This window comes from Loxodonta africana, chromosome 3 (assembly GCF_030014295.1).
Source record: "Loxodonta africana isolate mLoxAfr1 chromosome 3, mLoxAfr1.hap2, whole genome shotgun sequence".
NCBI lineage: Eukaryota > Metazoa > Chordata > Mammalia > Proboscidea > Elephantidae > Loxodonta > Loxodonta africana.
The window spans coordinates 51507743-51579271 of record NC_087344.1 but is presented as its reverse complement, the minus strand read 5'-3'; the positions used below and the strand labels follow the sequence as shown (position 1 = coordinate 51579271).

General features: G+C 48.8%; 1 protein-coding gene across 2 annotated transcripts; it reads left to right on the top strand.

Moving 5' to 3' along the window:
• Nucleotides 1–12768: 12768 nt before the first annotated feature.
• Nucleotides 12769–60954, top strand: PADI2 (peptidyl arginine deiminase 2). 2 transcript variants are annotated; one of them, XM_064281362.1, is made up of 17 exons: nt 12769–12936; nt 25090–25273; nt 27622–27694; nt 34265–34326; nt 36985–37102; nt 37564–37689; nt 42618–42683; nt 43942–44120; nt 46630–46733; nt 47693–47804; nt 48854–48961; nt 51606–51757; nt 52386–52530; nt 53704–53797; nt 56019–56104; nt 58046–58171; nt 59519–60954. In XM_064281362.1, the coding sequence occupies exons 1-17, from the start codon at nt 12845–12847 to the stop codon at nt 59750–59752; spliced, it is 2061 nt and encodes a 686-aa protein (XP_064137432.1). In that variant the 5' UTR covers nt 12769–12844; the 3' UTR covers nt 59753–60954. The 2 variants fall into 2 exon arrangements, with proteins under 2 accessions (XP_064137432.1, XP_064137433.1); XM_064281363.1 differs by lacking the exon at nt 42618–42683 and having other exon boundaries at nt 12771–12936.
• The last annotated feature ends 10575 nt before the right edge of the window (nt 60955–71529 follow it).

The window sequence follows — 71529 nt, the reverse complement described above, 5'->3', positions numbered from 1 at the left end:
GACATGGGAAGCACTTAAAGCAGTGCCTGGCACAAAGTGGGTCTTATTGCTGTGTGGGGGATAAAGGTCTCTTTATCTTTCATTAAACGTTTATTGAGCACTTGCCAAGCCCTTGCCTGCACTGGAGACAGAGATGAATTAGAGGCTCCTGCATGCAGGGAGCACACTGAGGGGTATGAGCGTGTGGCAGCCTTCCCAGACCCCCCAACCCTTTGCTGGCATTCAGGGTGCAGCGTCCCTCTAGAGGTCCAGGAGGAAGGGGCACAAAGATTGTCAGGGCGGCTTCTTGGCAGTTGATATTTAAACTGAGGCTTAAAGAATGGGGCAGGATATGCTTGTGTGTTGCAAACAGCTGCTAAGCAAAAGGCTGGAGGTTCTAGTCCACCCAGAGGCACCTTGGAAGAAAGGCTTAGCAACCTATTTCCAAAAAATCAGCCATTTCAAAAACCCTGTGAAGCACAGTTCTACTTTAACAACTTGAGGTTGTCATAAGGCTTCTGTGCACAAAGTCCACATGGAACTTGAGGGTGTGTGTCGGTCTGTCTGTCTGTCTGGCACAAGGAGGCTTTTCAGGTTTGGGGGCTGTGGCGGGAGGGCTGGGGTGTGAGGGAGGGTGTGTCTGTACACACAGAATCTGGGTCCTCCAAGCAGAGGCTGAGGGTTTAACCCCTCACAGGGCTCCAATTTGCCCAGACCTGGCCACCATTCCTCAGCCACCAGCCAGGTGACTACTCCAAACCTGGCCAGGGCATAAGGATGGCTCCAGGAAGCCCAGCCCTTCAGGGGACCCCGGAACCCCAACTCAGAGCCCACAACTTGAGGGCAGGTGGGTGACCCTCCTGATCCAGCAGACAGTACATTCCTTAAGGCCACGTGTGGGACTCTCTTCAGCCCACAGAGGCCACACCCAGAGTGGACATGGGATGGTTACAAGTGGGACTACTTACATGCTGGCACAACCCCTCCACAGGGCTTGGGCATGCACCTGGCTTTGCTCTAGGTGGCCATCTAGTGGCCTCAGGATGGTAGAGCAGAGCACAAGGTTGGGGCTCAGAGGCACCTCAGAGGCTTCTGGGCCAGGGTACCCCACTGGTCCCAAACAATAGAAATGGCAGGAAATACTGATACCTTAAATTTCATCACGTGACACTGGAACAACCTTGCTCAGAAAATTTGTCCAGGTTGTACCTCTGTTAGATAAAACCCAGTCAGAGCCCAAGTAGCCCCAAGAAAAAACTCTGTGTTGAATTCAACTTGTGGGGCGCTCACTCTGATTTCTTAAGAAGTCACCAAGGGCAATCTTCCCCAAAAGGGGGATCCAGTCTGACCCAGAAATGCCTTTGAGTGGTGGGCACGTGCCCTCCAGAGGCAGCCAGAGCCTCAGTCACACCCCTGGGGCGGAGAACTCTTTATGGGGAGACCAAAGACTTCCTCCAAGGTAACACCGTGCCCCCACTGGTCCTTGCTCCAGCCACCGGGCCAGGCTGAACAGGTGCCTCTCTCAGCCTTGAGTTCACTCATGCATTCATTCATTCATTCATTAATAGAGCATTATTTTACCATTGGTTGGGCCCTGTAGTGGGCACCAGGAACATGGCAGTAAGCAAGACACAGACTGAATCCTCAGGGGCTTGCTTCATAGTTGGGGAAGGGTGAGGGACAAAATCACTGGCCAAATAAGTAGGATTACCAAATAAACTGCAGGTAGTCCCCAATTTACGTATTCAAGTTACGACGGACTGAACTTACAAGCATTTGGTTATTTTTTTTTGTACATCTTATCATTAGTAATACTTACTACATACACTGCTGCAGCGTGTTATTTGCTGATGTTATCGTTCTCAGATGTTCACTCACAGATAGCCAGTGTTATGATTTATAAAGATACTGATAATAAAAAGCAATAATAATGAAAACAACAAAAAAAATGAGGCATTTGACTTAGGTCCGAACCGACTTACAATGGAGTCATCAGAATGTAGCCCTGTCATAAATCAGAGACTATCTGTACAGAATGCCCACTTAAATTTGAATTTTAGATAAACAACTAAGAATTGCTTACTACAAGCATGTCCCATGCAATATTTGAAACTAAAAAAAAAAAAAAAAAATTGCTATTCAGTTAATTTCCACTCACGGCAACCCCAAATGTGTCAGAGCAGACCTCTGCTCCATAAGGTTTGCAATGGCTGATTTTTCAGAAGTAGCTCTCCAGGCCTTTTTTCTGAGTCGCCTCTGCATGGACTTGAGCCTCCAACTTCTCAGTTAGCACCCAAGTGTGTTAACCATTGGCACTACCCAGGGACTCCATATGTGGAACATGGGAAAATTATTTGCTGCTTATCTGAAATTCAAATTTAACTGGGTATCTTATATTTTTATTTGCCTATGTCTTAGTCTCTTAGTGCTCCTAGGACAGAAATACCACAAGTGGGTGGCTTTATGAAACATAAATTTATTTTCTCACAGTTTTTTGTTATTGTGTTCCATCAAGTCGATTCCTATGGGACAAAGAACTGCCCCATAGTGTTTGCTAGGCTGTAATCTTTACAAGGAGCAAATTGACAGGTCTTTTCTTCCCAGGAGGGGCTGGTGGGACTGATCTTTCATTAGCAGCTGAGCACTTAACCCTCCTGCCAGAGTGCCGGCTCTAGGGGGAAGGGTTTCTCTGTCTGCTCTGGGGAAAAATCCTTGTCTCTTTCAGCTTCTCTTCGTTGGTTCCTTGGTGATGCCCACAGGAGAAAGATGTGGCAGCCTGCTTCCGTAAAGATTACAGCCTTGGAAACCCTCTGGAGCACTTCGACTATGTCCTACAGGGGTCGCTCTGGGTCAGAATCAACTCCACAGCAGTGGGATATTTATAAATTTAAGTTATTAGACATCTAAGAGCTACTTAAGCACTTAAGAAGGTTTGTTACTAAGGCCATTGAAGTCTATAAAAAGGAAACTGAATATATTAAATTTATAAACACAGCTTAAACTGTTTAAACACATTTAATTAATCGAAATTGTAAATGGAGCCAAATATCCATCCAGGGTCCCTTAAAAATTATTAAAAGTTTCTGTATTCACAAAAGAAGACTTTTAACTTGAATTCAAAGTTGAAGAGAGGTTGTTGAATTTGTAACTAAAGTTGAAAATTAATTTTTGAAAACCAGAGAAGACTCTGAATAACCTTTTCTAAGCACAAAAGCCACCCTCAGGATAGCAAAAACTCATGTTGATGTTCATGTTACAATAAAACCAAAAAGAAAAAAAAAAAAACCCTTCTCATAGCGACCCTGTAGGACAGAGTAGAACTGCCCCATAGGGTTTCCAATGAACAGCGGGTGAATATGAAATGCCAACCTTTTGGTTAACAGGTAAATGCTTAACGACTGTACCACCTGGGCTCCCATGTAAAAATAGCTGTAGAAATTCAAATCACGTTGCCCACTCCCACTTTCCCAGTGACTTGAATTCCCTTCTAGGGTCATCACACAGTCCATATGGATCAGGCATCTTCAGACAAAGTCCTGAGTGTCTGGGCTGCTCATATCACCTTCTCCAGATAGACCAGGCTCATCTGAGTCCGCATGGGTAGTGTCTGTCTCCAGATCCTACCCACCAACAACAGTAACGACAGAAGCAGCTACCATTTTCTAAGCACCGACTATGTGCCAAGGGCTTCATGTGCTTTATCTCATTTCATTTTTATAAGAACCCTCTGAAGAGGGTATTTTTATCTCCCACATTTTACAGACGGGGAAACCAAGGCACAAAAAGGTGAAGTGGAAGAACTGGGATTCAAGCCCAGGCCAGACAGCCCTAGGGCTCTCACGGCAGTATTGCTGGTTCTCAAGTTAACCGTCTCCGCCTCTCCCGTCCAAGAATGGAATCCATCTATTAACTCACTCTGAGCAAGCCCTTTTTCCTTCTTTGAGCGCCAGGAGGTTGTGTTGGGTTCCTTGTGTCAATGGCGTCTCCTGCTGGAGGCTGGGCATATGACACAACCGAGCGAGGACACTCAGAAAGGAGCTTATCTGCGGTTTCTGCCCAGAGAAGGAAAGACATGTGAATGGGGCAGAAAGGGTTCCAAGATTTCTAGGGCCCCGAAAATTCTTTAACCTCTCCTTCTCCTCTCTTTTAGGTCAGTCCCACTGTCCCATCTGGACCCTCATCACTTGTCACCCACAGCAGTCTCCCACTTGCTCTCCCAAATCCCTCCCACCCACACATCATCACCAGCAGCCAGAGGGATTTCCCCTTCCATAGCTCCCAGCTGCCCCCAGAATCCAGCCAGGACATCCTCTGGCCTGGCAGTTGGCCTCCACGGTTTAGCCCCAGGCTGTTTTCCCAGCCTTGCCCCCCAAAACATCCCCCATCATTCCACCCCCCCGAACTTCCACACACCCCTGCCTATTGGTGCTGTGCTCCTTCCAGAAATGCCCTTCCCTCACCTCTGCTTGCCAAACTCCTAACCATCCTCCAAAGATGAGCTCAAAGGCCACCTCTTCCGTGAAGCCTTCCATTCTCTCCTCAGCTGTAATTAACCTTTCCCTCCTCTATGAGGCAGAGGCTGTGTGCACCAGCCCAGTTTCCAAGCAGCATCTGCATCTCTCTTTGAGGGCTTTCTGCACACAGCAGACCAGGAGTGCCAGGGAATGACCCCCCCAACCCCCCCACCCCCCGAGGTGAAGCCTTGAACCCTTGACTGAGGTGAGCTAGAGGATGAACAGCCCCCCTCCTCCCTCAGCTGAAATAGATCTGAGATGTGTGCCCCGCACCCTCTCCCAGACATCCCCACATGAAATTAAGCTTCATTTGCCCATAGCGGTAAATTGCTTGACATTGCACTCTTTATTGACTCCCTAACCTTTCCTGTCTTGACTCCTCACTCTCCTACTGGGGTTTCCTAGGGTGGCCTCTCAAATAAACAACTTGCACTTGAATTCCTGTCTCAGGATCTGCTTCCAGGGGAACCCACACTAGCTATTTGGGCACTGCCTTTGCTGTAGCGTTGGTCACCAAGGCCTTGGGTAATAACTGTTAAAACCACTTGCAAGATTAATCTAGCATTTTCTATGTGCAGACCCTTTTTATGTATTATTTCATGTAAACCTCAGACAACTTGGGAAGTAAGTGCCAGTATTTTGTCCCCCGTTTCACAGAGGATGACTTGTCCAGTGCCTCACAAACCAGCACGTGACGAGCTGGGGTTTAAATCCAGGTGGACTGATCCTAGAGATGGAGAGTTTAACTACCATGTGGGGTATAAACCAGCTGCCATTGGGTTGATTCTGACTCACGGCAACTCCACATGTATCAGAAACCTGTGCTTCATAGGGTTTTCAATGACTGACTTTTCAAAAGTAGATTACCAGGCATTTCTTCCAAGGCATTTCCGGGTGGACTAAAACCTCCAACATTTTAGAATACCAGTGAGTGGTCCTAGCCATAGCCCAGCCACAAGGGTGAGGAACCATTACCCCGAGGGCCATGCCAAGGTGTAGAGCACAGGGGACAGCACTGGGAGCCTCATTTTTAGGGACAGGGATAGGCTTGCCAGATAAAATACAAGATACCGATTAAATCTGAATTTCAGAACAGCAACAAATACCTTTTTAGTATAATTATATCCCAAATATTGCATGGGACATACTTATACTAAAAAAAAAATGGTTGCTTATCCAAAACTCAGAATTAACTGGTCGTCCTGTATTTGTATTTGCTAAATCTGGTAGCCCTAGATGCGGGAGCCAGGACAGTCTGTTGTTAAGAACCCAGGCTTTAAGACTGGGACAATCTGGCTCTGCCAGTCACATGCTGTGTGACTAGGATAGTTAAGGTTATGTGTCAACTTGACTAGGCTATGATTACTCAGTGGTTTGGCAGACATTGGCCTGATTGCTCTTCCATAATGTAATATAAAGTAATCACCTCCATGATGTGAGCTGATGTCATCAGCCAATCAGTGAAAGGGGAGTTTCCTTGGGGGTGTGGCCTGCCAGCAGTATAAAAATGGATGTTCCAGCAAGGCTTACGCTCTCTCTTGACCGGGCACTTTTCTCATCACCTGACTTCTGGTTCTTGGGACACAAGCCTGCAGAAGTCTTCAGCCTGCTGGCTGGACTGCAGCTCTTGGATTCGCCAACCCCCGCAAACTTGTGAGCCAGCAGAGGCCTCCAGGCTGCCACCTGACCTGTAGATTTTGGGATCATCAGTCCCTGCAACCATGTGAGCCAGCAGAAGCCTTTAGCCTGCTGCCTGACCCACAGATTTGGGACTTGCCAGCCCCGACAACTTCATAAGTCATTTCCTTGAAGTAAATCTATATGTATTTATATCTATACTTCACTGGTTTTGCTCCTCTAGAGAACCCAGGCTAAGACAGTGACCTTGCAAGACTCACTTCCCCTCTCTGAGCCTCAGTTTCCTCATCAGTAAAAATGATACTTTAGCCCCAGCCTCACAGGGCTATTAAGGACCCACCTAAATCACTTATTGCAGTGCCTGCCACAGAGGGAGCCCACAACACCATAGTCGTTGTTGTTAGGTGCCATCAAGTCGGCTTCGACTCATAGCGACCCTGTGTACCACAGAATGAAACACTGCCCAGTCCTGTGCCATCCTTACAATCATTGTTATGCTTGAGCCCATTGTTGCAGCCACTGTGTCAGTACATCTCATTGTGGGGCTTGCTCTTTTCCGCTGACCCTGTACTTTACCAAGCACGATGTCCTTCTCCAGGGACTGATCCCTCCTGACAACATGTCCAAAGTATGTAAGATGCAGTCTCGCCATCCTTACTTCTAAGGAGCGTTCTGGTTGTACTTCCTCCAAGACGGATTTGTTCGTTCTTTTGGCAGTCCATGGTATATTCGATATTCTTCGCCAACACCACAATTTGAAGGCGTCAATCCTTCTTTGGTCTTCCTTATTCATTGTCCAGCTTTCACATGCATATGATGCGATTGAAAATACCATGGCTTGGGTCAGGTGACATCTTTGTTTTTCAACACTTTAAAAAGGTCCTTTGCCGTGGATTTGCCCAGTGCAATGCATCTTGCATTTGATTTCTTGACTGCTGCTTCCATGGCTGTTGATTGTGGATCCAGGTAAAATTAATTCCTTGACAACTCCAAAATTTTCTCCCTTTATTGTGATGTTGCTTATTGGTCCAGTTGTGAGGATTTTTGTTTTCTTTATGTTGAGGTGCAATCTATACTGAAGGCTGTGGTCTTTGATCTTCATCAGTAAGTGCTTCAAGTCCTGTTTACTTTCAGCGAGCAATGTTGTGTTACCTGCATAATGCAGGTTGTTAATGAGTCTTCCTCCAGTCCTGATGCCCCATTCTTCTTCATATAGTCCAGCTTCTCGGATTATTTGCTCAGCACATAGATTGAATAGGTATGGTGAAAGGATACAACCCTGACGCATACCTTTCCTGACTTTAAACCACTCAGCATCCCCTTGTTCTGTCCAAATAATTGCCTTTTGATCTGTGTACAGGTTCCTCATGAGCACAACACCATTAACTGGTATTATTATTGGTAATAATAAGAACAGTGAAGATGACAATGCTGATCAGGACGCCCCTCTGAGGAAAGAGGGGAGATTCCCTCCGTGCCACAGAAGACAGAGGCCCCTTCAAGCTCCTGCTGGACCATGAAGGTGTGAGGGGCCCTTACCTGGCCCTCAATGTTAGCTAAGTTCCTTCTAGGAGATGGCCTTGGGGGGTTCTTCCCTTTTCCAGAGTTGGAAGATTGAGGCTCAGAAGGGCCTCACCAGCCTCTTGGCCCCAGGGACAGGCCTCTCTAGGGCAGACGGATATACTCCCTTTGGCTGGACTTGGCAGGAAGGTGGTGCAGAGGGTAAGGGTGTGAGGCTGGTGTGGCCATGGCCTTGGGCTCTGAGTCTAACAGGGAGTACAGGACCAACCAGAGCCCTCCTGCCATTTCCTCGTGACCCCGAAGATAAACACTGGCCCTAATAAGGCAGCAGAGTCTGAGCACTTCCCAACTTTGAACACTGAGAATGCATAAAATATTGACTAGGCTAGATGCCTTCTTTGACTCAGTTTCCCCATATAAAGAATGGGTAGGCAGTCCTCACCCTGTCTTTCACCAGCAAGTTGGTTCATGCTCTTCCTGGTTCAAACCTCACTCTGACTAAGTTTCCCCTACCAGGGTCCAGATTTCGGCTATGTGACTCGGGAGCCATGAGCTAGGCCCTTGAGTGGCCTGGACACTTTCAGGAACCTGGAGGTCAGCCCCCCCGGTGGTGGCAAATGGAAAAGAGTACCCCTTGGGGAGGATCCTCACTGGGGGCAACCTGCCTGGGTGAGAGAGGAGCAGGAGAAGCACTCCTGGGGTGGAAGCTGAGGGTAGGGGCAGCGATGGGGGCTGCGGGTGAAGGACCATTGCACCCCACCCCCTGGATGTCGGGGGAGGGGAGGAACTGTTCACCAGGCACTGTCCACACTTGCCTTCAGGCATTTGAGAAAGCCAGAGTGTCAGAGACCTGAGACCACTCAGTCCAACCTCTTCATCTTACAGTGGGCCCAGAGAGGAGGAGTGAGCTGGTGAAGGTCACACAGAGAAGAAAGTTAGGTCTAGACTCAGGGCTCCTGGTTCTGAAAATAATTAGATGTTGCTAATAACAGGAGCAGTGGTGTTTTTTGGTTTTTTGGTGGGGGATACAAGAGTCCTGGATGGTGCCAATAGCTAACGTGCTCAGCTGCTAGCCAAAAGGTTGGAGGTTCAAGTTCACCCAGAAGTGGCTCATAAGAAAAGCCTGGCAATCTACTTCTGAGAAATCTGCCATTGAAAACCCTATGGAGCACAGTTCTACTTTGATATACATTAGGTCACCACGAGTCAGAGTCCACTTGACAGCAATTGGTAGAAGATAACCACTGTTTATTTTGACTCGAGTCTGTACTGGACAATATGCTAACCATTTGACTGTGTATCACCTCATTTATTCCTTACAACCCTCTGAGATGGGTACCGCTATTATCTCTCTTACAGAGGAAGAAGCCGAGACCCAGAGAAGCCATCCGTTTCTCAAGGTCCCCCAGCTAGTGATGGGCAGAGCTGGACTTGACCCAAGGTCTGTCCGAGTTCAAACCCTATACTCTTCAACACCAGGCTGGGCAGTGCCTCTGTGTAAATTGGGGATAATAATAGCCCCCATCTCACTGGGTTATTGCGAGGACTAAACAAGCTAAGAGATGCAAAGACCTTAGAACAGCCCCTGGCACAGTGTATGGTTCAGGACATGTGAGCCAGGTCAGCAGCAGCAACAGCGTTATTGCCTCTGGGCAGGCCCTGCAAGATCGCACTCAAAAAAGTTAACAGTGGATGTCTGCTGTGAGCATTGTGCTCTTTTTTTAAAGAACTATGTATACGGGATCGAATCGAGAGAAGCAACCAGAAAAGTTAGACAGGAAACTTAGAGGGCAGTGAGTTTATGTTAATGGGGGAGGAACAATTAGGAAAAGGAGGTGAGAATGGTTACACGACTGGAAGAATGTCATTAAATGATACATGTAGGAATTGTTGAATGGGTGTATGTTCTGCTGTGTATATTCTCAACAATAACAAAAAAACAATTTTTTTTTAAGTTAACAGTGAATCTCCTGTGGATCCTGGAGCCATGCTGATCCTTATTACTTTAATTTTGCTTGCCTGATTTTGCTTTTCTGATTTTTCCACAATGGTCAAGTATTACTTGTATAATTTTTTTCTTACTTTTTTAACTCTTGCATGGGCTGTGCCCTCGGTGGGCTTTGAGGCAGGCTGGCCCTGTGTCTGAGTCACCTCCCAGATGCCTCTAAGGCCTGGCACAGAGAAGACCCCCAGGAATGGACAATGGCAGAAAATGGCTCAAAAGAGCCCCTCCAGGTCCAGGTGCTCCAGCCACATGCTTGGCAGGGGCAGGAAGCGGGGGGATGTGAATCGGCGCCAGGAATGGGCCCAGGCTAAGCCTGCCCTTTGCTGGCATTCCCCAAAAGGCACAATGAGATGCCTCATGGCTCTTCCGGGCCCCAGGGGAGTAGCAGGAGCAGCCGTGTTGTGTGAGACCTCCGGCCCTGAATCCATCAGCAGCTGTGACCACTTCAGCTATTTTAAACCCTTGGGCACCAGGTGGCTCCCGTCACACCAACCAGGCGCTGTGGGCCAACCTCAGGGGCTGTAAGCCAGGGGCAGGAGCCTGGAGTGTGGGTCAGCCTGGCCCAGACTGGATTTTTTAAGGGGATTAAAGAGGAGGGGGTCTCATTTCTTGAACACTGACCTTGTACCAAACACTCTGCTTGAGTTTTCCGTACATTGTCTCATTTAATATCCTTCCATCTTGCTGAGAGATGAATCATTTCAGATGAGGAAAAAGAGGCTCCAAAAGACAAGGTGGGTACATTGACCGCGGCTGCACAAAGGCCAGGCTGGGTCCAGAAGCTCGATGTCCTCATCTACGTAACAGGAGACAACATTCTCACCTGCCCTCACCCCAGATCACCCCTACCTCCCTGGGGCCACAGTGCAGGTTCCAATCCTGGCTCTGCCACCCTTATGAGCTATGCAAAAAAGGGTAACTTCTTTGACCTCTCTGCAGCTCACTTTCTTCATCTGTAAAATGGCAGGGTTACTGGAAGAGGATAATGACCTCATTCTAAGGCATGAAAAGTGCCGGCTTGGAGCAATGCCTGGCACGTGGAAAGCACGAAGTAACTGCATGCCATCATTACTTCTCTCCTGGAAATGACCCCCTTGTGCTTGATATTATCACGTACTCTGCTCCTCTGGGGCTTGTGGGGGTGCAACATCCCTCCCACACTCTGGCCCCAGTTTTCCTACAATGAAATGAAAATCCTGCTCTATGAGCCCCAGGAAGGCAGGGACCCTGGTAGATGCCTAGCATCTGCCACATACTAGGAGCCGAAACAGTAACTCGGGCGAGTGCAGCCCTGACACCCCCACCTCCGCGGCTTCCAAATTGGGCCGCAGACTTGCATGTTTTTTGCCATCTTCGGAAGGGCCCATGCACAAGCTGCCTCCTGATTGGACGATACGCCCAGCAGAGCCTCCAGGAGTGAGTCAGTAGTGATGGGCCTCACCCTGGATCTGTGTGCATTTGGGAGGCGCACCCTCCACCACCCCTCAGTCCCCTCTAGCACATTCCTACCAGATCCTCCCAAGGAGCAGCTGGACTCTTCGCTGCCTCCTAATTTGGGCTGTTCCAGGAGGCCGCTGGGTTCAGAGGGCCTAGGCACTTCTGAGCTTAATCCTTCTTGTTCAGGTGCACCCCCACACTCTCGGCTCCCCATCAGCCCGATCCCCGTCCCAAAGACCCCCCTTCTCCCCACCCCTTCCCCTTCACAGCCTCTGCCCACCCTTTAGCAGCCAGTCCATGCCCTCCTCTTTACACACACACACACACACACACACACACACCCCTGAGCTGTCTGAACAGGCCCTCAACTGGCTTTAGAGCCAGCAGGATTGGGGTTAGGTGGCCTGAACAAGTCCCCACTGATGTCACCCTGCACCACCGCCTCCACAGGACACAAACTGGCCTCTGCAGTGGTGACCCAGACCAGAATGGGGCCCTCAGTCCTGCCCCCTTGCCAAGGGCAGATCACCCAATAAGCAAGGTAAGCACAGGCTTACTTGTGCTTACTTCCTAATCTGTAGTGAACAATTTCACGTGTTTTTCACCCTGTCACCAACTTGCTCACTGAGTGATCTGTCCCTGTCAGGAACTGTACATTTGAAAAGAGGCTTTGATTCTGTAGGAAGGTCTTGTGGGGTTGGGAGAGAGACAGATGCCAGCCATACCTAAAAGCAGAATCTTTGATGTGGTGAAAAAATGGGAAATTGTTCACTACAGATCATCTGGTAAGCAAGGTAAGCACTGGGCATACCTTGCATACTGGATAATCCACCCCTGCTCCTCCTTTCCCTCTACTCTCACAGCCTGCCAGTCACCAAGCGGCCCCAATATCTCAGTCCATAAACGCAGGTCAGATCAACTCCCTCTTCTCTGTATCTCTCATGCTGCTCCCAGCTGGGGTCTTCACTGCCCCTCCTAAGCTCAGCCTCCTCACTGGATCCACCTCCATCCACTACCCATTTCACTTCCACCTCTGACCACAGCGCTTCTTGTGCGGATGCCTTCCAGAGCTCCCATCACCCACCAATCCACCCAGTACCTTTCCTTGGCAGTCTGGACCCTGTGGGCTGCTGGCTTCTCTTCTCCCACCCCTGTTCCCATTTTCCCTCTAGTGATACTCAACTGTTGGTGTCAGAGAGAAAGAAAGAGGAGGGGGGAGATCAGGCCGCCCTTTTTCCCCACTTAGTTTGGCAAACACCTCCCTTAAGACTTGGCTCCTCTTCCAGAAAGCCTCCTGGATGCCCAAGCTGAGTTAGGGCACCCCTTCTGTGCTTCCATCAACTCGGGTCCTCGCCCGCACGGCCCCTCCACGGTTTCATTGTCTGCCTCACTAGCCTGGGAGTGCTGGAGGGGAATGGGACCGTGTCCTAGCGCCCAGCAGCTGGGCGCTCACTGAAGAGTTGTTGAATGAATGAATGAACGAATGAATGAATGAGCTAGCAAACCAACACCGAATGGAGGGAACTAACTGGCAGCCGCCAACCTCATCCGGACCACGGGGGCGCCCGCCGACTTGGGGAAGGCGTGGCCACGCTTGACGGGCAGGCGGGCCGCCCCGCCCCACTGGTGGCCGGATAAGGCCGCGCGCTGGGCCGCGGCGGGCGCAGGCGGCTGGAGCGGGTGCACCCGCGACAGGTGGCACGGTGCGGACCGGGAGCGGAACGGGGCGAGGACTGGCACTGCGGGGAAGATGCTGCGCGAGCGGACAGTGCGGCTGCAGTACGGTAGCCGCGTGGAGGCGGTGTACGTGCTGGGCACCTACCTCTGGACCGATGTCTACAGGTGAGCGGGCTTCCGCGCCAGCCGGAAACACCCTGCCCCAATCCTGAGGCTCAGGCCTGAGATCTCGCCCCCAGAAGCCCTGGGAGCCCGCACATCGCACCCTGAGACCTCCCCTGACTCAGGGACATAGACAGTCTTCCTCTGCACCGAGCTGCCCTTCATCCTGAGGCCCCCGCTCCCAGAAATCCTAAGAACACCACCTAGAAACCCTGAGAGCCCCCAAACCTTGTGTCAGCCTCCCTGACATCCTGAGACCACCCACACACACGCTGACACAGCCTCCGCCCTGCTGTGTCAATACATTTCCCCAGTTCGCCTTCCCTTCAGCCCATTCTTCCCACCTCCTGACCCTCTCCCAGAGAGACTTCAGTCCCCATGGCCCCAGCTTCTCCCACCACCTTTTCACTTCCCCACTTTTCTCTCAGCACATTCCTGCTTCCCCCTTAGGGCCCTCCCTTCTCTTCAGACCCTCCTGACTCAGGACTGCCCCAGCCCAGCCTCGCCCATCCCTGTCCCACTCTCAGCCCAGCCTCCTCCTGCCCGGTTCTCCCACTCTCAGCTTTGCTGGGGTCCAGGCAGGGCCAGAGGGGATCTGCTCTTGGGCGGTATCTGGCCCCAGGTGTTGATCAGGCTCCGATTTCGCCCTGTGGGGGCCGCTGCTGGTGGCCTGTCCCCAGGCACTGGCGGTGCACTCCTTGTCCCCAGATGCCTTCCCTTGACTTCACCCTGAGCTCAGAGAGAGGCCTTATTCCATTGGGCTGAGGCCTGGGGCTCCAGATACCAAGACAAGGTCCTTGTTGGAAGAGCAAAGAGCACTCCTCATTCTGGATCCTATTCCCTCCCCTCTTGTCCCGGTCCAAGGACTTGGTGGAAGTGGGACTTACAGAATCTCTGAGAGAGCAGGACTTGGGGTGGGGAAACCGAGGTCAGGTGCCACCACTGACTCAGCCAAGTCCACTGACCCATCTCCCCTGTAGTGTGTGAGGCAGGACCTGGCGAAGGTGTGGCTGGTGTGAATGAATTGGTGGAGAGAGCCCAGGTAGGATAGTGCTGAGGTTTTACCTACAGCCCTCTATTCCAGCCCTTTGAAATATTTCCCATTGCTGAGCGGAGGGAGCATGCAGGCCTTGGACAGGTCCCCTACCTCTCTGTGCCTTGAGGTGACCTCACATGTAGGTGCCAACATGGCTTATTGCTCCCAAATCATTCTGTCAGCTGGAGGTTGCTCAGAGTGCCCTGGTTCTCCCAGGCCCCCATTGAACCCCATCCCTTTGTCTTCCCCACATGCCCTCCCGCAGCCCTGCTCCTTCTTTCACCTCCTAGGGCCCTGACAACCCTGCCCAGCCAGTCTCCTGCAACGTCCACTGCACGCACTAGCCATGTGCTGATACCATCAAGCCCCAGCCAAATACCTCTCCCACAGCCCAACCTCCTGGAAGGCAAGAGCCCAGTCACCCCACCTGCTGACCCAACCGGCCCCTGGGACCTGGGACGCTCTCCACTCATTCACCCCTGGCCCCAGCCTGAGCCGTCCCACATATAAAGCTCAGGGTGGACTGGGTGGTCTCAAGGGTGGTAACACAGCAGAGGAGTGTGGTCCAGGCCCCAGTGGCCTGAGGGAGTGCCCCTCCCTTCGCCACCCCAGCTCTGAACTGGGAACTGCTGGGGAATGGGCTGAGAGCCAGGGCACTCAGGTCTGTAAGCCTCAGCTGTCACCACCCGCCTGTTTGTTCACTGGGGCACTTTTTGTGCAGCCTGCAAGACTGGCACTGTGCTGGATCCTCAGGTCCCATACCCTGTCTCTGTCCTAGCACAGAGCGCCCAGCTGGGGGATTGGGGGAGCAGAGATTGGGGGGGAGGCGTGGGCAGGTGGCAGGGAAGTGATGGTTCCCTTTGTCCTTCCCGAAGACACCAGGCACAGCCACCACCACCCCCCACCTCCACTTAAGATTCCCCAGCAACACCAAGAGAGGCGGCGCAGTCTGGACCAGCACTGCGCAAAAGAAATCGAATGCAAGCCACAAATAGTCACATCTGTCATTCTAAATTTTCTAGTAGCCACATTTTTAAAAAAGTTAAGCAGGTGAAATTAATCATAAACTATATATACAAATAATGTGCTAAAAATAATATATTAATTTTAATAATATAAAATTTAAATTATTTTGACAATATAAAATTAATTTAATAATATAATATTATTTTAATAATATATTTGATCCAGTATATCCAAACATTATAACTTCAATGTACAATCAATATAAAAATTATCAGTGAGATTGGTTCCATTCTTGCTTTCGTTCTAAGTCTTTGAAATCCGGTGTGTGTCTCACACTCACAGCACCCAGCACATTGCAGTGGGGACTAACCACAAGTCAGGTGCTCAGTAGGCACATGTAGCTGGTGGCCACCGTACTGGACAGTGCAGGGCCACAGCTGAGTTTCTCAACCTTGGCACCATTGACATTTGGGGCAGGATTATTCTTTGTCATGGGAGCCACTCTGGGGATTGTGGGATGTTTAGCAGCATCCCTGGCCTCTATCCCCTAGATGCCAGTAGCACCCCCTTAGCTGTGACAACCAAAAATGACTCCAGACATTGCCACATGTCCCCTATGGGGATGGAGGCACAAAATCACCTCTAGTTGAGAACCACTGGTCGAGAGGAGGGAAGCCTCTTTTGGAACTAAGCTTTGACTGCTACTGTTACTCCTAATATCCGCAACAATAACAGCTACTTACTGTCAGTGTTAATGATTGCTGTTATTGTTGTTAGGACCTGTCACGTTGGTTCCGACTCATAGCAACCCTTTGTACAACAGAACAAAACACTGCCTGGTCCTACACCATCCTCACAGTCATTGCTATGCTTGAGCCCATTGTTGCAGCCACTGTGTGTCATCCATCTCATTGAGGGCCTTCTCTTTTTCACTGACCCTTTACTTTACCAAGCATGATGTCCTTCTCCAGGTGATATTAATAAACACTTAAGAACCAAAAGCATTATCACATTTCATTCTCACCACAGACCTCGGAGGTCTTGCTGGGAACATCCCCATTTTATAGATGAGGAGAGTGAGGCTCAGACAGGTGAAGCCATTTGCCTGATATCACGCAGGACTCAGATCCACCACTCTGTCCCATGCGACCCTAAAATGAGCAGGTTGAACTGGATGACCCTTTCAGCCTGTGTCCCTTCCACCCTCCACCAGGGCCACAAGCCCGGTGCCCCCAGAAACTTCCCTCCATCCCCATTCTGCCCTCAATTTCCAACCACATCCCACTGAGTTCTTCCCACCTAAACACACTCAGAACCCCAAATGATGCCCCCAGGACCTCCAAGTAGTCCCAAAGGGACAAAGCCTGGTGGGTCCTGAACCCAGTTAACTAAGGAGTGCTTCCCTGACCCCTCATTCCTTCTGGGTCCCAAAGGTTAGTGAACAGGCCTCCACCCCACACTCTCTCTTCCCAAGGGCTCTGGGCCCCTTTCCCCTCTCAGACACACTGCAGGGCCTCATCTGCCCCATCCCACAGCAGGCCTCGTGGTCCTGGCAGGAGCTGCCCCATAAGTGTTATCTCCCCTCCGTCCTTCCCTACAATTGTAAGAGGCACTCAGAGTGAAGGCTGCTCTCAGGGCTTGAGAAGCAGGTGGGTAGTAGAAAGAGGCAGGATTCAAGGTAGCCCAGACTAGGTTTCCACCTACTCTATGTGACCTTGAGCAAATCACTTGACTTTGCTGTGCCTCCACCTCCTCGTCTGGACAGTGGGGATGTATGAGGGTCAATCAGAAAATAAGAGGAAGAATCTGGTGCCTGGTAGAAACTGTGGGCATGGTTACAGTCATCCAGGCCACCATGGGAAGAGGTGTTCTGGGCCACCCACCTTTCCCAGGAAAACTGGCCCCTTTGGGGATGGATGCCCTGACCCCAGCCACATTCTGCCTGCTAGCCTCCAGCAAGCTATGAGTAGATGCACAGAAAGAAGGAAGTAGGCTTTTTTCTAGAGGTTGTACTTTGTAGTCATTATTAAAGATACTGGATTTTTTCCTTCTGGTACCCCTACATGTACTTGTCTTTGATCTGGCATGGGTGTGCCTGGTCCACACAGTCTCCCCCGGTGGTCCATTTAGCTGGCGGCCAGTTCTTCACTGAAGCTAGCCTGGGTCCCCATGTGATTCTGACTTGGAGAGAGGGTATTGAGTGAGTGCCGTCTGCAGGTTGGTTCTGCCCTCCCCACCCACCTCTTGTGAATGATCTCGTCCCTGTTCTGGAGCCCTGGTCACCACTGGAGACTGGGAGGGCATGGAGGGCGGGCAGCCTTGGAATAAAGTGGAGGGGTGGCCAAGCTCTGCAAGCTCTCCCACTGACCCACAAACTTAGCCTTGGATACAGTCTGTCCTTTCTCCACCTCGGTTTGTGTGTCTGTCCAAGGGAGTGAGAGTTCCTTGATAAGGCATGTGTCCCCTTTTTCTCCTTGCTGGAGAGAGAAGGACAGGATTTGTGTCCAGACGTTGCAGGAGCCTCAGTGAATAGGGATGATGTTAATGGTCATCTCTTGTCTCTTTGTTCTGTTTTCTTTTGACCTCACCATGAGCCATGAGGTGGGAGGTGGGGTGATCCGCCTGCCCATCTTCCCAGGGATACCACAGGGCAGGGACCAACCAGCTATTTTCCAGGCAGGTCCTTGCCCATCACTCCCTGGCAGAAGATAGGAAGAGGGTACCAGGGCGGGAGTTCTAGACATTGGCACAGTAAAATGCTGGGGAAAAAGAAACAAGTATAGATGTGTATCCTGCCTCGGAGAAGAGCCCAGAGAATTTCAGTTCTTCCTCATTTCTAACTGACTCCCAGACTTTCTCTCTTTGCCCCTTGGTTGAGGTGAGTGCTGGGGGATTTACTTGATTGTTTTTTAAAGTATCCTTAGGACAAAGTTCAGGGGGAGTCCGAGATCCAGTGTGAAGTGCTGGGAGCTCAAGGTGCCATGGTCTCCCCTTCCCATAGTGTACCAGGCCTCATCTTGCAGGCCCGGTCTCCTGCCTATTCCCCTGCATGCGATCTATTCTGCATTTGTGGATGCCATTAGCCCTTGAATGTGCCAGGCTCAGACCCACTTCAGGGCCTTTGCAGCTGCTGTTCCCCCTGTCTGGAACACTTTCCCCCTGTCTGGAACACTCTCCCCCAGACCACCACACGCCCAGCTCCTCATGAGTCAAGTCTCAGCTCAAACGTCACCTCCTCTGAGCAGCCTTCCTTGACCACCACATTTTGTAATGCCCTACCCAAAACAGTAGGCACTCTCTACCTCATTATTTTCTTTTTCTTTTCAATCTTATTTAAGTAGTATCGGTAGGTAACATTTACTGAGCACCTGCTAGCCACCAGGCAGCCTCCTTAGCCCTTTGCATGTTCATCTCCCATGTTTTGGTACCTTACATGTGTTTAAAGCTCACAACAACTTCATGAGTTAGCTAATGTTATTGCCCTCCTTTTACACTTGGGGAAGCTGAGGTCAGGAATGTTTGTCCAAGATTACACAGCTAGTAAATGGTGGGGGTGGGATTCAGACTCAAGCAGAGCCCCTCAGCTGGGCCACCTTCCTGGGACTGGTGTTTTGGGCATGTCCTCGTCCACGCCCCCTGCCCGCCTTGTTCATGGGCAAATCCAGTCCCGAGTCAACACAGTGACCTTGGTTGCGTAAATGAACGAATAGATGTGCCAAAGATGCATGGTGAATGGCCTCGCATTGGGCCGAGCTCTCCACCCTCAGCCTCAAGGGACCAGCAGGGGTAGTACAGCCTGTAGAAGGTTAAGGGCATGTGGCCGAGCTTGGCCAGAGCTACATACACTTGCTCCCGAGAGAGTGTCGGTGGGAAGGGATCCAGGGCAGGTCAGGTGGCCCCATAAATTAGGACAACGCCCAGAGCCCTCAACCCTAAAAGGGAGGCCCTGCCAGGAGCTGCTCCAGTTTTGAGCTAGTTCCCAGGTGGAGGCCTGAGGAGCACTTGGTGGCACCCCGCATGCCCAGCTCACAGCCCCCTGCACAGCTGGGGTCCCTGAGAGCCTTCCCTACTGCCCACAGGGCCCTGAGTCAGGGCTGGAGCATGGTGGCAGGGGCTCACCCCATGCCCACCCTCTAGCTGGACGCACACCTGATAAGCTTTGGGGAGGCCGTTTTTGGAGGTAGCTATCTCATGCCGGGCCTGCAAGATCCTGGACCCAGGGGCTTTGACTGGCCTGAGATCTGCTTATGTGGGTCATTCATCCAAGAGGCCAGGGGAGAAATCAGCCTTTGTTGTCCTCTCTGTGGGCCTCTGACCCACACCTACAAAATAAGCAGGGGACTCTACTCTAGAAGTCCCTATGGGCCTCTCCTTTGAGCCCTCTCCTGAATCAGCCTGCCCCTCCCCCAACTAGATGCTCCTACTTGGAGGACTTTTAGGGAGGATTCTAACCTATGAATTCTCTCCTACAGAGAGAGCACCAGGGCCAGAGCTCAGAGAGCTTGAGCTTCCCTCCCAGCTCTGCCATTACCATCCCTGAGAATTGAAACAAGTGCCCGCCCTCTGTGAGCCTTGGTGTATTCATCTGTAAAATAGGCTGACATTAGTACAGGCCTTATGGCGTTATTAAAAGAGTGGACTGAGCTCATGTGGGTCCAGGGCTGGTACAGTGCCTGGCACATAGTAAGTGCTCAGTATGTAGTTATCATGAATTACTTTGGGGTTTGTTACTATATTATTAAGACAAATAATAATGAGACATGGTCTCTGCCTTCAAAGAGTTCATAATGCAGGAGGAAAAGTTGAACATTTGTAAAGTGTTGTCTGAGGCACCAGCAAAGAAAGGGAGAGATGAGTTCTGGCTCTGAGATCAGGGAAGACTTCCTGGAGGAAGTGGCAGCCAAACTGGGTCTTAGAGGTTGGGATTCAGAGTGAGACCAAGGACATGCCACATGGATCAGCAGGAGCAAAGGCACCAAGGCACGAAAGATATAGGTCACACAGAGGTAGAAGGGTATAGTTTCAGTGGCCTGGACTATAAGTTGGTAGATCAATGAACTTGAACCAGGGGCTTTGAATGCAGGGCTCAGACGTGTTGGACTTTGTTCTTTAGTCAGCAAGGAGTCATTGAAGTTTTCTGAGGAGAGAAGTGACAGTAGATTTGATTGTTTCTTCCCTAAGGGGGGAACCCAGGGCAGTTGGAGGCACTGGTGAGAGGGGCTGCTGAGGTTACCAGGTAGAAGAAGGAGCCTGGCTGAAGACAGATGTCATCATTTTGCCTCCACCAGTGCCCTTAGGGCTCCAGCCACCACCATACTGAGCACCAGGTGTGAGGCCTGAGCTGGGATCATCCTAACCCTGGCCTTGCCTCGCTCCCTTGATCCCTCCCTTCCCCTCGAAGGTGCTCGCCATGGGGTTACACACCATGCTGGCACCAACAACTCCCTCCTCATGCTCCTCCGGAGACCTGAGGGCAGGACGTAACTGCCAGGCTGCCAGGAGCTGGGGTCACTCTAGGGATGAGCCCTGGCTGGTGTTAATGAGGCCCAGGGCAGGTAGACAAGCTGAAAGAGCCAGATACCAGCTAGGAGCAGGCATGTCATGTTTCAAGTCTAGAGCTATGAGTGAGCCATCCCAGCCCTGAAAGGCTAAGCCAGTGACCCTCCCCACTGAGTAGAGACCAGAGAGGCTGGGTGGCTTCCCAGAAGTCACACAGCATTCATGGGGCTGAGCAGATGTTAGGTCACAAAGCCCCAGAATTCCTTGGGCTGGGCTTAGTAAACACCCCTCTTCTATGTCTGTCACTCTTCTCCAGGCCTTTCTCAAAGCTCCTTTCTTTGACATTAGCCAGCAGCCATTTCTCTCCATTTCCACAGCCACCACCCTGTCCCAAGCCACCATCGTGGCTCACCTCACAGCTGCAGTTGCCTCTTCAGTGGTCCCCCCACTTCCACTATTGCTGTCCTGACATCCCTTCCCTACCCTGCACCTGGGTGATCTGTTTACAGTGCAGAAAGGATCACGTCAACCCTGCTTAGAAGCCTTCGGTGACCCCACTACTCTCAGGAGAAAGACCGAGTCCTCACTATCTCTGGCTTCTCCTCCTGCCACGCTCCTTCCCGCTTGCTCACAGACCCCAGCCACACTGCCCTCCTTCCAGTTTCTTGAACATGCTGAGCTAGCTTCCACCTTCCAAGCTTACATGGAAATGCTTGGACATCTCTGCTCCTCTTCCTCTCCTCTCTCTGTCCAGTTTAAGCAACACTCAAAGCTCAAAGTGTGGTTCCCAGACCAGCAGCGTCAGTATCAGACTAGGAGCTTGTTAGAAATGGAGATTCTTGGGCCCCACCTCAGACCTCTAAATCAGAAACTTTGGGGGTGGGCCTAGCAGTCTGTGTTTTAACAATGCTACTGACAGTTGAGAAACCAAGCCAGGTCCCGTCAAGTCGACTCTGACTCATGGCGAGCCCATGTGTGTCAGCGTAGAACTGGACTCCACAGGGTTTTCAACGGCTGATTTTTTTGGAAGTAGATCGCCTGGCCTTTCTTCTGTGGTGCCTCTGGGTAGATCGGAACCTCCAACCTTTTAGTCAGTCAGCAGTTAAAAGGATTAACCATTTGTACCACCCAGGGATTCCAAAGTTTGAGAACTGCTGGTCAAATTCATTCTTGTCCATTCTTTAGAGTCTAGAGTTCAGATCTCAGCTCAAATGCCACTTCCTCAGGGAAGCCCTCCCTTATTCCCAGACCAGGACAGGTTTCTTGACAGCCCATACTTCTCCTGTGTGGTAATTATCACAGCTGTAATCACACAATTAATTGTGCAATCTATTGAAAGTCTTTCTTTCCCATTAGAATATAAGCTCAGTGGACCCAGGGAACATATGACCTTTAAATTATTAAGATATCTAACATATTATCTTGGGGCCAATCTACCCCCAGCACTAAGAACTGTGCCTGGCACAGAGTAAGTGCTCAATAAATATGTGTTGAGTGAATGAACGACCACATAAGCAAGCCCTCCTCTTCCAGCCCTTCCTACAGCAAACATCTATAGAGTTCTTACTGTGTGCCTGTGCGAGGGCAGGTGCTGGAACAAACAAAAGAAGAAGATATGACCCCTACCTTCAAGGAGCTAACTGCCACATAGAAAAATAAACATGAGGATCAATCAATTGAGTTGGGTCTCCAAGGAGGGATGGACATTTGCCAAGCAGAGAAGTTAGTGAAAAGCATTTTAGTTAGAAGGAACAGCATATGCAAAAGAAAGAAAAAAGCATGGTAAGTGAAAGAATGGAGGGAGTTTACGGGGTCGAAGAAGTTGCAGGAAATGAGGCTGGAGGGTCATGTTGAGATGCACTGGCCAAATACCACTGATTGAACACAAGCTGAAGAGTTTGGATTTTATTGTACAGGTGGGCCACCAAGGAGCCACTGAATATTTTCAAGCAAGCAAGTGACTTGATTTCTTTAAAAAAAATAAATCACTCTGCTAACCAAGTTTGGAAAGCTAAGAGGGGTAGGTTCATTCACGCATTTATTCACAGAGTATGTATTGAGCCTGGCCATGTCCTGGGCGCTAAGACACAATGATGGGCGTAGTAGACATGGTCCAGGGACTGGCAGCCCTTCCTGTCCACATTGTCTTTAGCCTCTTTCCAATAAGCAAGGATGTCACAACCACTACCACCATTCTTCCCACACATACTCCACTTCCCTCAATACTGTCCTGGGCCCCTCCACAGCCTCCGCAGCCCCTGGCTCTCAGGTTTCTGTGGGGAATTCTGAGAGGCTCTTCTAGGGGAGGGAAGCAACCAACAGGACCCACAAGGGGACAATGGGCACCTTTGTTGCTTCTGCCAGGGCTGCTCCAAGAATAGCTGTATGCTCAGCTTGGATGGGGCTTGTTCCTGGGGGGCATGGGATGGTGTGGGGCCTTTGAGCTCCAGTGTGGGCTGGGCATGAACCCCCTGGGCCTTCAAGGTCTCCTCTAGTTTCTCATTAACCCAGAGGAATGAAGGCTGGCAGGAAGCAGCACTTACAGCAACTATTGTTAGAGTCTGGCTTTTATGAGATCATGTGAGTTGGTAAAGATTTTTTTTTTTTTTAAATAGAATTGTTTGCAGAAGACCCACTCTATAAAACCAAATGAATAACAGAGACTCTTGTTAAAGTGAGGCTGGGGGGTTGGGCAGAGAGATCCCAGATTTTCAGCTTCCCACCCCCCGCCCCCCCCACTCCTGCATCTAGGCCATGCCCTGTCTGTGCTCCCCAGACTCCAGCCACCTCTGACCTGGTCCCATCCTTTTATTTTACATTTAAAGGAACTGAGAGAGAGAAAGCACCTTGCCCGAGGCCACCAAGCAAGTTGGGCGAAGCTAGGACTTGCACTTGAGGAATGTTCCCAAACTGAGTCCACGTTTTCCCAGACTCTCACAATTTTGCCAAAACCACATTCCACCTGTAGTACAACTTACAACATTTCTTTAAACCGACACACATTTTTCTTAGCAACTTTATTTTAAACAATAAATGGAAAGCCATAAAGTCGCCATAAAGAGATAAGGCATTTAATAAACATATAAATCTTCTTTTGGAGTCCTTGGGTAACACAAACGGTTAATGCATTCAGCTGCCATTTGAAAGGTTGAAGTCCACCCAGAGGCACCTCGAAAGAAAGGCCTGGTGATCTACTTCCAAAAATCAGCCATTGATAACTCTGTGGAGCACAGTTCTACTCTGACACGCACAGGGTTGCCATGAGTCGGAATAAGTCTTTTAAAATGCTCATCCATCTGCCACCTTACGTAGCATATTACGTGCTCGGGTGGTACCCACAGCTTCCTCTGGGAAATGCTGGCTGTGTCCTCTGAAAGGCTCACCTTCTATCAGGCTCAGTTCCGCACTCTTGCTGGGGGTGTGCAATACGTTTCCTGTGCTAGACTCTGTGAAGGATGAGGGGTGGGATAAAGTAGGTCGTGCTCTCAAAGAAAACCAAAAAAACAAATCTGTTGCCGCTGAGTCCATTCCAACTCATGGCGACCCCATGTGTTACAGAGTAGAACTGCTCCATAGGGTTTTCTTGGCTATGGCCTTAATGGAAGCAGATCACCAGGCCTGTCTTCCGGGGGACTGCTGGATATGTCTGAACTGCCAAGCTTTATGTTAGCAGCCCATTGCAAACAGCTTGTGCCACCCAGGGACCTTAGGCCCTGCCCTTAGAGGGTTTATAATCCAGAGGAGGAAGGTAACAGCAACATCACCAGACAGGATATGACCCGTGCCCTGTGAAGGATAAGAAACGAGGGCTATGTGGACAGGAAGGGGCTGTGTGGACAGAAAGGCAAGTGCTCGTGCTTTGGCTTACAGGTGGGCAAATGGACACTCAGAAGTGAGAAGAGACTCATCAAGACCCCTCCATCAAGTCAGTGGCAAAATTGGGCTTGACCCCAAGTCTTCTGCACATGTATCCCTAATCCAGGGTTTTTGCCCAGACTCTGTACCCCTCCTCATGATGGGTGTGGACAGAAGGCAGCAGGCCCCAGCCAACAAGCCTCAGATCAGCTCATGTCCGGTAGGGGAATGAGTGTGGAGAGGTGGTCCATCTTTCACCATCTTTCCTGGGACCCAGCATCCCCACGACAGGGTGAGAAGGATGGCAGATGGCAGAGAGACAAGAAACGGAGTGGCCCTGGGGCTTCTTTTTTGAGCTCCTTTCCCAGCACTGGGCATGAGCTGCCTGGATCCCTGCCCACTCTCTCCTGCCAGTCCCTGCGACCAGTGGTCTTTGCCAGGACTCCCTGCAGCCTGTGGCCTGGGCCAGAGAGTCCTGCCTGGTGGCCTCTACAGATTCACACTCATGGCTTAGGCCACCACAGGGCTCTAACCACGATACTACACCGCTAAATGTCTAGACCGGTGATTCTCAAAGTGTGGCCCCCGTAGCTGCGCATCAACAGTGCCTACGAACATGTTGGAAATGTAAATTCTTGTCCCACCAGGTGATGACAATGCAGCTGCTTTCTTTAGGGTTCCCCAGATCAGATGAGCTGGGAGGGCCCTTGTAGCATCGCCCCCCCAGGAGCCTCTCCCTACACCCCTTTGTCCTACCTACCCCAGGGCTCCCTATGACCCTCTCTCCTATGTCCCTACAGCGCCGCCCCAGCCGAGGCCCAAACCTTCAGCCTGAAGCACTCGGAGCGCGTGCGGGTGGAGGTGGTACGTGATGGACAAGCCGAGGAGGTGGCCACCAATGGCAAACAGCGCTGGCTTCTCTCACCCACCACTACGCTGCGGCTCACCATGAATCAGGCGAGCATTGAGGCCAGCAGCGACAAGGTACCAGGCTAGGGAGGCCCACTCTCCGTGGGCTGCAGGGGACCAGTGGCCATGTTGAAATCGAGGCAGGCTACACCAGCGCTGACCAACAGAAAGAGTGGAAGCCACATACGTCACTTTCCATTGTCTAGTGAGATTATTTTCAATAATCTATTTTACTTAACTTTGTGTATCAAAATATTATTATTTCAACATGCCATCAATATGAAAAATAATAACAAGATAGTTTACATTACTCAGACTGAGTCTTTAAAATCCGGTGTGTATTTTATACTTACAGCACATTTCAGTTCAGATTTGTACATTTTAAGTGCTCAACAGCCACACGAGGCTAGTAGCTACTGTATTGGACAGTGCAGTGTTAGCCCCTGGGACAATGGCTTCATGTTCTTAGGTGCTGTTGAGTCGGTGCTGGCTCATAGCGACCCTGTGTACAACAGAACAAAACACTGCCCAGTCCTACACCATCCTCACAATCGTTGCTATGCTTGAGCCCATTGTTGCAGCCACTGTGTCAATCCATCTCATTAAGGGTCTTCCTCTTTTTCACTGACCCTCTATGTTACCAAGCTTGATGTCTTTCTCCAGGGACTAGTCCCTCCTGATAGCATGTCCAAACTACATGAGACGGAGTCTCATCATCCTTGCTTCTAGGGTACATTCTGAGTATACTTCTTCCAAGACAGATTTGTTCATTCTTCTGGCAGTCCATTGTATATTCAATATTCTTCGCCAACACCACAATTCAAACACATCAATTCTTCTTTAGCCTTCCGTATTCATTGCCCAGCCTTTACATGCATATGAGGTAGTTGAAAACACTATGGCATAGGTCAGGTGCACCTTAGTCCTCAAGGTGACATCTTTGCTTTTTAACGCTTTAAAGAGGTCTTTTGCAGCACATTTGCCCAATGCAATGCATCTTTTGATTTCTTGACTGCTGCTTCCTTGTGGATTGTGGATTCAAGTAAAATGAAATCCTTGACAACTTCAATATTTTCTCCATTTATCATGATGTTGCTTATTGGTCCAGTTGTGGGATTTTTGTTTTCTTTACGTTGAGGTGCAATACATACTGAAGGCTGTAGTCTTTGGTCTTCATCAGTGTTTCAAGTCATCTTCACTTTCAGCAAGCAAGGTTGTGTCATCTGTATATCGAAGGTTGTTAATTAGTCTTTCTTCAGTCCTGATGCTGCATTCTTCATATAGTCCAGCTTCTCGGATTATTTGCCCAGCATACAGATTGAATAAGCATGGTGAAAGGATACAACCCTGACACACACCTTTCCTGATTTTAAACCATGCAGTATCCCCTTGTTCTGTCTGAATGACTGCCTTTGGTCTACGTGCAGGTTCCTCATGAGCACAATTAAGTGTTCTGGAATTCCCAGTGACTTCATAGAGGGTTATAATTGTGGACCATTGAATGCTAAAAAGTTTAGAAGCTCAAAACCATAGAATATTAGAATCCTTGGAAGTTACAACCATGAGGTCCTTGGTTGCATTGTCTGTAAAATAGGTTGCTAAGGACCCACAGGGAGACAGCAGTGGTTTAGTGCTAGAATTCATGCCTTCCATGTGGGGAGAGTGAGTTTAATTCCTGGCCAATGTACCTCATGCTCCGCCACCATCTGTCTGTCAGTGGAGGCTTGCCTGTTGTTATGATGCTGAGCAGGTTTCAGTAGAGCTTCCAGACTAAGATAGACTAGGAAGAAAGGCCTGGTGATCTACATCTGAAAGTCAGTCAGTATGACTTTATAGATCCCAGTCATTCCTTCTGCAACCAGTCGTGGGGGCAGTGCAGGACTGGGCAGTGTTTCGTTCCATCGGGTATCAGGTCACCACGAGTTGGAGACTGACTCAATGGCCACAAGTAACAACAAGGATCCATGGGGTGAAACGATTTGCCCAAGGCCACATAGTGATTTAGTGGTGAAGCTGGGACCCAAACTGTCTCCTTACTGGGTTCTCTAATTATGCACAATCCCTTTGCCACGTGCCCCATCACAGTGACGGCAGTGGGCATTGTACAAGGAAAAGGTTAGCCCCACTCCCTGGGAGCCTAGCAGGAGCTAGACATATAACATGGCAGGTGTGGGGCCCCACAGTGAGCACAGGTAGGCACATGGCACCTGGATGCTGTCTGTGAGGAGGAGAGTCCACCATCTAGTTTAGTGATCTGGGAGCAGCTGCTCACCAACCCAGGAGAGCTTCCTGGAGGAAATGGTTGGGACATCCAAAGATGGCTGGTTTGACAGGCTGTGAGGTATGAGCTGGGAAGTTGTTCCTGTTTGTGATCTGTGATCTCTGCTCTTCTCTCCCTCCCAATGTGCCCCCTTCCCACCAAGGTCACCGTCAACTACTATGAGCAGGAGGGGAACACTCCCATCGACCAAGCTGGGCTCTTCCTCACGGCCATTGGTGAGTTAGCATGGCTTGGTCTGGGTGCCTTCATCCCCCAGGGCCTAGCATTACCACCTTCTCAGTGACACTTAGGCCAGGCAAGTGTTCAGCACTGCAGACCTAACATTAGTGGCTCCTTCTGAATAATGCAGGCCCGTGGAGAGATACCATCGGGGCCCTGGCATCTCTGTACTAGGGGTAGAGGAATTCCTGCAGGAGGAGGCGTGCCCTGGTCTGCCAGAGACTCACCCCCATGTCAGAGTCACCATCAGTTCTGTGGGCCAAGGAGGAGAAAGAGGGAACTCCATCCCTATCTCACCCCCTCCCCAGCCTGGAGAAAACATGGTGAGGGCAATGGCCACAGTCTACAAAGCCTGCTGTTGACCTTGATAATCCCAGATGCCCTCTTGCCCTCCTGAGACACCCAGCCCTGGGTGCACAGAGATGCAGCCCTGGGTCACTAACTCACCTAGTGCAAGCTCCTCATTTGACCCACAAGCACAGTGAGGCCCAGAGAGGTTAGGGGACTCATTCAAAGTCACACAGCCACTCAGTGGTAGGTTGGGTCCAGAGCTCAGGATTATTCTCCTCTCAGGTTCTTTCCATTGCACCGTACTGCCCTGCCCTGGGGCCAGGCCTGCTTGGGGAGGGGAAGGGGTGTTGAAGCCCAGCCTAGGGTAGCAGGGTCCAGGGATATGGTCCTCTGAACCCTCAGTCACTGGACTCTTCTGCAGTTGTGGTGATACTTTCATAATTAAAAAAAAAAAAAAATTAAATCATAGTATGTTTAATTATGCCGGAAGGAAATTCCAGAGGGTCATTTTAGCTATCCAGCCTTTGTTTAGTATTGACACGGCTACCACATGGCAAGGGGAGGGAACTCCCCATTGTTGCGGACCTACTATGTGCCAAATGCTTTAAAAATAATGATATCTCCAATTTATTGAACACCTACTGTGTGTCCAGGACCACGCAGGGTGCTTTGAGGATGACAACAACGACGACGATAAGGATGATAAACACCTAACTTTTATTGAGCACCGACAGTGTGCCAGGCTCCAATACTAGACGTGTTTACTGACATGATCTCCATGTATTTTTATCACTATTCCCAGGATTAAAAAAGCCAAACTAATTGCCATCAAGTTGATTACAGCTCATGGCTACCCTATAGGACAGAGTAGAACTGCCCATAGGGTTTCCAAGGAGTGGCTGGTGGATTCAAACTGCCAACCTTTTGTTTAGCAGCTGAACTCTTAACCAGTGCACAACCAGGGTTCCCTATTATTATCCCCATTTTACAGATGAGAAAACGGAGGCTCAGAAAAAAAAGCAAAACAAACAAGAGCTTGCCTGAGGCCACATAGCTGGGAGGCGATTGTTTGGACCCCAAGTCGGTTCAGTTATCTCACATTCCTTGGGGAGTCTTGGAACTCCCCCTCAACAAGGGCACTAGCTCCCACGCCAGCCTCTCCTGCTCCAGCCCTGCACTCTTTGCTGCTGAAATAGGATCAACAATAGCTCTTCCATTCCTCAGCGAATTTCTAGACAGGCTTGGTTGCTGGTCACCCTATCCCACTGTCTGCATGGAGGGGGTGCCCAGTCTTCGCCTCTGTCCTAAAAGAGCCCTGGCTTTAGAGGAGACAGAAATTAATCCACATTCTGGTGCTGCTCCTTCCTGCCACGTTGTGACCATGGGCAAGTCACATCACCCCCCTGAGCCGCAGTTTCCTCATCTGCAAAATGGGGTTCACAGTGCACCCTTGCCTGGCGATGATGAGAATTCAGCAGTGCGTGCAAAGGGCCTGGCACAGAGTAGGTGCTCAGTCCATGCTCTCCTTTCTCACTTCCTCTTGGGATAGCCATACTTCCTGTCTGAAGCTGAAGAGCCTGACTAACCCTCGGTTTTCCCCCTGGGGATTTGGGAGTGAACCTGTGGTGCCCTTGGTCAAACCAGGCCCTGAATCTTCCTTCCAGTCTTGCTACAGACTTGCTATGTGACTTTTGACAAGTAACCCACCCCCTTTAGACCTCATTTTTCCCACCTATAAAGCAAGAGTGTTGAGCTAATTGGTCCCTGAGGACTTTGCAGACTGCAAGACCTGATTAGGTCTGACGACAAAGACTTCGCTATTAAAAGGAGTCCCTGGGTGGTGTAAACAGGTTAACATGCTTGGCTGCTAACTGAAAGGTTGGAGTTTGAGTCCGCCCAGAGGCACCTCAGAAGAAAGGCCTGGCAATCTACTTCCAAAAGATTTCAGTCACGAAAACCCAGTGGAGCACAGTTCTATCTGGGGTTGCCATGAGTCGGAACTGACTCATTGGCAACTGGTTTGGTTTTTCCCTGTTAAAGGGGAAAGTAGAAAAGGAAGAGGAATGGGGAAGTAGGAGTGGTCCCACCCTCTTTGCTGTGGTCCTGGCCATGTACATATGCACAAGCCTCAGGAATTTTTAGCATCAACCTAAGGAGCTCATTCTTTCTGCTCTCTCCCCAGAGCCTAGGGTAATTGCCCCATTTGGCTATGGCGGTGGGGGATGCCCGTCCTCTTCACCACACCTCAAGCTGCTAGGCAAGACAAAAAAGCTGGCCATCCCGCCACTGTCTGTGGGGGCCAGCAGCCTGCCAGAATTCCTAGGCCACAGCTAAGGCCCCAGTGTCTTGATTCTCCGGGCAGACTGCCTTGAACCCAATCCTGATGACATTTCCCATTAATCTGCCCCATAACCTAGGCGCCACCTGACACCCTGGAGCTATTCTGGGGAGCTGAGGTAGGATCCAGAGCCTCTGAGAAATGTCATCTGGAGCCCAGATGCCCTCCCCTTCCTCTCCCTGGGCAACGCAGAGCTGTCCCAAAAGGCAGGTCACTCCAATCTCATTCTCTCTCACTGCACGGATCACCCTATTGGAATCTAGCCAAATAGGACATTGGGGCACCCTTGAAGGGGAGCAAAAGTCCTACAGGGATGGCTTGTAGCTTGAAGGAGTGTAGGGGGGCAGAGGCCATTCCGGTTGGCTACGAGGACGGGACACGGGCTACTGGGTCATCAGAGAGAAATTGTTAATGATGAAGGACAATGATGAAACCGTGAAACATCTCACAACATGGATGAATCTGGATAGCATTATGCTGAGTAAAATAAGTCAATCACAGAAGGATAGATATTGTATGAGACCACTATGATAAAAACTCAAGAAAAGATTTTACACACAGAAAAAAACATTCTTTGATGGTTACGAGGGGAGGGGTAAGGAGGGGAAATCATTACCTAGATAGTAGACAAGTGTCATCTTTGGTGAAGGGAAAGACAACACACAATACAGGGGAAGTCAGTACAACCTGTCCAAGGCAAAGTCATAGGAGCTTCCTAAAAAACAAACAAGTGCAGCAGAATATATTAAAGGTCTCTTTGCATACATAAAAAAAAAAAAAAGAAATTGTGAAGCCATGTGGGAGGTTGGGAGGAAGGTGATAATGATAATGGACACAAATTGTGAAATACTCGAACTTTGTAACAGGAAGTCAGTTAAAACATCTCAAATTAATATATCAAGAAATAGCAACGAGCATATTCCTTAGAGTTAGGGAGGTTGCCTCAGGTGAGGAGATGGGCTGGAAAAGGAACTGCCGTTTTTCTTTAGAAGCCTTCTGGTACTATTTGATTTTTTATACTGTGTGCAAATAGTACATGAAAAGTTTAAGAGTTTAAGAAATTCGTAATGACATAAAGCACTGTAACCAAAACCGAAAATCAAACCCACTGCCGTCGAGTCAATTCCGACTCCTAGCGACCCTATAGGACAGAGTAGAACTTTCCCATAGGGTTTCCAAGGCTGTAAATCTTTACAGGAATAGACCGCCACATCTTTCTCCCACAGAGCAGCTGGGGGGTTTGAACCACTGACCCTCTGGTTGGCAGTCAAGCACTTTAACCACTGCTCCACCAGGGCTCCTAAGTATCATAAAGCACCTCATAATTTCTCTCTTACAATCCACTGCTTTAGTGGACACTCCACAAGGAGCCTTGATGCCCCTTCACAGGGGTCACCTTGCAGGCTGGAGATAAAGGCCACAGGGGCTGCCAAGGTGGGGACATGGCCAGGCTCCTCTGGGAATGGCCTTCAGGGAACAAATCTTGGGTCTCTGAAGGCAGATGTGACATTTGGAAACAGAGCCCAGGCCAGAGGTCAGCCTAGGCCAGCTGGAAGTCAGCCTGGGTCAGCTGGAGGTCAGCCTAGGTCAGCTGAGGTCAGCCTGAGTCACCCAGAGGTCAGCCTGGATCAGTGGAGAGAACAGCAAAGGAAAGGGTCTGGATCCCAGACTGGGGTGGGATATTTGCTCTGCACGCTCTGGGGACTTTGTGGTCTTGGCTGCTGGGAGCCTCGGTTTCCTCATCTGTGGAGTTGGGGATGTGTGATAATGCCTACCCCATTCCTGCAGTGGATGAGAGGAGAATTCCAGGTGATCACATGATGGAACGCACGCTGTAGCTGGCAGAGTGAACTGTCCCCACGAGAGAGATTTTACCTTGAAAAGCAAAGAGAGGGACTACCAACATGGCTGGGTCTGCAGCTAGTTCCCAGAGCAGAGCTTAGGGAAGCTGACCTCCCTGAAAGGCAGCATTCACTGGGGTGTGTCCACCTGGAAAGTTCGTAAATGTCTTGGGAGCCAAAACCAATATTGTTCCCGGATCTGAGCCTTCAGTCTCTTTAATAGCAGACAGTGGTACCACCTTCCCTTCTTTCACTGTAGAATCCTTATCCTGTGCCAGCCTCCCAGATTATCAGCCCAAATTGCCAACACAGGACTTCTCTGATCCTGGGCTTGCTTACCTGTAAAATGGGAACAATATTTATCTCCTAGGACTGTAGACTCCTGGAGAGGAGACACTGTGCCTCAATTGCCCAGCATTAGATCCCCGGTGCCCAGTACAGTGCCTGGAACATAGTAAATGCTCAACAATTATTTGTTGAGTAAGGGATAAGTGATTGGGACCAGTGGGAGGATTTTATGAAATTGTGCCCTACAGCTTCTAACTCATTGTAGGGCTGCAGAGGTTGGGACATTGGAGTACTGCCTCTCCCAAAGGCCAGGCACCCTTAAAGCCTCCACCCTCCTGCCTCCTAGACCCAGAGAAGCCACCTTCATGGTTGGGAAGGCTGTAGGCAAAGGGAGGACCTGAATGTGATCCCTGGACTCAGTCAGGCTGAGCCACCCAGGCAAGGATAACATCAGTGCCTTTCCTGTGCCAGAACCTTCCTCCCCACCCATCAGGGTGAGGATGCACCTGCCAAGGGGACTGACCAGGGCACTCATTCCCACCCAACTCCCACTGCGATCCAAGTCACGCTCAGCAGGAGGGCAACCCCACTTGGGCAGCTCTTAGAGCCTGGAACCAGATCGTCTCATTTGGTGTGACCCTCCCAACACCTTCCCAACAACGCCCCTGCCCTGCCCCATTAGTCTCTAAGTCAGGGGGCACTTTTGCCTCCCAAAGGACATTTGGCAATGTCTGGAGACATTTTTGGTTGTCACAAATGGGGGGTGCTACTGGCGTCTAGCAGGTAGAGACCAGGGATGCTGCTGAACATCCCACAATGCACAGGACAGCCCCCACAACAGAGAAGTATCCAGTCCCAAATGTCAGTAGTGCCTCCACTTGCAGTTAGTGCAACTGCCGTAACCAGAAAGGGCCCCATTTTACAGGTGAGGAATCGGGCTGAGAGAAGCTGTCTAACCTCCCCAAAGTCACACAGCTGGTAAGCAGAGAGCCAGAGTCTGAACTATGATGAAACTTGGAATCTTTCCACTGTTCCCCACATGAAGCTTGTCCCATGACAGGCCTAGGGATACCGAAGGTCCCTTCCCCAAGAGAAAGGAGAAGCAGGGGCCCTGCCCTGGGTCCTCTATCTGGAGGTCGGGCCTCATGGGCACCCTCAGGTTGAAAGCACGTGGAGCTGCAGTTTCCCACCCAAGTAAAACCTTCAGTCCTTAGAGGTGGGATCTAGACCACTGGAAGTTCTGGGGGAGAGAGAGACATGCACACACACAAAGGCACATGTGTGCACACACAAACACGCATGTGCACACACACAGACTCACATGTGCACGGATGCATACATGCCCGGGCGGATTGAGAGAGGCAGCTATGGAACCCTATGCCTAAACGTTTTCAAATATAGGCTTCGAGTCAGGCCATCTGCGGTGCACCTCAGTTCTGCCAATGCCACCTGTGTGACCTTGGCATGCAATTTCACCTCTCTGGACGGGGCCTCCAAGCTCTGTGCAAGGAGGACCATCCCGCCCACCGCGCAGACCTGACTGACTGAGGAAAGAACAGAAGGTGGGAGACCCCTCGCCTGCCCCTGACGATGCTTTGTAAGCTGTGACATCCTGCACAGGGTCTGCCCTGGGAAGGAGGGGGTCTTGAGGCAGGGATAGGAGAAGATGACCTCAACAAGCTCCCCCCTTCCCAGTGGCCAAGCAAATGGGTGAGCTGTCCCCTAATGCCATGTGTCTTCCTCTTGTCCCTGCCCTATTCTATCTGGCAGGCTTCATTCAACAACTTACCCACGTGTCTTTTCCCCAGAGATCTCCCTGGATGTGGACGCTGACCGGGATGGTGTGGTGGAAAAGAATAACCCAAGGAAGGTACCTAGTTCTCCGGGCAGACATGGGCCTGAACTGGGGGCAGGGAGGGATTCCCAAGGACAGAGCCCCAGACTGGATCCTGCAAGAGGCATGGTCCTCTCACCAAGCACAGAGAACCCCCATTTCACAGATGAGGAAACTGAGGCCCAAGACAAGCTACCAGACACACAGCAAATCAATAGCCACTGAGCAGGTCCTGGAGTCTCAGTTTTCCCATCCACTGGTGTTCAAGGTACACTATCTTTGATGGGTCATGCACAGCCCCTCTCCTGATCAATTCATTCATTCATTCATTCACTCATTCATTCTCTTTTATCCTACATTTCCCATTCCTATTCTCTTCTCCCACAAACAACCATTTTAATGGGTTTAATGTGTTTCTGTCTCTTTTTATGATTCTTGTAGAACACAAGGTGTGGTTGGTGTGCATGTATTTTTAATTTGTGCAAATAACATGGTGTTCCCGATCTCATTCTGCTTCCTGCTTCTCCTCTCCACCTCCACCCAGTTTGCAAGCTCCACCAGTTTTGCTCTGTGCACACCCAGGCTGTTGCTCTAACACTTTTCCATTATCTACCCTTCTGTGTCATTTAAACATTTGCCACGTGCATATGTTACGTTTATAATAACAACCAAAGGCCTAGATTAAGTTGTAAATAGACTGATACTTTAGAAAATAAATAAATATAGCCAGTGGGAAGCCTGGGGCCTAGCAGTCTGCCCAGACTCTCTGCACATGGGGCAGGGAAACCTCAGGCGTGTTGGGAAGCATGGGAGGAGGTCTCGTACGTTCTTCCAGGCTCTTCAGTGGGGTGCCACCTCAGCCTTCCCTTCCCAAGGCAGCCCCCCTCAATGAGAAGCCTGGTCAGCCCTGCACATACATTCTCTGGGTCTTCAGCTAAGGCATGTGACAACCAACCCCACCAAGGCATTTGAGCCCAGCAGCCCTGGGGAGAGGTTTACATCCTCCCTAAGTGCTCTGTGATTTTGGCAAAGTCACCAAGCCCTATGGACCTGAACTTGGCCTGGATGTCTCCACCTGGGTCAGTGACGTCATATTTCCTTCACTCATATGTATTTGTTGAGCACTGTTACGGATTGAATTGTGTTCCCCAAACCTGTGTGCTTAAATCTTAGCCTCTCTGCCTGTGATTGGAGCCCTGGTTAAGTGGTTGAGAGCTTGGGTGCTAACTAAAAGGTTGGCAGTTTGAACCCACCATCTCTTCCTTGGAAACCCTGTGGGGCAGTTCTACTCTGTCCTATAGGGTGGCTACGAGTCAGAATCCACTCGATGGCAATGGGTTTGGTTTAGTTTTGGTAAAGCCTGTGGTTATAATCCCATCTGGGACTGGGTTATCCATGTTGTGTTAATGAGTCAGGATTAGTGTAGGGTGTGTTTTGAGTTAATATTTCTTGAGATATAAAAAGAAACAGATAAAAGAAGCAGAGATGGGGGAAGAGAGATGCCAAGCCACATGAAGATCACCCAGGAGCAGAAGCTCAAAAGACAGGGACCTTCCCCCAGAACTAACAGAGAGAGGAAGCCTTCCCCTAGTGCCAGCACCCTGAATTTGGACTTCTAGCTTCCCAAACTGTGAGAAAATACATTTCTGTCAGTTAAAGCCATCCTCTTGTGGTATTTCTGTTATAGTAGCTCTAGATGACTAAGACAAGCATCTTTTATATTCCAGTCCTTTGTCAGGCCCTGGAGATGCAGAAAGAATGAGAGAGATACAGCTCTTGCCCTCAGGGAACCCACGATCTGGTGGGGGAGACCTGCATTAAATAGACAGTGACATGGTGGCTGTGTCATCACAATTGTCCTGTGTCGTCTGACAAAGGATGTATACGTTGCCATAGATGTAAGCCCAGGGAAGCTGCTCTGGTCTGGAGAGTCAGAACAACTTCCTGAAAGAAGAGACGAATGGATTACCTGAGACAAGAAGGAGGAGTAGAGTTGGCCAGGCGAAGGCAGTCGGGACAGTGCTCCAGGCAGAGAGACCAGCATGGGCAAAGACCCAAGAGTTTGGAGTCTTTGAGGAACGGAAGCAGGGCGAACAAGGGGGAAGGCAGAGAGGATGCACTGGAGAGGTAGGCAGGTCTCGAAGGGCTTTGCAGGCCACATGAGGATTTGAGGCTTAATCCTAAGTCAACAGGGTGCCCTGACTGGTCTTAAAGCAGGACACAACATGATCTGATGGAGTTTTTTCTAGGATCACTCTGGCTGCAGCGTAGAAAGCCGATCACCTTCTATGTCCCCCCTGAAACACTGGAAACATGTCCAGAAAGAGCTGGGTATCTGTCCACCCAAGTGTCTCCCCTGGCCTGTCTAGGATGTCTATCTGTTCATTTCTCTGGCTGCCCTCTCCCTCCCTGCCCACACCCCACCCAACGTGCTCACTAACACCCAGTCAGCATCCCTGTCTCTCTCTGCCACGTCCACCTCTCGAACTTGCCTTTGACTCTTGAGTGGATCCTCTCCGGGCATCAGAGTTGGGACTCACGGTTGCCAGGTCACAAGCTGCCCCAATAAGTGGTGGCTGCTCTCTCATCTCATCCTGGAGCTTTCTCCCGTGTCCTCCAGGGCCTGCACTGGAGTTGGGACTATCTGTCGGAAGGTAGAGAAGATGGGAGTGACCTCTCCCCCTGTCCCTGCAGGGGTCCTGGACCTGGGGCCCCGATGGCCAGGGGGCCATCCTGCTGGTGAACTGTGACCGAGACACGCCCTGGCTGCCTAAGGAGGACTGCAGTGATGAGAAGGTCTACAGCAAGGAAGGTGCCAGCAAGACCTGAACTCAGTGGGAGGGAGAGAGGGGGGAAGGTGCAGGGAGAGGGAGGGAGGAGCAATGGAAATATTCATGCCAAGTCCCGGGCTGCTGAGGCTGAGGCACGTGTGGACTTGGGTCTCCTGGGGATGGTGGACTCAAATATCTACTCCCACTTAAAGCAGAAGGCAAAACTGTAAATACAGTTCAATTGCAACTATGTTTTCTACACAGGTAGAATAAAGACTGGAAGGAAATTCCCAAAAGACTTACAGGAGTTTGTCTCTGGTATTGGAGATGAGGACTGGTTTCTACATTCTCCTTTATGCTTTTCTGTAGTTTCCATGGTACACATATGTCAGGGTTTTTTGTTGTTGTTTTGTTTTTCGATTATAAAAGTAGAACGTATTTGTAAGGCAACACTCCCACAGCAGGTCTCTCATTCTAACCTCCTTGTGTGCCTGTCCCTCAGACCTCAAGGACATGTCCCAGATGATCCTGCGGACCAAGGGCCCTGACCGCCTCCCAGCCGGATACGAGATAGTTCTCTACATTTCCGTGTCGGACTCAGACAAAGTGGGCGTGTTCTACGTAGAGAGTGAGTGACCCCAGCCCAGTCCTTCCGGTAGCTCTGACCCATTCAGTGCTCACTGGGGCCCAGCACCATCCTCCAAAGCTGCCCACTCCCACTCAGGACCCTCCGTCAGTAGTCATGGCCCTTGGAGGTGCAGGTGACAGGAGAAGGCCAGGATAGGGCCTCTTAGGAATATATACCGGTTGCTGGCTCCAACTCACAATGACCCCTTGTGCATCAGCATAGAACTATGCTCCATAGGGTTGTCAATGGCTGCTTTTTGGAAGTAGATCACCAGGCCTTTCTTCCGAGGCACTTCTCGGTAGACTTGGACCCCCAGACTTTTGGTTAGCAGCTGAGTGGGATAACCATTTACACCACCCAGGGACTCCTCTTAGTAACAGTAACTGGGAAATGCTGTTGTCTTGTGAAGTCAACATACTCCACAAGGATATACTTCTCCTTATCTCAAAGGAGTTTGTAGTGACCTGTGTTTATGTGGAACCCAGAGGCCCATCTTCCTGAAGACCCAGGGGAGGAAGGATTTTTGAGAGCCCTCTTTTCTGGAGTCACATCACCTCCATGAGACCTGAGGCAAGCACCACCTCCAGGTGTGTTCTGACCATCTCAGACTTTCTGAAGCTGAGAACCACCTCCAACTTAAAGACTCCCTGGAGATACTGTGGGCTTCCTCAAGGAGCGGACGCTTTGTTCTCTTGATGGCAACAGAGCACCCGGAGCCCCAGCTGTGCTGGGAAGTGCTTTTTCCATAGAGCTACTCCTCATAGTAGCCCACTCTGTGTCATTCTTTCTATAAATATGTGTTGGGCCTCCTGGTGCCAGGCACTGTTGTTGTTGTTAACTGTTGTTAGCTGCAGCTGAGTCAGTCCCCAACTCATGGCAACCCAGTGCACAACAGGATCAGCCCATTGTGATCCATAGGGTTTTCCTTGGCTGATATTTCAGAAGTAGATTGCCAAGCCTTTCTTCCTAGTCTATCTTGGTCTGGAAGCTCCACTGAAACCTGTTCGGCACCATAACCACACACAAGCCTCCACTGAGAGATGGGTGGTGGCTGTGCTTGAGGTACATTGGCCTGGAATCAAGGGTGGAAATTCCACCACTGAACTACCAATGTCCCTATCAGGTGCTGTCTTGGTGCTGGGGTCCCTGAGGTGAACAAGAAAATTGCATCCTGCCCTTGAGGAGCTGACAGTTTAGTGAGGAAGACATTTGAATAAGTAGCACAATTGAAGGAAGTAAATAGACCAAGTAAGAGAGAATGGCTAGGGCAGAGGCAAGGATACCCGAGCCTGGGTGGTCAGGAAAGGTAACATCTGAGCTGAGACCTAAACAAACAATGAGAAGGAAGCGGCCATTCACACTGAGGGAAGGGTGTTCTAAGCACAGGGAACAGCATGTGCTGGAACCAGGTTGGAGCAGCATTGGAGGAGCAGAAAGAAGGCAGAGTGGGAGAACGTGTTAGGAACAAGGTCAGCAAGCTAGGCAGGGGACAGAGCATGCAGAGAGGGTTTGGATTTTATTCTAAGTGCAATGGAAAGTCTTTAGAGGGTTTTCAGCAAGGGACTGTCAAGGTTGATTTATGTATTAAAAAGCTCTCTCAGCAGAAGAGTCAACTTTGCAATTTGCCTAGGTGCAGGGTGGGGCTCCCTCTTGCCTAGCTGTCTGGGGGACCCAGGATTTTGGACCCAGCTCAGATGCCCCTCTCTGGACAGGCCATTAGAGCCAGGACAGTGGCCATGAGGTCATGGGGGCCCTGGACCCTCACCTTAGGGAGTGATTTAGCCAGGACAGCTGTAGATAGCTACCACCCAATACCAGCCTCCTCCTGATCCACCCTGGGACTGGGCAGTGACCTCAGGCAGGTTGGAATGTCAGACTGTCTCTGCTGCCCCAGGGGGCCGGAGATGTGGATATTTACCCCATCCGGGCCAGGGTTGCCACTTTGGACCAGGCCATCAGCTGGGGTAGGAGGGGTGCAGGCGGAACCTCAACCTGGGGTACTCAACCACAGTGTCATGACACCCCAGAGTGGCCTGAGCACCTGGGAGGCCCATTGCAGAGACCTGTTGCTAATAATCAGGTTTGGACATTATCAAGCAGTTTTCTCCTTTTGTTAATGGGAATGGATTCAGGTCGGGCCCCATAACATCCCTCCGCCTACCTTGCTGTCCGAGACATGTCCTGAGCTGGCACAATAAAAGAGGAACTGTTTATTGCAAGCGCTTTGAGAACGCCCACCCCCAGCAGCTGCCCTATCTGGGCTGCCCATCCTGTGGGAAGTGACCACTACTGAGACACTGACGACCCCAGCATAGCTTCCCACAAAATGTGGAATTCTTTTTTTTTTTAATTGTTGTTGAGAGCGTGCACAGCAAAACAAACACCAGTTCAACAATTACTACGTGTACAATTCGGTGACATTGACATTACAGTCTTCAAATGGTGCAGCCATTTTCACCTTCCCTTTCCAACTTATTCCTCCCCCATTGACATAAACTCACTTCCCCCTAAGCTTCTTATCTGACTTTTTGAGTTGCTGTTGTCAGTTTGATCTCGTATAGATAGTTCTTTAAACGAGCACAATGCTCAACGCACACATTCTTTACTAATTAAGCTAGACTGTTGTTTTGGTTTAAAGAAGACTTCAGGGAATATTTCTGGTTTAAAGTTGCAGGTTTAAAGATTATCTCTGGGCCATAGTTTCAGGGGTTCATCCAGCCTCAGTGGGCTCCAGAAAGTCTGGATTCCATGAGAATTGAAATTCTGTTCCACACAAAATGTGGAATTCTTGATGAACACTGCACTACACCAAAAGAACAATGAAAAAATAATTATGGCACAGCTTCTTTTTCTTCCTTGCAAACATTTTGGGGTTTTGTCAAAATCTAAGTATACCCGTGGGTGAGAATGGGCCATGTTACATGAATGTCATGTGACCTCTATGTCCTGGCAGAGATGGCCCAGCACTCCTCAAGGACAGTGGGGCTGGGCTGGACCTAGGGACCCTGAGAGGGAGCTTGGCAGCAGGGAAATCTGAGTTGAAGTCCTGGATCCGGCCTTGGTGGGAATAACAATAGTCCCAACTGCTCAGATCATGATGGGAATTAAATGAGGGATAAGGCATTCAGCTCAGTCCCTCGGTTGTGGAACATTCTCTAAATGGCAGTTGCTGCTTTTGTTGGGATTATGGTGACAGTGATGATTAATTGTAATCACTGGAGTGGATAGAAGTCGCTACTTCTGTGATGAAGACCCAGGTGTCTATCCTCCAGCCTTAGATTCTGCCTCAAAGCCCCCAAAGTTGGGGCACCTCTTCCTAAAATGATAAAGTAACCAACTGATCCCGTTTTGCCCAGAACTTGCCTGGTTTTAGCACTGAAGTTCCCTTGTTCTGGGCGAACCGAGTCAGTTGGTCACATTATCAAGGAAGCTTCTTAGTAGGTGGAATTGCTCCAGAGTGACTGATAGGGTTTTGCCAAGCCATAACCTGAAGCTGGCTGGCTGGGGTCAGGTCAGAGTGACCGGCGGGACCAGCTCAAGGCACGTGGGCCACTCAACAGAGGGTCATTGTTTGTTCCTGCAGAGAGAGCCACCCATGCTCAGGCCAGTCTGCACCAAGCTGGGGATGCAGGAAAGAAGCTCCTCAGGACAATGGCCAGATTGTTCTCACTGAGGAATCAATCTGCCTAGAGCTGGCCCAAGCCACCAGAAAGAGACCCAGAAAAGAGAGACACATTGTGAATCACAGGCCACGTGGGGAGAGAGAAAGGTGCCGGCAGTTAGACTAGAACCATGTCCTTCCAGTGGCCCAGCTCCACTGGCCCAACCCCTTCTCCTACCCTGGAGCCTGGCACAGCTGCCGGTGCCACAAACCCCGGGAAAGCTTTGGAGCTGCCACTTCTGTAAAAAACAAGGTGGCTTTCTAGGCCTGCATCTCTCCCCCAGAGCATTAGTTCAAGTGCAGCCCAGGACATGTGCACGTGGAAGGCCTCAAGTACCTGGGGGAGGATATATTTCATGATACAAATCAAGCTGTCTACCCAGTGTTTGGGCCCCACTGCACACACTGTCATTTCTGGGTGAGAAGGATGTCACCTTTGTGTGACAAATTCCTTGGGAAATTCAGCGTGTCAGAATCTATTCGCCTCAGTTCTGGGAGCCACCCAAGGGAGGCTATTGTTTCTTCGCCTTTTATTTGGAAGCTGTTCACAAGATGTTTGTGAGAAGGTTGGGAGTTTTGCAGTCAGGGTGCACTGCCTCATCCACAGGCTCTCAGAATAGTAATCCCAGCAGGTCCCAGCAGTGAGTTCTCCATTTATTACCCACGCTGTGTCGTTTTATCTTGCAGCAGCCCTATGAGGTAGATATGAGTAAACTAAAACTCAGTTTAAGTGAATTCCTGAGGTTTTGCAGCTTAGAAGGCCAGAATGGAGTTCCTGGGTGGTGCAAATTGTTAACATGCTCAGCTGTTAACCAAAAGGTTGGGGGTTCGAGTCTACCGAGAGGCACCTCAGAAGAAAGCTTTGGCGATCTACTTCCAACAATTCAGCCATTAAAAATCCCATAGAGCACAATTCTACTCTAACACACATGGGGTCACCATAAGTAAGAATCAACTCAACACCAACTGGTTAAGACCAGAGTGGGATCTGACCTCAGGTCTCTTTGACACTGGAAGTCCTAACTATTAAAGTAACCCACCCCTTTCTTGTGCCTGGCGGCCACGGAAATACACTTGTGAAATATTCGTCCAGGGTCTAGTTGAGTGCTTCAGTAGTCCATCCATTTATTTTGCAAGTTCTAATCAAGCACCTTGTTTGTGCCAGGACAGTTCTCATTACATATTCTAACTCTTGGGTGACCAGTCATTAACCGTTACCATTGTTGTTGACAATCATACTAAGCCGAGCCTGATTCTGCCCCTCTAGCTCTACAGGGCATAAAGAAACTCCTTCTGGAGCTGCATAGGGTACTACCTCCATGCCTTTGCCAATGCAAGTATCTCCTCTTCCCACCTGCACCCCATCTCTGCTACCTGCAAGGGCACCTCAACTGCTGCCTTCCTCTGCATAGATGCTTCCGCCCTGCCTCTCCTCCCCCATTCCGGATAACAAGAAATGATCTTTCACTCATAGCTGCCTTATGATGCTTCCCACATCCACTTGATCTTATCATTGGCTTAGCACTGCTCTTAGACCCACAGATGCTGCATCTTGATCATCTCCAGCTCTCCTGAAGGTCCTTGTCCATGCTGGGCACAGAGAAGCAATTCAATACATGTACTATGAATTGGCTTGAAAATTCTCTGTTGGCCTCTCCCATAGGGAGTGATGTGGGAGTCATATGTTCAATCAGTAGCTGTGTACTAAACACTGCCATTTAGTAGGCACTGGGCCCAGGCTGGGCCTGTCAAGTGTGTGAGGTAGGCATTGTCCCTGCTGTCAGGAGGCTGACAGTCTCACAGGGTGGCAAACTAAGCATGCAAGATCACACATAGTGTTAAGGGCTATGGTGGGAAAGGGCAAGGGAGTATGGAAGCTCCAGAGCCCCTAACTTAGAAATCTGGGCAGGATTCCTAGAAGTGACACAAATCAAGACCTGAAGGAGGGAGGGAGATGACTGTCACAAGAAGAAGGGACAGCACTGTGGAAAGCTGAAAGGGTTCAGTGGGGCAGGAGAACTACTTTTCTTCATAGCCACGAAATGTGCAGCCAGAGCCCACGCTCGGGTCTTTATGCCAATGTGGCTCCCATTATATGGAGGGGAGTTTTTGGTTCAAATGGATATATTTCTGTTTTATTTATATAAAGGGGAAGGGACCTTGGAGTTCCAACTTAGCAACTCACTTAGTGAGCTATTTGACTTTGGACAAGCCATTTCACCTTTCCGAGACTCAGTTTCCTCATCTGTAAAATAGAAACAATAATATCCTTCCTTGACACCACTGGCTGCTCAGTTATCATCTGCTATCATTTTCATATGTGCCATTCATGAGAGTTAGTCCATCACATAGAGAAGGAAGCCAGAGCCAGAGAGGTTGTTTGGTTCAATGCCAAGAACCTCTACACAGCAGTGCTGAGATGATGACAGTGGCCTGGCCACCGTCATTTTGGTGGCATTTTCTGCTTGTGCTTTTCTGTCTGCATCTAGAGAACAAGTTGCTCTGTCATCTTGTCCCCTATCAATGATCCCACCCCACTGACCTCTTCCTGGTGGGTGCTGGGGACCTAATGTTGATTGTTTTCTCTCCAGACCCATTCTTCGGCCAGCGCTATATCCACATCCTAGGCCGGCGGAAGCTCTACCATGTGGTCAAGTATACAGGTGGCTCTGCGGAGCTGCTATTCTTCGTGGAAGGCCTACGTTTTCCCGACGAGGGCTTCTCAGGCCTGGTCTCCATCCATGTCAGCCTGCTGGAGTATATTGCTGAGGTGAGGGCTCTAGGCCTCTGCCATGAGGGGGTGGCTGCCCCTGGGGGTCAGGTTCTTAGACCCGCAGATGCTACATCTTAATCATCTCCATCTCCCCTAAAGGCCCTTGCCCATGCTGGTCGCAGAGTAGTAATTCAATACATGTGCTATGAATTGGTCTGAAAATTCTCTGCTGGCCACTCTTACTACAAGGCCACTCCCAGGAGTCCACACTGTGCTTCACCCCCTCAAAGCACAAAGAGGGTGCCCAGGCTTGGAGGCCTAGAGGCCCACACACCCATGCTCTAGTTTGTAAATAGTTGTAATTTTTGGTGATAGGAAAAGTGGCACCGAATGTGGGTGTAGTAAGCACAGCTTGACCAAAGTAAACGATGTCACTAAGAGATTCTCAAGAGAAAACGTTGCTTGTACTAAAGAAATTGACATATATAATTTGGCAACAATACCAACAATGACCAAAAAATGAGTGTATGGTCACATATGTATGTGTCTAGGCATATAGGTATACGGGGGTACAGGTATACACATAAGTATACGCAGATAAAAGTATCTATATGCACGTGTACGTACAGATATGTGTGTACAGGCACATTGATTCATAGAAGACACAATTACAGATACTTCTCAGACACAACCTTGAGATATTGGTTTTCTAGGTTTGAAAGCTTAGGACCTTAGCCTCATGGGAAAACTCAGTCAATTGGCATAATAAAGTTCACAAAGTTTATGTTCTGCATCCTAGTGAAGTGAATAGCATCTGAGGTCTTAAAAGCTTGCAAGTGGCCATCTAAGATACAACTATTGGTCTCTACTTATCAGGAGCAAAAGAATAAGAAGGTAACCAAACTCACAGAAAAGAAACAAGTCTACAAGGCTGATAGCCTACAAGAACCATGACCCCAACTACCCTGAGACAAGAAGAACTAGATAGTGCCCCGCTACCACCACTGACTGATCTGACCAGGGCCACAATAGCTGACCCTGGTTAGAATGGGACAAAAATGCAGAACAAAACTCAAATACATAAAAATGTCCAGATTAACAGGACCACTGAGATCAGAGGACTCTGTAAGACTATTGCCCTGAGACAACGCTCTTCCAGGCTTGAACCAAAACAACCCCCTGAGATCACCTTTTAACAGAAAAGTAGGATCGGTGCTGTACTAAAAAAAAAAAAAACCTGTAATAGGAGCCCCGATGGTGCAGTGGTTAAGATCTCAGCTGCTAACCAAAAGGTCGGCATATTTGTATCCATCAGCCATTCCTTGGGAACCCTATGGGGCAGTTCTACTCTGCCCTATAGGGTCGCTATGAGTCGGAATTGACTGAAAAGCAATGGGTTTTGCTTTTGGTTTTTTCAGGAGTCCAAAAGGTCAACATTTATTCCAAAGCAAAGGTGAGAAAGGTAAGGAGGCAGGGAATCTAGAATATTAAAATGGAACAATCAGAACATGATGAGAATGATACAGTGTGAAAAATGTAACTAATGGCTTTGATCAATTTGTGTGGAAATTGTCAAAAGGAAACCTAACTTGCTGCGTAAACTTTTACCAAAAACACAATAGAATATCATTAAAAAAAAAAAAAAAAGTCACCCTTGTGCTCCTGGGAAGAGATGAAGGCAGAAAAGACAAAGCTACAGGACCAGGCATGGGAAGGGGCTTCTCTGCTCCCACTCATGCCCAGAGCAGCCTTGCCCTCAGGGTCTCTCAGAGTGGCACTGTCTGCAGGCACCAACAGAGACTCAAAAGGCAGACCTGGGCAGGAAAGGCAAGCAGCCTGGTGCATGTGGCAAGCCGCACCCACGGTCCCGTCCCTCGACCCCTCTGTTCGTATCCCCATCCCCGTTCCCTCGCCTCGCCCCCATCCCTGTCCTCCTTTGCCAAGAGCAGGGGCTGGTTTCAGGCAGCTTTTCAAAGCACCTGTTCAAAAGAACCCTGTAATCATTTTGAATTTTCCCTCAGGTTCCAGGCAAACTGCCTGGACCTTTCCTTAAAACAAAGAACAGCCTGGCTATAGCAGACAACTTCTACCAGACAACTGTAAAATGCTCACACATAGAAAAGAGCAAGGTGCCCAGAGAGAAAACAGAAGCAGGCACGGAGCTGGCTCAGCCGTCATCATGTGCTCAATTTCAGGAAAAGAACTTTGATCAGTGCAAGATAGGACGGTAGCTAAGAGTTTCAGCAGTCAGACCATCTGGGTTAAGTCCTGGATCAACCATGTAACCGTGGACAGTTACTCAGCATCTCTGGGACTCAGTTCCCCCTTCTGTGTAATGAGGATTATAGTAGTATCTATCCCTGGGGCTGCTGTAAGGCAGAAATGAATTGGTTCATTATCCCTGGGGCTGCTGTAAGGCAGAAATGAATTGGTTCATGTACAAATACTTAGCCCAGGGCCTGGCGTACAGTAAGTGCTCAATGTATGTGCTATTGTTAGCAGTCTCATCTCTTTGAAAGGCACCATGATGAGACTTTTCCATCTCCCCCCTCTCTCCCACACCCAGGGGATTCCCCAGACACCCATCTTCACAGACACCGTGACATTCCGGATTGCTCCATGGATCATGACACCTAACATCCTGCCTCCAGTGTCGGTGTTTGTGTGCTGGTAAGGGGTGGCCAAGAGCTGAGGCTTCAGGGTCAGACTGACCTAAGTTAGAATTCTGGTGTTGTCACTTACCAGCTGTGTGACCTTTAGCAGCTCCCTTGGTCTCTCTGTGCCTTGGTGTCTCTGAAATGCCTGCTTCACAGAATCACTGTGAGGATCAAATGAGATGAAAAAGGCAAAGCATCTACGCGTGGTCCTGGCACAGAGTGTGTGTGCTAAAAGTAATAGCTACCCGTTCCTTTCTCAGCCTGGCCCAGTACCAATACAGTCAGGAGCCTTCTGTGCAGTGGATATTCAGCTCATTTTACTTGTTCACTAAGCAGAATTTTACTGAGCACCTATTATGTGCTTAAGGGGCCCTGGTGGCACAGTGGTTAAGTACTTGGCTGCTAACAAAAAGGTTGGCAGTTCAAACCCACCAGCCGCTCCGTGGAAGAAAGATGTGGCAGTCTGCTTCCATAAAGACTGCAGCCCTGGAAACCATATGGGGCAGTTCTACTCTGTCCTGTAAAGTCACTAGGAGTCAGAATTGACTCGAAGGCAATGGTTATTATGTGCTAGGCAGACACAACAAGATGAGAAGCAGGGGCAAGAAGTGCCTACAGGTGGACGGCTTGCAGCACCGAAGAGGACACCGAGGCCCTGGGTCCATCCCTTACCCCCATGCTAGGCGGCACTATGCTCCCCCAGGAATAACTCTTTTTCAAAAATCTGGGGGCACTTAGAGATGTGAGGCTTTGGGGCAGGTGGGGGTGAGAGTCCCCTCCCCATTTTATTTGCTCATGCCCTTGACAAAACACCACATGAGCAGTTGGGTTTACGAGAGAACTTGGCCTTGGATCCTGGCAACTTTCCCAAGGGGACGGAGAACACAGCTGGTGCCCAGCGCAATGCAACCTCTGTAGGGCGGGCCTTTGTCCCTCCTCACACTTCTGCCTCGCCTCCCCCCAACTTCTCAGCATGAAGGACAATTACCTGTTCCTGAAAGAGGTGAAGAACCTAGTGGAGAAAACCAACTGCGAACTGAAAGTCTGTTTCCAGTACATGAACCGGGGAGACCGCTGGATCCAGGTGAGGGGCCAGGCTGGGAAGGGTGGGGCCCAGGGGCCAGATCAGAAGAGTACCTCACACCCAGCCACTCACATATAGGAATTCTTCCCTCAGATAATACAGGCACACGTGCATAAAGATGGGAATGGAGAAAGCAGTTCACTGCCGTGTTGCTTCTTAGAGCAAAAGACTGAAAAACAACCTAAGTGTCCATCCATGAGGGACTGGTCAAATATATCTGGAAGAACCTTACCATGGAGCGCTGTGCAACAGCTCAAGAGAAGGAGGCCATTCTATAAGTACGAAGACAGGATGAGTCCCAAGTTAGGTTGTTACTTGTAGGAAGATGTATACAAGATGCTGCCATTTATGTTAAAAAAAAAAAAAAAATGGTGTCAAAATGAAGTCCTGATGCATGCCACAACATGGATGGACCTTGAAAACATTATGCTGGGTGAAATAATACAAAAGGACAAATACCGTATGATTTCATGTATATGAAATAAGCAAATATATGGAAACCAAAGATTATTCGTGGTTACCTGGGAGTAACCACGGAAAAGGGAAGGGGGGAGTTTTTGTTTGGGGACATTGAGCTAATGTTAATGGTGGCAGAATATTTTGGAAAAGAATAGCAATAACGGCGGCACAGCATGAAATATGTCATCAATATAATTGAATTGTAAACCTGGAAGTTGTTGTATTGGCAGATGTTTTAGCGTGTATGTTTTCACCACAGTTACAAAACGGGGTTGACTGACGTACAAACACGCCTGCAATATGCTGAGGCTATTTCTAGAAGGATATGTACGAAACTGCTGCCGTCATTTGCTTGCGAGGAGGAAAATTGAGGACCGGGAGACAGAATACAGGGAACTTACTTTTCACAATATACTCTCTTGTGCTTTTTGAGTTTTTTGCCTATTGCACCAATTATTTGCATTTTCACAAACCTCCTCCCAGCCGCACGCAAGCCGGCTGGTATTCCCTGGTGCACCTGGGAGAGGCCTCCACACGGGCTTGTCCTGCCCTCCAGGCTCATCTGACGGCTCTCCTTGGTGTCCCCACAGGATGAAATCGAGTTTGGCTACATTGAGGCCCCACACAAAGGTTTCCCTGTGGTGTTGGACTCCCCCCGAGATGGAAGCCTGAAGGACTTCCCAGTGAAACAGCTCCTGGTGAGAGGCTAAAGGCCACCTGGCTGGACCATCCCGGGGACTTCTACAGGACAGAGCAGTCAGGAGACCTTGGGTGCCCTTAGGCAAATTAGTCAGCTGCCTGGAGCCTCCATTTTCTTCTACAAAATGGGTCATTTGGGGTAATACCTTTCCTGAGGTCCTTTTCTGCTCAGATAACTGATACTGTTCCAAGACAGGTCAACTGCAGGAGACAGGCTGAGCAAGGCATGGCTCCAGGGCTCTGTCCCCTGCTGCTGCCCCACCTCCAACTTGCGGCAAAATAAGCTTTCAAAGGGGAAAAAGATAGTTATACAATTGTTGAAAATCATGGTTCCAGCTTCAAAGCTCATGAGGACCTTGAGACCCCGGTTTTCTTTTTTAATTAAGCAATCTGACTCCCCAATTCTAGACACCATTATTGCTCCCCTCATATACCCTCCACAGTCTACTGTATGAGGGCAGAACTGAAATCAGTCTCCCTTTCATCCTCATCCTTCCACCCTGAATAGACAGGGGGAGGCTTGGACACAGATGAGACCCAGGTAGGTCAGGTGGCTTTCCCAAGGTCACATGCAAGGCAGCCTCCCCATTAGACATCAGGCCTGCTCAGAGGTGACCCCGGCCAGGTTCACGCCTGCTTCTTGAGAACATTCACTAACCTAGTCCCCTCACCCTAGAGAGAAGGTAGAGCCAATAGTGTGAGCACAAAGCTCTGGAATGTCATATGGACTTGGCCTTGAATCCTGGTTCTACCCCTTAGCAGCAATATGACCTTGAACAAGCAGCTTAAGCTCCATGAGCTTCAGTTCATCTGTAAAATGGGGATAGAAACCATACAGGTCTCATAGGATTGTGGTGAAGACTGAAGGTGCTCACACATCGGCATTGCACCTGATGTAATGACCATTGTTAGCTGTTGTTGTGATTATCATTCTGCAGCCTTGGACGCCATCCTTGATAAGCTTACTGTCCCCATTTCCGTCCCCCATACATCATGAGAGGCTAAGTCAAACTGGCCACCAACAGTGGTCACGGCAGGCACGAGAATGGAGGCCTCCCAGATTCTGCCCTTTCTGTCTTCCCCGGGCTGCCACCTACCTTCGGCGTTCTGGCTGGCCTGGTTCCAGGGCCCCAGGCGGCATTGTTCCTGCCCACCCACCAGTATGATGCTGTAAAGCCCCAGCTGCCCCAGCCTCCAGGGAGCTCACACCTTGCCAGCTGGGGCTCCCAGGCGAGAAAGCGCTAAGGAGACCCAGCCTACCGGGTACAGCTGTCCCTTGAGCCTCTGAGCTGAGCCAGGATAACCCACATCCTCCTACTCCACTGCTTTTTACCAACAGGGCTATTGTCAGCAAGCTTTAGACCCAGCAAGCTGTACAAGCTCCCAAACAAGGTCCCTATTTTTTTTAATCAAAAAATTATGAACTGAACCTTAATATTCAAGGGGTCAATAGAGCTACATCTCAAGTGCCAACCCCAGTCTGTTGGAGCTCTGTGCTAAGAAGGATTCTGAGGCTGCATCTGGGTTCAGTCCAAAAAGATGTTTAATTGGGAATGGGTCACATTCCCATGTTAAATATCTGTACTTATCTACCATCCCCACATATATTGGTCAGCTTTCACTAGGCAAGGCTGCCTTAACAAACAACCCCCAAATCTCAGTGGCTGACAACAGCGAAGGTTTATTCCTTGCTTGCATTCCATATTGACTGTTGGTCAGTGGTATGTGGCTCTGCCTCCTTGTGTCGTCCTCATTCTAGAGCCCAGGGAAATGCCATTCCCTGGCACAGGGAGAAGAGACAGGCAGGTGGCAGACTCATGCAGTGCTTCTTACAACTTCCACTCTTAACTGGCATGTATCACTTCTGCTCACATTTCATTGGCCAAAGCAAGTCACATGACCAAGTCTGCCCTCAGGTGGGGAAGTGTATTCCTACCCAGATCACAAGACCGTGGGGTCGGGAGGCAAAATCCTTACTGGAAAGTGTGTAGCAAATCTTTGGGGACAATAATGTAATCTCCTACCCTGCCTCAAGTTCCCTACGCTGACACCTCTTTCAGAGATGGGGAAATTGAGGGCAGAGACATTAAGAGATGAGCAGGGACAGCAATCGCACAAAGGAGGACTAATCCTGAAGTCACCATTATGTGTCTGTGACATTGGGGATGGAGTTAGAGGCACTTATGGAGACCCAGGTGCACACATACACACCCACATACGCTCATGCTCACACACTTATACCCACACTCACACACAGGCTAACACACACATACTTACATTCATACCCATACTCACACACACACACTTACACATACATGCTTACACTTATACTCACACTCACATACTTAAACTCGTACCCACACTCAGACACATGCTCACACATACTCACATGCTTACACTTATGCTCACACACACGGTCACATACTTACACTCATACCCACCCTCACACTGAGATGCTCACAAGCTTAGCCTCCCTGGGCCCAGGCTCCTGCCCTTTGGTAGAAATGAGACCATGAGGTTAAGGCCCACAGTGCCAGGCCGAAGGTGGTGAAAGATTGTCAGAGTCGGCGAGGGCGGGGGGTGGGGGGCGGCTGAAGACTGCTGGTTGCGGAGATTAATGACAGATGTGTGCCCTCTGCCCAGGGCCCAGATTTCGGCTACGTGACCCGGGAACCCCTCTTTGAGCCTGTCACCAGCCTTGATTCCTTTGGGAACCTGGAGGTCAGTCCCCCAGTGACAGTGAACGGCAAGGCGTACCCCCTGGGCCGGATCCTCATCGGCAGCAGCTTTCCTCTGTAAGAGAAGCCAGGCGGGTGGGGGCTGCAAGGTGGGGGGAGTCGCTGGTTTTCTTTAGGGATGGCCTGGGTTGCTTAAATGTAGAGTGACTGGCTGGGAAAATACCCTCCTCCCATGACCCTCTTATAAAATATAGACAATCTTGGAAAGAAAACCAAGTTAGCTTTTACATCTTAGTATGAATTAGGATCCAATATAAAACTAAATAACTCTCTTCCCAAAATGAGAAAGTATATGATGAGATAAAGGAGCCCTGGTGGTACAGTGGTTAAGCACTCAGCTGCTAACCAAAAGGTGGGTAGTTTGAACCCGCCAGCTGCTCTGCAGTAGAAAAATGTGGCAGTTCTCCTGTGCCCTATAGGATCACTGTGAGTCGGAACTGACTCAAAGGCAACGGGTTTAAGGTGAGATTATCAGCCAGGTGGGGAAGGGGTGGAGGAGTCCAGGGAAGGAATACAGCAGCGGATGGGTGGGAGCACGCCATTGAACCCTCTGAGCTGCCCATAAACAGAAGACGCATGAGCAGACATGGCCCTGCCCCAGGAGCATGAGTCCCTGGTTCCCTGGCATGTCCGCAGCACACACACTCCCTGCCCAGGTGACCCCCCCAGCCTCTTCTTTGTTCAGGTCCGGTGGCCGGAGGATGACCAAGGTGGTACGCGACTTCCTCCAGGCCCAGCAGGTGCAGGCACCTGTGGAGCTCTACTCAGACTGGCTGACTGTGGGCCACGTGGATGAATTCATGACCTTTGTCCCCATCCCAGGCACAAAGGTGAGCTAGCTCCCGAGGCTGGGGTCAACAGGGTGGGGGACAACCCATGTCCTACCATCCCTTGCCAGCAGAGGGCAGGGTCTAGAGGAGGTAACCAGCAGAGAAAGAAAAAGGAAAACCCACCCAAACCCATTACCATTGAGTTGATTCTGACTCATAGCCACCCTGTAGGACAGAGTAGAACTGCCCCCATAGGGTTTCCAAGGAGCGCCTGGTGGATTCAAACTGTCGACCTTTTGGTTAGCAGCCTTAGCTCTTAACCACTACGCTATCAGGTTTCCAAGGAAGAAGGAAGTAGGCTGAAATTGGTTTGTATGTTGTCACTGTGGTATGGTCATGGAAATGGACGCTGCCTAGAGCTCTCCAAGAAGTTTGGACACTCTGGAACAGTGGAGACCAACAGAAATAGAATGCAATCCACAATGCAAGCCCTGTATGTAATTTTACATTTTCTGGAGGCCACATTTAAATCGTAAGAAGAAACATGTGAAGTTCATTTTAGTAATAGCGTCTATGTAACCTGATATAGCCAAAAATTAGCACTTCAACATATAATAAATATACAATTATTAATGAGATTTTACATTCTTTTTTTTCATACTGTCTTCAAAATTTAATGTGTATTTTACTCTTATAAACCAAAAACCAGATGGTGTCAAGTTGGTGCCAATTCATGGTGACCCCAACTCATGGTGAATCCCTGTGCTTCAGAATAGAACTGCGCTCCGTGGGGTTTTTACATAGCACATCTCAGTTCAGACTAGATGCAATTCAAGTGCTTGATAGCTGCACGGGGCTGGTGGCAACCATATTGGCCAGTATACTCTAGAGAGCAATGGGGTATGGACCTAGGGTTCTGGAAAGAGATTCTTTTGTTTTCTGAAGTGGAAGGAATGACTGTGACTTTAAACTCTGGAAGTGTGCACATGGCCTGGCCTCTTGGCCCCGTGGAGAAGTTCCTCCACTCTGAGCTTTGCCTTGATGGCATTCTGCTGAGATGGAGGAATGTCTGTAGCAAGGAGGGTGAGGCATACTCCTCTGGAACAGAGAGCGCCCTCCCAGGCAGCCTTTGCCACTCTGTGTGGGCAGGCTGGAGGCCACGTGCAGAGGGGGCTGGGATCCTCAGGGCAGGGGCTCCCTCTGCTGACACCGTCCCCCTGGATTCCCTCACAGCAATTCCTGATGCTCATGGCCAGCACCTCAGCCTGCTACAGACTCTTCCGAGAAAAGCAGAAGGAGGGCCATGGGGAGGCCATCATGTTCAAAGGTGAGTGGGCCACGTGGACAAGTCCATGATGTTCATGAACTCGTGGCAGAAATAGGAGGTCCCGAGCTCCCAGTGAGACCCTCAGGAGGACTGGGGGGATGAGCACTTTGTCCCTGAGCCCCAGGTCCACCTCCCTGGGGCGTCTGTCTCACTCCATGGTTTGTGAGGTCGCCTGGTGGGAAGCAGCCCTGCCCTCTCGTGACCCTTGTTGTGACAAGGGTCCGATGAACCTTGCCCAATGTTCCTTATCGTCAACAGAAGGAGGTGCTTCTTAAAGACCTAGTATATGCTTTACATGTGGGAGAAAGACCTGGTGATCCTCTCCCGGAAAGAATACAGCCAAGAAAACCCTATGGGGCAGTTCTACTCTGTCACATGGGGTTGCTGGGAGTCGGAATGGACTCAACAGCACCTAACAACAACAACATATGTTTAAACGGCACCAGACCCAGAGGAGAGTTAAGTGGCTCAAAACTGACATGGGATCTAGATTCAAGGGACTTACAGAGAGGGAGATAAGAGAGAAAAACATAGACAGTGTGGTTGTGAACAGGAAGAAAAGTGAGCTCCTACTGACACCAGTAGGCAGTCAGACACCATTCAGCACAGTCGGCCCCAGAGGGAGAAACTATCTGCTTAATTTAGACGCCCACAGAATTAGGACGGACAGGGATCAGGTTTGTGCTTGAATTAATTATGGAAAGAGGGAAAGTTGATCAAGTGAGGACAATGAGCCAGGCTCAAGAGGCCATGACAATCCCTTATACAGTTTTTCTTAAATGACTTTTGTCACTCTTCAGGTTGGTATCCCCAATATGCCTCACTCCTTGCTTCCCCCTGTCTTCCCTCTCCAAAGACAGTGTTCTGACACTGACTGGTACCAAGACAGACAAGGCTAATTTAAGACCATCATCCTTTTTAAGTTCTCCACCGATGGAAATTTTTTTCTTGGATTGCCAGGCACAAGTCCTGACTTTCTGGAGGCTTCTTTAAACCCCCAAAATGACCCATGAACAAGTTGCTGGGCAGTTGGCTTTGATTCATGGCGACCCCACTGTGTCAGAGTAGAACTGTGCTCCATGAAGTTTTTAATAGCTGACTTTTGGGAAATAGATCACCAGGCCTTTCTTCCAAGGCACCTCTGGGTGGACTAGAACCTCCAGCCTCTCAGTTAGCAGTCAAGTGTGTTAGCCATTGGCACCACCTGGATGTAGGGACCATTATCTGTGTACAGTGGGGCTGAGTGGTGGTATGGAGGCAGCTTGGGTACAAAGTCCAACAGCCCAAGCTCTTTGCCCCTGACAAGAACAAGCCTGGGAGATGCAACGGACCAGCAGGTGCACCCCAGATCAGGCAAAAAAAATGGTCACGAGCATAGGCTCTGAGTCAGACCGCCTAGGTCTACATACTGGTTCTGCCACTTGCTGGCTATGGGACCTTGGACAAGTCACTTAACCTCTCTGTGCCTCAGCTTGCTCATCTTTAATGATAGTGGCTACTTCACAGGACTGAAGGAGCCCTGGTGGCGCAGTGGTTAAGAGCTCAGCTGCTAACTGAAAGCTCAGCAGTTCAAATGCATCAGCTGTTCCTTGGAAACCCTGTGGGGCAGTTCTACTCTGTCCTATAGGGCTGTTATGTTATGACTGAGGGGAGGATTAATGAGTTAATCCGTGTAGAGCATTTAGAAGAGTGCCTGCCACATAGTAGGTGCTCAATGGGGATTAGGTGTCACTCATCAGGCCAGAAACTACATGGGCCATCATAGTGGAATAGGAGGCAGAGGCAGGCACAGCCCAGGGCAGGGCCCAAGCATGAGGCAGGGCTAGAAAACAAGAAAGTGATGCCTCTGGGCTACCTCTGCTCCTGCCACACTCATCCTGGTCAGCTGCTCATCCTTAGGATTGGGCTCTAGGCAAGAGGCTCAGGTGGCTGCCTACACCCCCCACCCCACCCCACTGGCCAGAGAGAGTGAAAGCAGCTACCCCTTCTCCTTGGCCCTGGTGACATGGCTGACTCTGGAGAAGGGAGTGTGTGCTACCGTTCCCAGGCAGAGGGGGCCTGATTTCTCCTGCAGTCGCCTTCCTATGCCCCAGCCTGTCGTCAGCCCCGTCCCCCACCCCAGCCCAGCAGTTAGCTTAGGGGTTGGGGGGGACCTTGGTGGAGGGGGCACCCAGCTTGAGTTCCCGAGGCTGGACCTTCCCCTGTTCTCTGACCCTCACAGGCTTGGGTGGAATGAGCAGCAAGCGAATCACCATCAACAAGATTCTGTCCAATGAGAGCCTCTTGCAGGAGAACCAGTACTTCCAGGTGAGGGTGGGGCGGGAGCCTAGTGGTGCTGGGGGGCTGGGGCAGAGGGCCACCAGGAAGGACGAGGTTGTGCCTGATGGTACCCCTCATGTCTTTGGGGCTCCATGGGAATGACCAAGAGCTCAGGGGCTCCTGCCCAGTTACGTAAGCGTAGGAAAGGACTTTGACAAGTGTTCAGCCCAGGCCCCTCACTTTACTCCTGTGCTGAAGCTGGACAGTAAAGGCGGAGATGGAAGGTGGGATGTGCAGGTCAGCAGAGGCTTGAAGCAGGCAGAGACCTGGAAAGGAAGGCACTCTCGGCAAATAGCCAAGGTCTCCATAAGGCTAGAGCCCATAACATTTGGGGGAGGCACACCCTTTTTGATGAAAGCTACAGACCTGTTCTCCAAAAAAATGAGTATATGAACATATGCCTTAAATTTTAAATAGTTTTAGGGGGATCACAGATCTCTGAAGTTTTCTGTCTATGGATAGACCCCACTTTCTGAGCCCCTAAGTCCTAAAGGTTGTATCCAGATGTAGAAGCTAATCAAGAGGATTGTATTTATCTGAGCTAAATCTCCTTTTATTTGTGTGGGCATATTTAAAAGGACCAAGTTTAAAAAAATAAGCAAAAAACTCAACTCGAACTGGTTTAAACAAAAAGGCATTTTTGGCTCATTTAAGAGGGAAGCCCAGCAGTAGTGTGGGTTTCAGGCGTAGGTTGATCAGGGCTCCAGCTCTATTTCTCTGCACTTCTCGGGCTCTGCAGGTGCCTTCATGGTAGGCACATGGCTGGAAAATTTTAAGGGCTCACATTCACCTAGCACACCATCCACGATTAGAGAGCAATTGAGCAACTGAACATTAGCCTTGCATTCTACTCTGACTGGGCCAAACTGAACTAATCACTGTGGCCAGGGGAATTCCATATGCTGATTGGCTTACTCTTGGCTTACTGCCCATCGCTGAATCAATCACCAGGGCAAAGAGACAGAGGTGAGAGTCCACTAATCAGCTTTCACTTGGAGGTGAGGGTACAGTCAATCCAACCTAACGAAATGGCTGTTACAGTGCAGGGGGAGGGGCAGGATGGAACTGAAATGGCTGTTACAGTGCAGGGGGAGGGGCAGGATGGAACTGCAGTTGCTGCAGTTTTGTGCACTACAGTTCACAAAGGTGGGTTTAAACACAAAGGCATTATTCACTCACGTAAATGGAAAGCCCACCAGTGCCGTGCGTTTCAGGCAGAGGCTGATAAGGGCTCCAACTTCATTTCTCTGCACTGCTTGGGCTCTGGCTGTTTGCAAGTTAAATTTATTAAGACTATCCCCTTGGTGGTCATTTTTTTGGCATTAGGTAGATCTGAAGTTAAATCTTGACCCCACCACTCCTGGCAGTGAAACTTGGGCAAGTCACCAAGGACTGTCTTTGATTCTTTCTTCTCTAAGAAAACAGAATAACAACAGCATCTACCTCATGGAGTTGTCGTGAGGCTTAAATAAGGAATATATGTAAAGCACCTAGAACAGTGAGTGGCGCTTAGTACATATTAGCTTTTATTATTATTATCAAAATCATCATCAGTGTTGTTCTTACCTTTCTGGGTGGCCTGAGGAGTCATTGAGATACTGTGTAGAAAGTACTTAACACAGGGTCTGGCTCATAGTAAGTGCTCAGTAAATAACAGCTGCTATTATAAAAAAAAAAAATTTTTTTTTATTATCATTTCTGTGGCCTTCCTCTTTATTGTTATTATTACTACTAGTACTGAGCCCTGGTGGAGAGGGGCGCTGGAGGAAGTGGTAGGGTGCCGAGTGAGTGCTGGAAGTTCTCTGAAGCCCCAGGGCCCTTAGCCTGAGGCTGCAGACAGGGTGGGGTTGACGAAGGTAGCAGGGACAGGCCTGGGTGGCAGGGGTGTGACCCCTCACCCGCCTGCCCTCCTTCCTTACCCCTGCCCAGCGCTGCCTGGACTGGAACCGTGACGTCCTCAAGAAGGAGCTGGGGCTGACAGAGCAGGACATCATCGACCTGCCCGCTCTGTTCAAGATGGAGGACCGCCAGGCCAGAGCCTTTTTCCCAAATATGGTGAGGGTCCTTAACCATCACCCCAGACCAAATAGGGGCAGCCGGATGCAGACAGGGCCCTCAGCTGAGGGTGGCCTCATCCTGCTCATCCCAGGCGCTTCCCCTTTCTGGGCTTCTGTTCCCTCCTAGGGGTGATAGACTTGTCCTGCTCCTCACTGGGGTGCTGGGGGATCCTTTACCTTAACAGATAGAAAAGGGTTTTGCAAAAGTTAAAAAGCCCTTTATGCAAGGGAAGGAGCCCTGGTAGCGCAGTGGTTAAGAGCTTGGCTGCTAACCAAAACATGAGCAGTTCGAATCTACCAGGTGCTCCTTGGAAACTGTATGGGGCAGTTCTGCTCTGTCCTACGGGGTCACTATGAGTCGGAATTGACTCAACAGCAAGAGGTTTGGTTTTGGGTTTTATGCATAGGAGGGATTCTTGTTATTATAGAAGTCAGTCCTCCGTGAGATAGAAAGAGGTTAGAATAATATACACAGACATACACGTGTATAACCAGATACATATATACACACATTCACACATATACAGTATGCACATAGACATAATCAGATGCGTACACATACACGTGCTCAGGCATATATACAGATACATATACAATCAGACACACACACACACATTCTCACACATATAAACATAATTAGGTACATCTATACACAAAAAAAATTTTTTTTTATACATACATGCGCACACATAAATACACATGCATATACATAATCCATACGGTTTTCATGGGCTAATTTTCAGAAGTAGATTGCCAGGCCTTCTTCTAAGTCTGTCTTAGTCTGGAAGCTCCGCTGAAACCTGTCCCCCATGGGTGACTCTGCCGGTATTTGAAATACCAGTGACATAGCTTCCAGCATCAGGATAGCATGTGAGCCACCACAGCATGACAAACTGACAACAGGTGGTGGCACATATCATTCTGTTATACATGAGATTGCTATGAGTTGGAGCTGATTCTATGACAGCTGACAACATGTAAAAAATCAGATACATATATACATGCACACACATACATATATGTATAAACACAAATGCATCATGCACACACATGCACCCGCATAGATTATGCACAAACGCAATGCACAGAGCCATGTGCAGGTACCTGGACATACACATGCACACATAATGCACACACATATCTACCTTTGCACACACATCCATACAGAGGCAGGTTGCCTGGTTTTCTTAGCCCCTCTGTGCCTCTGTTTGCTCATCTATAAAGTGGGGATAACAACAGCACCTACTTCATAGGGTTGCTGTGAGAGTTCAGTGAGCTTAGAAAAGTTCAGGCACACAGTAGGTGCTCACTCAGCAGGAGCTGTTGTTGCAATCCCCTGTCACAGGTGAACATGATCGTGCTGAACAAGGACCTGGGCATCCCCAAGCCGTTCGGGCCCCAAGTGGAGGACGTGTGCTGCCTGGAGACGCACGTGCGTTCCCTGTTAGAGCCCCTGGGCTTCTGCTGCACCTTCGTCGATGACATTTCCGCCTACCACAAGTTTCTGGGGGAGGTCCACTGCGGCACCAACGTCCGCCGGATGCCCTTCACCTTCAAGTGGTGGCACATGGTGCCCTGACCTGCAGGGGCCACTGGCGCTTTCCTCCTTCCCTGAGCTCTCCAGACCCCTCGCGCCCATCCCCCAGAGGCTTCACCTGCCTGACATGGGCTGGACTGCCCCATGGGGAGACCTTCAGGAAGTGGGGTGGATTTGGGGCATCTGTACCTTGCCTTCCCTGAGAAGGGCCTCAGCATCTACTGCCACCGACCACAGTGAACCTCAACTCTGTCCTTCTTAAAAGTAACTGGGAATCTGGCCAGTGTCTGCATAGCCCTGACATGAAAAACAAACACAGAGCCATGTACCCAATCCATTTCCCAAAGAATCCTTAGTGTCTGGTCCAAAACTGAATAAGGGGAGAAGGGAAGAAGGTCCGGAATCGCCAGTTCTTCCAGTAGCCTTGCCCTGAAGTTCAAGGTAGAACACATGGGACCCCAGACATACCTTAAGCTGCCATCATCACTTCATCATCATCATTTTAATTTCATCTCCCTCAGGGCTTCCAGATGGCTGCCCCCAATTATTCATTCCTTACCAGCCTCTCTCAAACCCTCTTGGCTTTCTCTCTGTAGTGTGGACACCTGGCTAGGCCTCCCCACTCCAGGAGGGTCCAATAACCTAGCTTAGATTAGAACCTTCCCTGGAAACATACGTTATCAGAGCAGGCTTCTCCATTTGAGAGATGCTACTTATGCCTCATTTTTCTCGTGGACACAACCTCTCTCAGACGCGTGGGGGTTTCTCCCCAAACCAGCATCCTTCTGGCCCGAGAGTTGTGTGTAAACATGCCCTGGGGTCAGGCATACCATCGTCACTACACTTCAGGCCCAAACCTTCCCCCAGGGCATAAATGATGACCTTCTCCTCTTCCCCAGACATCAGACCCAATACACATGGACCCTAGCCTAGGCCTCCTGCCTGAACAGCCAGTTCTGGACCAGCTGCTGGCCTTAGAGATGGATCATCTCGTTGATATTCACCAGCACATTTGCTGAAGACCTTTTCATTGGGATATAACCAGATCAATTCCCTGGCACCAGCTGAAAAGACTCAGTTTTAACTGTAAAAAAGGGCCAGTTGATATCAGGAGAATGAGTGAAACATAATTCCATTTTGAACGTTAAAAAAAAAACAAAACAGTTTACAACCAGTGAAAAGGTTATAAATTTGTATTTTTGGAAGAACAAGATTTTCATTTTGGATTATTTCATTCAATCATTCAGCAGATATTTATTGCATGCCTACTAAGTGCCCGGCACAGGGCTCTGAGGATGCAGCATCAGCAAACTGGACCTGGCCCCTGCCCTTCTTGAGCTGGTCAGTCCCTGACATGCAATGCCCACGCTTAAATGGCCAGCATTTGCCCTTTCAGTGGTGTGCTCTTCAGAAATGCCAGCCGCTCTATTCAGGAAATGCACAGGGCCCAAAACTTCTTGCAAGTCACTATCTCAGTGAAATGGGAGGGGAGGCACCTTTAAACAGGCCTCTTTCCCATCCACCTGTGTCAGCACCACCTGACCGGTCAAGCCCCAAAAACCCTTAGAAGCTGTGGTCCTCCCTATGGGTCAGTGGCCTTTCCTTTTGGGCCAAAGCCCCAGCCTCTCCAGCCCCAGAGCTGGAGACACCAAGTGCCTACTTGAGGGTGTTTTTCTGGAGATTTAGGGTTTGTCATGTGTGTGAGTTTGGCTAATGTGGGTTTGTTCATTTTTTTTCCTAGTCTAAAAGGGAAGTGAGCGCCTCCCATGTGGAAACAGTGTGTCTTTCTAGATTTTTCTAAAGCTCTTCTGGCTTTATTGATAAGTCAGTAATTTCTGGTGTTTCTGAAGCTGCTGGGACTCAGAGACGTGTTCGCAGCTCGCTAGCGCAGCCAGTGTGACTACCTTCAGTGTGAACATTCCCCGTGGACACATCGCTCTTCCCCACCCCCCACTTATATAAATGTAGGCCTAGAATAATACACTTCTGTGTTGCAAAACTCAGCCAAGTTCCCGTTTCAATCTTTATTGTGAAATAATTTATGTAAGAGGGCAGGAAGTATCGTGCAAATGGCATGAAGCAGGGCACAGTTTCAACTTTCTGGAAAGAGGCCATGATGGAGTTAGAAAAATGTTTGGGGGAGAGCCTCTGACTAAACAGCAATAAAGTAAATGGCCAAAGGGGAAGCAGGTGGCTGTTGGTGTGATGTTCTTTGCTCCTTCGTAGACATGGGCTAGGGTGATGCAGACCACACATGGGCCCTCTCCTGGTCCTGCGGCCCTCACTGTTCTGGGCTCAGGATCAGGGCTCTCAGCAAAGGTTATCTCAGAGGTTCAGAATCCCTCTGCACACTTAATAGGCACATATTACACGACGCTGGGTGGGACAAATAATTAAACGCCTGGCTACTAAGTGAAAGATTGGTGGTTCAAACCCACCAAGAGGTGTCTTGGGAGAAAGACCTGAAGACCTGTTTCCAAAAGGCCACAGCCATGAAAACACTATGGAGCACAGTTCTACTCTGCAACACATGGGGTTGCCATGAGTTGGAATCGACTCAACAGCCACTCGTTTGGTTTTGGTTTTGGTTTTATTACATGGCCAGCATCCAAGGTCAAGATCAATACCAATAAATAAAATCTGGCTATGTTTCTCTGGTGGAGCTCCCCCAAAAGCAGACCCTGAGATGAGGATTTGGGAGCAAGCGACTTATTAAGACAGTGCCTCCAGGAGAAACCAGTAAAGGAGTGGAGGGAGCAGGACAGGGAAGGAGAAGAAGCCAAACAAGGGTGTGAAGCCTCAGCCTGATCACTGAGGGGCTCCAGAGCAGAGGTGGCACGTCAGAGGTGTCCCATCCTGAGGCTGAGTTTTTGATACCTGCGCTAGTCGTTGGCTATGAGGACTTGGACTCTCTGAATGGACTAGGGCCCCTAGTAGCTCACAGGCAATCATCTGAAGATCATAGCTGAGAGCTATTAGCACCAAAGTCACAGGAGCTGGGGAATGGGCTCAGAGAGCCAGGAAAGTATCTCGGCAGGGCAGTGTCCACTGGTCGGCATAATGTCAGATTCTGACAACATGGAATTGTTACACATAGGCATTTGTGATTTGATCCATGGTATAAAATCCGTATCATATGGGGTCTTTGTGAGCAACTTTCTGAGGCCCCAAAGTAGAACCATCTGGCTAACTATTGGGCTTAGAAGCCATTTTCAGACTCTTTAGGATATCTCTGAGGACCTTCTCGCTCCTAAGCCCCATCTTGGACTTCTAGACTAGCATTCTGCTGCAGCCATTTTTAGAGGCCACTGCAAAAGAACCATGTCAAAATGATGATGCCTAGTTCTTTTACTTCTAAGTGTAACCTGTGGATTCAGCCCTCTGAGATAATCCTTCCCTTTTATATTCAACTAATGTGGTCTAGGAAATCCCAGTGGCATGGTGGTTAAGAGCTATGACTGCTAACTAAATAGGTCAGCAGTTCAAATCCACCAAGCGCTCCTTGGAAACCCTATGGGGCAGTTCTACTCTGTCCTATAGGGTCACTGTGAGTCAGAATTGACTTGACAGCAATGGATATGGGTATAATGTGGTCTAAGCCACAGCAAGGCCAGTCTTTAATGGGTTTCCTGTTTCTGAGGCTCCCGAAGCGATGCTGGTGTGTTAGACAAATTCACTCTGGTGGTAATTTCACATCTTGGCCGCTTACCCACGTCAAAACTACTGAAGGTCACCCTGAGACTTCTAGAACAGCACCTTCCAATAGAAATAATAATGCAAGTCACATATGTAATTTCAATTCTTCTAGGAACCACATTTTAAAAAGCTTAAAAAAAAAAAAAAAGTAGCTAAGAAGTTTCCTGAACACAACAAACACTTCAAGGGACAGTGTAGCAGAGGTGGGAGTCTGGGGACCATGGTTTCTGGGACTTCTAGGTCAACTGGCATAACAAAGTTTATTAAGAAAATATTCTGCATCCCACTTTGGTGAGTGGTGTCTGAGGTCTTAAAACTAGCAAGCGGCCCTCTAAGATGCATTAATTGGTCCCAACTCACCTGGAGCAAAGGATAATGAAGGATACCAAAGACACAAGGAAAATATTAGCCCAAGAGACAAAAGGGGCCACATAAACCAGAGACTCTATCAGCCTGAGACCAGAAGAACTAGATGGTGCTCAGCTACCATCAATGACAGCCCTGACAGGGAACACAACAGAGAGCACCCGACAGAGTAGGAGAAAAGTGGGGTGCAGAGCTCAAATTCTAGTAAAAAGACCAGACTTAGTGGTCTGACTGAGATTGGAGGAACTCCAGAAGACTTGGCCCCTGGACTCTCTGTTAGCCCAGAACTAAAACCATTCCCAAAGCCAACTCTTCAGACAAAGAATAAGGTGGACTATAAGACAGAAAATGATACTCATAAGAGTGTGCTTCTTAATTCAAATAGATACCCGAGACTAAATGGGCAGGATGAGAAGGCAGAAAGAGATGGGATCTGGTCGAATGGACACGGGAAGCCTGGGGTGGAAAGGAGGAATGTGCAGTCACATTATCGGGATAGCAACTAGGGTCACATAACTGTGCGTACAAATTTTTGTATGAGAAACTAACTTGAACTGTAAACTTTCACCTAAAGCACAATAATTATTAAAAAAAAAAAGTGAAACTCATTTTTTAACTAGATCGGGAAGTCTTTTATTACGGTACATTCAGAGAATATAAATGGTTGAATCTGCTTCTCTCCATATATTTTTCTTGGAAAACTACTCTCTTTTTTTCTTTCTCCCTTTTTTTCTTTCTTTCTTTTTTTTTTTTTACTACCACCACTCCTATACACACACACCCCCCTGTGTGTATGCCTGTGCGTGAAGGCATGGAAACTACTGTCCTACAGAGCCACAGCATTTGTCCCCACTTGGTATAAAACAGTTGTGTGCCTTATTTAAGAAAACCGACATCAGGAACTGGTGGGTCCACTTTATCTTGCTTTCCAGGTGAGGCAACTGCTAGGTTATAAAAAGGCCACAGGACTCAGAGTCAAAAAGATAAAAAGACTTAGGTCAAAAAGAATTGCCACAAATTATCTATATGAGACCAAAGTGACAAAAGTGACTCTAAAACATAGATGAAGAGCTTAGGGGACAGTGAGCCTAAATTAACAGGAGTGAAACACACAGCAGAAATAACAAGAAAATTGACATAATGTGAAGAGTGTAAAGAGTGTCACTGAACAATATGTGTAGAAACTGTTATACGGGAGCAGGTTTTGATGTGTATATTTACACCAAAAATTAAATGAAATGAGTTTTTTAAAAAAAGACCTGCCACTACCTGTGGGGGCTTGGATAAGACACTAAGCCTCCCTGGGCATCTGCTCACCTGTGGAAGGGCTACAATATTTTCTGCATTACCTTTCTCATGACATAAGGAATAATGGGATTGTGGATGTAAAAGCTTCATAAACTCTAAGGCTTTGTGTGACTATAAGATTACTGATAATGATTTTTAAACACCACATTCTAATTCACAGTGGCAGCATAGTACAGTAGTTAGGTACGCAAACTCTGGAGGCAAAATGCCTGCGTTTGTATTCAGGTGTTTTCTGCTTATTAGTTGTGGGAACTCGGTCAAGTTATTACCTAACTTTCCTATGCCTCAGTTTCCTCATAATAAAAGCACCTATTTTATATAGGTCTTTAATTTTAATAATATTTTTATTTAACCTAATACATCTAAAATATTATAATTTCAACATGTAATCAGAATGAAAAAGTATTGAGATGGTTTACATTCTTTTTCTCTTTTTTAAGTCGTCAAAATCTGATGCATATCTTATATTTATATCACATCTATTTGGACTAGCCACATTTTAAGTGCTCAGTAGCCACAAGGGCTAGTGGCTATTGTTTTGAAAGGCATACTTCTACAATCTGCTCTGCCAGGATAAGCCCCAATTGTGGAAATAGGCCCCTTCCTTAAATCCCCAGAGTCTAGTTAGTCTGACTGCAGTGGTTGGCAAAAGTTTGCTAAAATACTGAGATTCAACACCTCCACAACAAAAAGACAAATAATCCAATTAAAAAATGGGCAAAGGATATGAACAGACACTTCACCAAAGAAGACATTCAGGCAGCTAAGAGACACATAAGGAAATGCTCGAGATCACCAGCCATTAGAGAAATGCAAATCAAAACTACAGGGAGATACCACTCACCCCAACATTACTGGCATGAATCAAAAAAACAGAAAGTAACAAATGTTGAAGAGGCTGTGGGGAGCTTGGAACTCTTAAGCACTGCTGGTGGGAATGTAAAATGGTTCAACCATTTTGGAAGATGATATGGTGTTTCCTTAGAAATACCATATGATCCAGCAATCCCAGCCCTAGGGATATATCCTAGAGAAATAAGAGCCGTCGCATGAATAGACATATGCACACTCATGTTCATTGCAGCATTATTCACAAAAAGATGGAAACAACCTAGATGCCCATCAACAGATGAATGGATAAACAAACTATGGTACATACACACAGTGAAATACTGTGAAACAATAAAGAACAATGATGAATCTGTGAAACATCTCACAACATGGATGAATTTTGAAGGCATTCTGCTGAGTGAAATAAGTCAAGCACAAAAGGACAGATACTGTATGAGACTACTATTATAAAAATTCATGAAAAGGTTTATACACAGAAAGACACAACCTTTGATAGTTACTAGGGAGGGATTGGTGGGGAGGAAAAAACACTAAATAGTCAATCGATAAGTGGTAACTTTGGTGAAGGATAAGACAGTACACAATTCTGGGGAAATCAGCACAACTTGACCAAGGCAAGGTCATGGAAGCTTCACAGACACACCCAAACTCCCTGAGGGACTGAATTACTGGGCTGAGGACTGGGGCCCATGGTCTCAGGGGACACCTAGCTCAATTGTAATAACAGTTTATAAAGAAAATCTTCTACATCCTACTTTGATGAGCAGTGTCTAAGGGTCTTAACAGCTTGTAAGCAACCATCTAAGATATTCCACTGGTCCCTCTCCATCTGGAGTAAGGAAAAACTGAAGAAAACCAAAGATACAAGGGAAAGATCAGTCCAAAGGACTCATGGACCACAACTACCAGAGCCTCCACAGACTGAGTCCAACACAACTACATGGTGCCCAGCTACCACCACTGACTACTCTGACAACAGAGGGTCCCAGATAGAGCTGAAAAAAATATAGAACAAATGCCAACTCACAAAAAAAGACCAGACTTACTGGTCTGATAGAGACTGGAGAAACCCTAAAAGTATGGTTCCTGGACACCCTTTTAACTCAGTACTGGAGTCACTCCGTAGGTTCACCCTTCAGCCAAAGATTAGACAGGCCCATAATACAAAACAAGACCAAACAGGCACACCAGCTCAGGGGCAGGGACGAGAAGGCAGGTGAGGACAGGAAAGCTGGTAACGGGGAACCCGAGGTCAAGAGGGGGTGAGTGTTGACATGTCATAACGTTGACAACCAATATCACAAAACAATATGTACATTGATTGTTTAATGAGAAACTGATTTGCTCGGTAAACCTTCATCTAAAGTACAATGAAAAATACAGAAAAAAATTTATTATAATATTGATAAGAGAAACATAAAATAGATATAATCCCTCCCTATCTCTGAGGTGCAGAAGACGTGCCCTTCCAGAAGGTCTTCTTGCCTGAAACACCACCTCTCAACTTTCTCTTGGACCCAATGGAAAGGGAAAACGTAACTCCCTCACCTCTAGCCTCCTTCCCCTTACCATTCTACAAAATACAACTCGATTATGCATTTTAATATAAAATGTTGTCTTGGGGATCCCAGATCAGGGGAGTTGAGGTCCGCATTTCATTATCTCAGCCTCTTCATTCCACGTGATACCTGAGCCACACCTTTGCATACACAAAAGCCTGTGGAAGTGGGCTTTCCCCCAATACAAAAGAGAAAAAACCCATTGCCATTGAGTCAATTTCAACTCACAGCAACCCTATAGAACAGAGTAGAATTGCCCCATACGGTTTCCAAGGAGCGCCTGGTGGATTCGAACTACCAACCTTTTGGTTAGTAGCCATAGCTCTTAATCACTCTGCTACCAGGGTTTCCTATAAAAAAGTGAAAAAACATAGCCAGTGATAAATCCTGCCTCCCCAGCAGCACCCATCCAGGATTCTCACCCAAGTAATATGAGGTCCGTGAAGATGATGGCAATGTTATTGTAACAAAATCTATTGACTAACACCAAATGGCAATATCTGTGATGTCTTCTCCAAATGGACAACCAAGAAAGGATATGGACAGGCAGCCTTGTCTCAAGCCTGGCTGATGTGAGAAATCTACTTTTCACCTGTTTCACCCACCATGGTGCTCTGCATACTATCAGCCCACCACCACTCTCGCACCCGTGCAACTCCCACCCCTAGCCAGCTAGGCTCTTGCTCAGCTGTGATTTTTGAGAAAGCAAAAGTCTTCTCTGGCTAGTCTCTCAGCAATGTTTAGGTCAAGCCTGCTTTTGCCTCAACCACTTACCATCCATAAGCTGTTGTTATTGTTGTTGTTAACTGTTATCGAGTTGGCCCTCAACTCATGGTGACCCCATGTACAATGGATCAGACTGTTATGATCCACAGGGTTTTCACTGCATGGTTTTGGGAGGTAGACACAGGTCTTTCTTCCTAGTCTAGAAACTCTGCTAAAAATTGTTCAGCATCACAGCAACACACGAGCCTCCGCTGACAGACAGGTCATGGCTGTGCATGAGGTACGTTGGCCAGGAATCAAATCCAGGTCTCCAGCATAAAAGGCAAGAATTCTACCACTGAACCACCACTGCCCTCTAATCCACAAGCCAAGGTACGCTTTATCACAGTCATGATTATACCCCAAGATGGCTCTTTCAGACAATCTCTGACCAGCATTCCAAGACCCTACCCCCATGCCACTGAAGTGATTAAGAAATACACTTAGCCTCCAAAAGAAACGGTTTGTTTTCCTCCTGATGGCAGTTCCTGGCACATAGTCGGTGCTCAACAAATATAATTCGAATGAAAGAATGAAACATCTGTACAGGCAGGCAATGGAAGCAGAAAAATCAACCCAACCAGATGCGAGGTAATAATAATGTTATGGATTGAATTGTGTCCCCAAAAAATATGTGCTGTAAATCCTAACCCCTATACCTGTGGATATAATCCCATTTGGGAATAGAGTTTTCTTTGTTACGATCATGAGGCTATATCAGTGTAGGGTGTGTTTTAAACCAATCACTTTTGAGATATAAAAGGAGCAAATTAGGCACAAATGCAAGGAAGCACACCAAACCCAAAACCAAACCCATTGCCATCGAGTCAATTCCTACTCATAGCGGCCCTATAGGACAGAGTAGAACTGCCCCACAGGGATTCCAAGGAGTGGCTGGTGGATTTGAACAGCTGACTTTTTGGTTAGCAGCCAAATGCTTAACCACTGCACCAGGAGACACAAATGGAAGGAAAGATTGATGCCATGTGGAGATTGCCAAGGAACCGAGAAAGAAGCTGAAAGAGACAAGAATTTTCCCCCAGAGCAGACAGATAGAGCCTTCCCCTAGAGCCGGTGCCCTGAATTTGGACTTCTAGCCTCCTAAACTAAAACCAAACCAGTTGCCATTGATTATGACTCATAGCAACCCTACAGAACAGAGTAGAACTGCCCTATAGGGTTTCCAAGGTTCGAATTGCCAGCCTTTTTACTATTATTATTTTTATTGTGCATTAAGTGAAAGTTTACAAATCAAGTCAGATTCTCATACAAAAATTTATAAACACCTTGCTATATACTCCTAATTGCTCTCCCCCTAATGAGACAGCACAACCTTCCCTCCACTCTCTCTTTCCGTGTCCATTCAGCCAGCTTCTGTCCCCCTCTGCCCTCTCATCTCCCCTTCAGACAGGAGATGCCAACATAGTCTCATGAGTCTACTTGATCCAAGAAGCTCATTCTTCTCCAGTATCATTTTCTATCCTATAGTCCAGTCCAATCCCTGTCTGAAGAGTTGGCTTTGGGAATGGTTCCTATCTTGGGCTAACATAAGGTCTGGGGACCATGAGCTCCAGGGTCCTTCTAGTCCCAGTCAGACCATTAAGTCAGGTCTTTTCACGAGAATTTGGGGTCTGCATCCCACTGCTCTCCTGCTCCCTCAGGGGTTCTCTGTTGTGTTCCCTGTCAGGGCAGTCATCTGTTATAGCCGGGCACCATTTAGTTCTTCTGGTCTCAGGCTAATGTAGTCCCTGCTTTATGTGGCCCTTTCTGCCTCTTGGACTCATAATAACCTTGCATCTCTGGTGTTCTTCACTCTCTTTTGCTCCAGGTGGGTTGAGACCAATTGATGGATCTTAGATGGCTGCTTGCTAGCATTTAAGACCCCAGACGCCACTCTCCAAAGTGGGATGCGGAATGTTTTCTTCATAGGTTTTATTATGCCAATTGACTTAGATGTCCCCTGAAACCATGGTCCCCAAACCCCTGCAACGCTGGCCTTCAAAGTGTTCCGTTTATTGAGGAAAGTTCTTTGCTTTTGGTTTAGTCCAGTTGTGCTGACCTCTCCTGTATTGTGTGTTGTCTTTCCCTTCACCTAAAATAGTTCTTATCTACTATCTAATTAGTGAAAACCCTCTCCCTCCCTCCCTCCCCCATCTTGTAACCATCAAAGAATATTCTCTTTTCTATTTAAACTATTTCTCGAGTTCTTATAACAGCGGTCTTATACAATATTTGTCCTTTTGCAGCTAATTTCACTCAGTATAATGCCTTCCAGATTCCTCCATGGTATGAAATGTTTCATGGATTCATCATTGTTCTTTACCAATGTGTAGTATTCCATTGTGTGAATATACCATAATTTATTTATCCATTCATCTGTTGATGGGCACCTTGGTTTCTTCCATTTTTTTGCTATTGTAAACAGTGCTGCAATGAACATGAGTGTGCATATATCTGTTCGTGTAAAGGCTCTTATTTCTCTAGGATATATTCCGAGGCGTAGGATTCCTGGATCCTATGGTACTTCTATTTCTAGATTTTTAAGGAAGTGCCAAATCGATTTCCAAAGTGGTTGTACCATTTTACATTCCCACCAGCAGTGTATAAGTGTTCCAGTCTCTCCACAACCTCTCCAGCATTTATTATTTTGTGTTTTTTGGATTAATGCCAGCCTTGTTGGAGTGAGATGGAATCTCATTGTAGTTTTGATTTGCATTCCTCTAATGGCTAATGATCGAGAGCCGAACTGCCAATCTTTTTGGTTAGCAGCTGAGTTCTTAACCACTATGCCACCAGGGCTCCTCTAGTCTCCCAAACTGTGAGAAAATAAGTTTCTGTTCATCAAAGCCATCCACTTGGCTTTTAGAAGGTGTTTCCCTTAAAGCAGCACTAAGAAACTAAGACAAATAGCCACCACTTCTTGAATGCTGATTACAGGTCAAGCACCAGCCAAGCTGAACGACATGACATGAATTTTGAAGGTCAAGGTGGCCAAACGGAAGCAGTTCACGGGGTGAAACCTGATGTCCCGCGCTCCTCATCTCATCTCATTCTCACGACACAGCTAGAAGTGACTGTCACCACTTCCTGTATGAGGAAACTGAGGCTCAGAGAAAGGAAGGGACATGCTCCAAGTCACACAGCAGGATGCAACAGAACCTGGATTCACACCCAGATAGATGTCGGACTCCAGGAGCCCTGGTGGTATAGTGGTTAAGAGCTCAACTGCTAACCAAAAGGTTGGCAATTCGAATCCACCAGCTGACGGGTTTG

What these genes read in the sequence shown, in the direction of transcription:
- PADI2 (XM_064281362.1), top strand. Translation starts at nt 12,845, where the DNA reads ATGCTGCGCGAGCGGACAGTGCGGCTGCAGTACGGTAGCCGCGTGGAG. An exon ending in GGGCGTGTTCTACGTAGAGA is followed by an intron (nt 37,690 to 42,617) that starts GTGAGTGACCCC and finishes CTGCCCCTCTAG; the next exon opens with CTCTACAGGGCATAAAGAAA. An exon ending in GGGGAGACCGCTGGATCCAG is followed by an intron (nt 47,805 to 48,853) that starts GTGAGGGGCCAG and finishes GTGTCCCCACAG; the next exon opens with GATGAAATCGAGTTTGGCTA.